Source organism: Vulpes lagopus, chromosome 9, assembly GCF_018345385.1.
Source record: "Vulpes lagopus strain Blue_001 chromosome 9, ASM1834538v1, whole genome shotgun sequence".
In the NCBI taxonomy this organism is placed as follows: Eukaryota; Metazoa; Chordata; class Mammalia; order Carnivora; family Canidae; genus Vulpes; species Vulpes lagopus.
The window spans coordinates 28,639,184-28,711,272 of NC_054832.1; the positions used below are offsets into that span (position 1 = coordinate 28,639,184).

The 72,089-nt window shown below is 39.1% G+C and overlaps 1 protein-coding gene across 1 annotated transcript; it reads right to left on the minus strand.

Annotated features, from left to right (window-relative positions):
- Positions 1-12,452: 12,452 nt before the first annotated feature.
- On the minus strand, positions 12,453-50,439 carry TRHR (thyrotropin releasing hormone receptor). The gene is made up of 3 exons (XM_041769608.1): positions 50,351-50,439; positions 48,918-49,791; positions 12,453-13,277 (listed from the first exon to the last, which is right to left on the minus strand). The coding sequence occupies exons 2-3, from the start codon at positions 49,704-49,706 to the stop codon at positions 12,870-12,872; spliced, it is 1,197 nt and encodes a 398-aa protein (XP_041625542.1). The 5' UTR covers positions 49,707-49,791; positions 50,351-50,439; the 3' UTR covers positions 12,453-12,869.
- Between the last annotated feature and the right edge of the window lie 21,650 nt (positions 50,440-72,089).

The following is a 72,089-nucleotide window of genomic DNA, read 5'->3' on the forward strand; positions in this document are numbered from 1 at the left end:
TACAATGAAAACAGTAAGAAGAAAAGGTACTAAAAGTAACCCTTCAAACATTTAAAGAGAGAATCTGTCACTCTTTAACAATTTAAATATTCAAATAGTTGCCTATTTAGTATACATAATACATTTTGTCTGCCGCCAGTCATAGTGTTTTGCGCTTGTAGATGTTCACTACCCACTTGTTGTCTTAAATTGAATTATGTGGATGCCATTTTCCTAATGGACCAGATTCCCCCTCTGATTCTGTAAATAGATGACCTTTGCCTCAACTTTCTTCTCAGTGCTTGCTTCATGGAAGGAGCAGTTTTGATGCTGGATCTCAGTGTCTCTGGGCTTTTTAAGTGTGTCACTCTATTTTACTACATCATTCCAGTCATAAGATACAACAATATTCATTTTCTTTAAAGATTTTATTTATTTATTTATTTATTTGAGAGAGAGAGAGAGCACACACATGGACAAGCATGAGTGGGGGAGGAGCAAGGGGAGAAGCAGATTCTCTGTGGAGCAAGCAGCCAGGCCTGGGACTCATCAGGGATTGTGACCTGAGTCAGAGGCAGATGCTTAACCAACTGAGCCCTCCAGGTGCCCAATATTCATTTTTATAAAAATCCAAACATATGTAACTGACATAGAAATTAAAGGGCAGAGGGGTGTCCGAGTGCCTCCATCAGTTGGGCCACGGGCTCTTGGTTTCAGCTCAGGTCATTGTCTCAGGGTTCTGGGATGGAGTCCCACCTCAGGCTCCATGCTCACTGGGCAGTCTGCTTCTCTCTCCCTCTGTTCCCTCCCTCTGCACTGCCCCTGCCCCCATTTCCTGCAGGCATGCATGCTCAGGGGCACTCTCTCTCTCTGAAATAAATAAATATTTAATAAAGAGAGGGGTGCCTAGGTGGCTTAGTGGCTTAAGCATCTGCCTGCTTACTCAGGTCATGATCTCAGAGTCCTGGGATGGAGCCCCACAGTGGACACCCTGCTCAATAGGGAATCTGCTTCTTCCTCTCCCTCTGCTCCTTATCACCCTGGCTATTGTGCTCTCTCTGTCTCTCAAATAAATTAAATCTTTAAAACAAATAGAAATTAAAGGGAAGCAATTCATACTAATTTATACTAATAATGTCCGTCACTCTTCTATCAGTAAGCAGGACAATATGAAGTATAGCCTAGATGAACGATGTGCAATGTGGGTAAACTTAACAAATGTCCAATTTGAAAAAAAACTGTAGATCACCATTTGGCTGTAAAAATCAATGTTTCCACATCCTTCACATCTTGGCATTAAAAAAAATGTGTTCAATGTTCCAAGCAAAGGTGCCGATTCTTTCAGCTGTCTCATGTCCTTCTGGTAACTAATTACATTCTTCCCAGAGAAAATGACTGATTATGAATGAAATAAGGGTGCTTACATTAAATATTGAATATTAAACACTAAAAGAGCTCTTTCTCCAAAAGATCTAACACAAAATATGTTATTTGGAAGGGTTATTTTCATTGATCCTGGATTTTTTTTTTTTTTTGTTCTTGCTTTGCTTCCCTTCATTTGACTGTTGGAGTGGTGTTTCCAGATATTTCTGTATATCTCTATCCAATCAGAACTGATAGGACTAAGAAGCTAAACAAACAAACAAATGGATATTCTAATCGTTATTATCATCACCAATTTTCACTTTTTTTTTTTCAGATCAAGCATTAGTCTTTCTCAGAACTTGGAAGTTGCCACAACCATGTCACCAACCATAATAAGACATGTGACATTCAAGGTTTAGTGGAGGGTAAAAGTCGAAACATCATTTTAATAATCAGTGCTAGAGTTTCTCTGAGAGTAGGTTGGTAAAGGCTGTCATTAGAAATGTGTTGGAGTCAACTAGAGTCTGTTTTATAATACTTGAGAATGACCAAAGTCATGTACTAGATAAAATGTTTTAGATGATGAATAAATGTGTGGATAAAGTGAAGAAAAAAAGGTGTCTATGGTCATTCTGAACTTCCTATTATTTTATACTTCTATAAACTCAATAATCTGGGAGTGTGTGTATGTAGGTGTGTGTATGTGTTTGGGGTTAGGATGGAGCTTTTCTGACTTTCATTGCTATAAAAAAATATGAAGCTAACTGCCTCAAGTGAGAACCATTTAAAAGGCTCCCTACAAAAAAAAAAAAAAATCCCTGTTGCCCTTGAATAATAGTTTGACAATTATAAACTTTGTTAGTGATTTTGATAAGAGGATTGGCCTAATTTTGCCATTCAACTAATTAAAAAAAAACTGTAAATGTCAAAATAATTTTGGGACTCATAGGGAAAACTTTCTAGATCAAATTGCTTTCCTCCTTGACGTCCATCATCAACATTTAAATTTTTTTTAGTAAACATATTATATTGGAATAATTTAGGTTTATAGACAGGTTCAAAGATAGTACTATCATTCTGCTTACTTTCTATTTATTCTAAACCAGAAACAAGCAAAATAGTATTTGTCTTAGCTCATCTGGGCTGCTAACACAGAATACTGTAGAGTAGATGGCTTATATAAACAAAGGAAATGTATCATAGTTCTAGGGTCTGGGGAGTCCAAGATCAAGGCACTGATAGATTTGGTGTCTCATGAATGGATGGTAGCCTTGCTGTGCCCTAACATGGCAGAGGATCAAGGGAGTTTATGGGGTCTCTTTATGGGATTAGGGTGCTAATCCTATTCATGAAGGCTCTAGTTAAATCATGACCTAATCACCTCCCAAAGGCTCCACCCCCAAATATCATCATCACCTTGCAGGGTAGAATTTCATCATATGAATTTCAGATCCATAATAATATTAGTATTTTCAAAAAATAATATTAGTATTTTCATGCCTGATATTTTCAGGATGTCTTAGTTTGAAAATAAAACAGCTCAAAAAAATTCCTTTTTGAAATGAGCACTACTTGATTTAGACTGTTATTCTGCTTTTGCTATTGTATTGTAAGCAAGTTAATTTTTCATAGTTTCTATCACACTCCTTTGTCTCCACACCATCTTATGCCTTCTCATTTGCTGAAGTGTGCTTTGAATGCCTCCCTTTTTGTCTATTCCACCTGCCTCTTCTTGCTGGCTTAGGCTGGAAGGCTTTCTCCCTCAATTTTCTTGGTGATGGTCCTCTATGTTAATTATTGGGAATTCACCACGCACTTCCTTTTTGGTTCTCTTGGCACCTTGAACCGTTAGTTAAATCTTGTGCTATTACCTAAATTTTAAATGTTTGCATTTGGTCTTTTTAACAAGATCATAAATTATTGAGGATAATTCTGCCTTTTTATCTTACCCTAGCATGTAGGAAAGTACTTTGGACACAGAATTTCTCAATGAATATTTGTAACATGATGTGGTTGGAATTCTGATTAGCCTTGAGTCTGATTAGTAATTGTTAGTGTTGAGTACATATTCTTGGCAGTGTATCTTATAACTGCTTTTAGGTGTAATTTAATTTAATCCTCACAGTGCATGCATAAATTAGGTGTTTCTATCTCTGTTTTACAGATGTAATGATTATATGTTGAGTTAAGTACTTTATGAATTATATAAGAAAGAACGAGGAGACAAAAATGAACTGACAAGATCCATTATCGTTCAGTAGTATAGAGAAGTATGTTTTGTGAATCATAAAACTGCACTGTATTAGAGGTGTCATAACTGATTTACATATGCAATGTCAGCTCTTTGAGATTTTAGAAGGCAATATCTGCTTAGAAATACGATAAGATCTATTCGTGGTGTCACTTTCTGATGATGGCATCTGACCCACCACTCATTAGACATCCACTTTAAAAAATTGTAGCACTGAATGGCACCTAAAGCAAAGCCTCAGACAAGGACTTGGGTGGACATATTACATTTTGCAGGAAAATTCAGGAAGCAGAAGAGAGAAAGTTGGGATAGTTAGGACAAGGAAGGAAGAAAAGTGAGTGAAGGGTATGTTTTTGAGTTGGTTATCAATATGGAGAATGGGGGCTCAACTGTGCTGAACCTAAATAGCCATTCTTAATATTCCAAAATATTCCACCAAAACAGGGTGGAGCATTTGTCCATCAGTTCTCTTCCTTCACTTTTCCCTCCTCAATTCTTGTTTCCCACCAAAGGGGCATTAACTACTCTCTAATTCTTGGCTACCTATGTTGAAGCTGAGTAGTTTCCACAGTTTTGGAGAAAGCTGTGAGGAAGAAAAGCAGTCACTTTGGTTTGCTGGAGATGGGAGAGTGGCCATGTGTGAGCAACTGTACACCACAGCTGTGCTAAAATCTTGGGGACTAAAGAGGAGCTGGAGCACAAGGTTCCATAAGTGGCTTGCTACCACCATGCGAATCTTTTTTTTTTTTTAATTAAGATTTTAGTTCTTTATTTGACGGCGGGGGGCAGAGAAAGAGAGAGAGAGAAAGAGAAGGAGAGATTGAGAGAGAGAGAGAGAGAGAGAGAGAGAGTGAGCACAAGCAAGGGGAGGGGGAGAGGAAGAGGGAGATGCAGGCTCCCAGCTGAGCAAGGAACCCTGATGCTGGGCTCCATCCCAGGACCCTGGGATCATGACCTGAGCTGAAGGCAGACACTTAACCAACTGAGCCATCCAGGAGCCCCCCCGCCCCCCCCGCCCACCATGCAAATCTATTTGCACAGATTCACCTACATTATCTCACCTTTTATGACAAATTTAGCAGCAGAGTTGGCAGTCTTGTGGAGTGGATGGGGTGGGTACATTGAGCACTGAGGGGATTTTCACATCAGAGGAAACAATATTTAATAATGAAGCTGAATATATTTTAAGGTTAGTATGAATTAGCTGGTGATGTTTGAGAGTTAGGAGGTCTAGGACTTTTCAGTGTATATATGCAATCTACACTCTTAATAGTTATCTGTGGTATAAAATTCTTTCTTTTCATTAAATTTAATTATTTAATAAACACATTCATTTGCATCCTTTAATTGACATTTGTGGAAGATCCATTGTATGCCAGGTACTGTGCTAGTCACTGTGCTTTGCTAACCACAGTGAGCAAAAACATGTCCTTATTGATTTTTACAGCATTTTCAGGAGTTTTGGGAAAGAAGAATATGCTACTTGGTATAATTCCACTAAACTAATTTCCTGGGGGAATTGAGAAAAATTTACAAAGGCTGGAGTGCTATACATCGTAATATAAGAACAAATACTTTGAAAGGTAAACAGTGTTAGTGGTGGCAAGATCGCTTTATTCTTGAATAAAGAGGATTCAAAGAATCTTCTATTTTTCACTGAATGTAACAGTGCTTCAAATATGTTTTTTATTTTCCTTGTGTTCTCCAAGTGTGAAATAAAAAGGTCATTTAAGCAAAGCTTAAGATTTACCTAAGCAAGCATTTCCTTTTATGCCAAAATGGACTTTATCAAATTGAGTCTGTTTCCTAGAGTGGTGGCCCCAGGGACTAACTAAACCCACTTTCACACAGAGCCAAACTTCACACAAATACACACAAACTTGTGTATTTTTGCCTGTCTATTCCAGGTATATTGGAGATTACTTGGAATTACAAAGGTAATGGAGCAATCTGTCCTATAATAACACACAAAAAGGAACAGGTAGAGACATTTCAAAGAATTACTTTAGACTTGCCCAAATGTCAGCTTATTTAATTAACCCTCATGGGTTTGTCTTATCTAATAACATTAAGTGAATTCATTAATATCAACATCATGAATTTGATGAGATAGTTGTATTTGTTCCATCGAATACACATTAAATTTATTATTAAAGAGGGAAATGCCTACCTGCCTATTACTTATAATCATCTCAACAAACAAACAAACCCACAGTGGATCATGTTGAGTACCATTAAAATAAAATCTTCTAGGCAAATGGTTTAGGGTTAAGTCACACCAAAAATTAAATAATTGGGAAGGAAAAGAAAGTTAAAGAGCTAGATCTTTCAGTTTGATTCTTTATTGCTCACAGTACACATATTGGAACAGACACAGAGTTTCCCACAGCAGCACACATAATACTGCACTTTCTTATAGAAGAGTCTTTGTCCCACAAGGACGCAACAGTGAATTCCCAAGGGATGAAGCGAGTCAGCACACAACTTTGTAAAACTGATAAGAAGGAAGCCAATGCATTCAGGAGCACATCATAAGCAACACGCAAGTCTATGAAGTTGTCAGAAGTAATCTGAAGCTAAACACTACATGCTCTTCAGTTTTAGATTTCATCTTAAAGTTTAAGTTCGTGAAGGGCCTAGGTCCCTGAGCTAGCTCTGATTTCTATATTTAGCGTAATTGGATAAGTCCAGAGTTGTGAAGGACCCCTGAATAATATATACAGGTATAAATACTTTTAAATATATTGTGACAATATAATATAGAAACAAAGACATATATATATTTTTTTTTTGTATATATTTGTATATACATATATTTTTTCACTTGGAAAATCAAGACTATAAGAACACTTTTAGAATTATAACACCTATAAGACAAATAGTGTAGTATATTTTCTATAGATAATAAATGAAATTCACAAAGATTAGAAAACAAACATGCTAACCTAGAAGCTGTTTTTCCCTTTATATTCTTAGTATATGGGTGGAATATTTTCTCATCAGATATAAATTGACTTCATTCACTTTTCCTTTACTTGGGGCTTTATTGTAGTGGCAAATATTAAAGGACTAGCTGTCTTCCTTCATTAATCCCTCATAAAATGGACATGTTTTGGGTAGCTATCCTTAATGTCCAGAAGATTTCTCTAAGATCTCTTGTGTCTCCCTATCCCCACTCAGCTTATTTCTCCCACATGTATTGTTTTCCTTTAAATATCTAAATCTAATGTTTCCTTGAAAGAAGTCCTAATTTTCCTCCAAAGTCCTCTTGATTACTCCAGGTCCCATTAATGCCTCCTTTTCTCTGTAGCACTCAGTTATTTGTAGTCTGAAATCATACAACTTGGCTTCCAATTATGTACTCTATATTTCTTATATGTTTCTCTGTTAGTATGTTGTCACTAAATTATAATCTCCAGAGGGCAGAAAGAATATGTTGGTCCCCTTTATTTTTCATTATTAAATTAGGCTGTGGACTTGTTTTTGAAATTTCAAGCATTATATATATATGAGGGATAATTCTATGATCCAGTACACTTAATGCAGTGCCTTTCACTGAGCTGAAAAAGTGTTTAAAAACAAAGAAACCCAAACCCCAAATAGAACTAGTCATCTTATTGTGAGGACAGATCTATAGGTAAATTGGGCATCACCAGAAGATTTAAGATATATTCCTTAGTTTGGGATTGGTCATTAGTTTAACAGATACCTAGGGGCATTATCCAAGTTTAAATAATTTGTGGAGTACAAAGATTAGATAGGCTTACCCACAAGAAGTTTTCCATATAGTTCCTTATTACGATTTGTGAAGTAAATAATGACTTTAAAGGTCCTAGTGAGAGATCAGGACTCAGTAGTTTTCAAGGTGTGGTCAAGGACTAAGGCATCAAGATCCCCTAATAAGTGAGAATCTCTTGGGGCACGGCCAAATAAAGTGTATTTTAAAATAAGCTTCCAGGTCATCTTATGTGTACCAAAGTGGGACTGGTTTATTATTCCTGGCTAAGGTGTGAACACTTGGCTTCTTTCCTAGAGAATTTAATGCCATTCTAGGAATATAGAGAATGTTCTTACTGACTTCTAAATTCAGACCTCTAGTTAGGTAGATTCTTATTCTGATACCATGTTGTATCTGTTTTTCTTTTTTGGAAAGTCTCTATCAGCATCAGTCCATAACATTCTTGAGAAAGTTTATACTCCCTTTGCTGCAATTCAGAGAACAGTCATATGCATACCAGTTAAGTCCATTATTCTGAGAGGAACAAAATAATCACTAAAGAGTGTTGCTTTGGGGCTCAAATAAGTTTTCAGGAGCTCTAGCTAACTCCACTGCTTATCCTATATCCTTCTTTTATAATTTTCAAAGTGCTTTCATTTCCATTATTCTAGTTGAGAGCCTGCGGTATGGACTTGACCCAGATGTTCTTCCATGAGGACATACAGGTGATCACGTGAATTTGCTCTTTATTGGCCACAAAATTGTCTTTTTTTTTAATCTTGCTGAATCCAGATTTGACAGTTCTGACAATGCGCTGTCCCAGCCATACCATTTCACTGAATCCCTCTATTCTTCTAGACCATGTTTCTAGAACATAAATCAATCACCCCAGTTTGGACTTCCCATGAATGCATTTGGTGTAGAAGATGGTAAACAGGCCTAACAATATTGTATACAAACATTCACGGCTACTCTTTTCAAAAGAGATTATTTGAATTTCAAAATTCGAACCACCAAAATTTGGTTTATGTCAGCATAGCCTGTTGGTGCTAACCATCTCAGCAACAAGACTATTCCCTAGTGTGCAACTTTGTAAATGAGCTTTTCTGCTGAGTAATTTGAGATTATACTTACAGACCAAACATATAAACAAAATACTACAGGGCCTTATCTGACCTTTTCCCCCTGTGTAATCAGTGAAATGAACAATTGATATTTCTTATTATAGTTCACAAAATAGAATCACAACACATAAATTATTTTAACAATTGCTTCTTTAAAACATTTTTGACATCTCTAATTCATGTTCTAAATATTGCCAACAGTTGTATCTTGAGATGGTGCCACATTGGTTTTGTTTGTCCTCATTGGACTGTGAGATCTTTAGGAATGGGAAGAGTCTTTTGTTCCCTTAAACACATTTCTGTAGTAGTTTTTCACATATGATGTGTTCTTCTATTGGCGTCTCACTGAAGCTCTGAGATGCAAAACCTCTGCTTGTTTCTGTGAGGAAAAAGCCACATCGAGTGGCTCAACTCTACACCTGAGCCCCACCATGAAAACAGGGACTTCAGTTAAATAGAAATGTCAGAAGTATACATTTTTCCATACTTGAGACATGATTTTATGAAAGTATGAAAATGTTTCAGAACAAAATATTTTCTTACATATAAATATATTTGAAGGAATATTTACACTTTTCCTTAAGAGAGTTCATGTCCAGGTTTAGTCTTGAATGAAGTCAGATGAAATTGCCTGCTCTAAGGAAAGTCATGTTTTATAGGAGAGATAAGAGTTTGATAAGGAGGAGGAGTGAGAGAAAGGAGGAGGGGAGGAGAGAAAAATGTGTTTGTTATTACAGGGCTCTGTAAGACTTCTTCATGAATATTCTTCTAAATACATTCCCTCAGCCAAGTCTTGGTTTTGATAGATAAACAGAAAACAAATTGCTTGAGGTTTTCATCCTCTGCTTTTTCCAAGAGTGATTCCAAGCATTTGAAAAAAGTTTCCTTTGAACCTGGGATTGACCAGTTGTTTCCGGATGCTCTTTTTCACATCTAGTTTCCTTACTCTATATATGAATATTCCAACACTTTTCTGAGTTGTAGTTGAGAGGCAAAAATAATGTTGAATATAGTACATATGTAATTCACAGAATCATAAGGGGACAATTTAAAATCTCCTTTTCTTCCAAAAAGTTAATATTGTCTCTCTTCTATCAAGTTTGCAGATTGAACATAGTGTAGAATGAGATAACTCTTTTAATCTTTAAGAGCAGACCAAAATTGTATGGATCCAGCTTTACTAAGACATACTGTCCATAGTATTCCAACACATTCTTCTGAAAATGACAGAAGTTTAAGATTCAGTTACACTAAGCATTATGGTTAGAGTTTTCCTTTTACTTCACCAGTTGTTTTGCTCAAACCAGCCATTTGTTTTGGAATATTTTAAAAGTGTATTGTTCTGTGTACTTAGCTTGTTTAAGAGTGAATATGGTTTGGACTTTTCTCATTTCTCTTCAGCATATTTGTGTTGGAGTGAAGCTCTAGAAATACACTCACAATAATGACGGAAGAAGTCTTAAGAGGTAATTTATATTTGCTTGTTTTATTTGTGATCTGTGACCTTTACCTAATTACCTCAGGTGCAAGATCTAGCCAAAGACACTCAGAAATTAATGGAATTGGAAGTAACAAAATAACCCAAGGGATTTTATTAAAGGAGGCCCTTAATATTACTCTCCTCCATCAGCAACTTTTTCAAGTTTTTAATTTTTCGTTTGATGGAGTATTAAATTTTGATGATTTAAGGAAATACTTTGTGATTTAGTAGTGTGATAAATAATACTTTAGAAAGCCATATCTCCTCTGTGTAAACCCAACTATCTATTGGATCTTGCATGTGAACATTTAATTTCATAATGGCATTTGCTTTGGAGTTGAAACACTATGAACTATGCTCCCTCGAATTTCCCACGTGGTCTAAAACTAACAGGTTATTAGCAAATAACTCCTTAAAAATGGAAATGGAAAAACTGAGCCCCTAAATTAAATTTCCAATGGTGAGAAGAGCATATTGTGTTCCATGTATGACATATAAAATTAACTGTAATTTTTTCAATGTCTAATATTACCACTCAGCAGAATATTTATATTTTTTAGTTATTTAGGCCATCAGGTCACAAGTTGCCATCAGCATGCTGGCTTAAAAAAAAGGGAAACAAAAAAGAAAGATACATTTTCTCTTGTTAATATCTACACAATTTAGAGAAGCTGCATTGATCCCTGATCCCTGATCCCTGGATTTATCATCAGGGAAATCACAGCTGTAGTGAGACTGTGATGAAGATAATGTGGTTTGCGTACCTATCAGCAAGGCTGAGACATAGTAGATGCTCAATGATATCAGTTCCTTTCCCTAATGAAAAGGCTAATATAGTCCATTCCCATCTGTTAAGTAATTTATGCACATGTATGTGTATGTTTGTATGCACCTGCACATGTGCCTGTGTGATTTGAGGTTGGGTCACTCTGGTGCTTCTATCCATACGATTTTAAGATTAATATTTAATCCAGGATGAAAAGTCAGTTAAAATAGATTTCTTGGTGTCATGCAGATAGACTTTTAGTGTATTTCCCATAAACATTTGCTTGCATTTGTTTTCTTGCATATAGTGACAGGATAAGAATATCTTCCTGGAGTAGACGAGACCAGTTTTCCCAAAAGCATATTCTGGTCTGATGTTCTAGATAGTAGACACTCTGTGTAGCAGCATTTTAAAACTGAAGTTTCCAAAACAGAAATGATGTATGCTTTATAAAGAAGGTGGGGAAGGGTAATTGTTAGCAGTGATTAGGTTTCCAAAAAATCCATGAAATAGGGATATAGGCTGGAGAGGGAAAATACCATTCTCTGGGGAACACAGTACTTTCTGACCTCACAATTCAAAATGAATTATTATTGAACCATCACCAAGGAGATACACTTGGAGATACTGATTGGCTATATCCCAGGTGGTGACCCATCTGGAAGAAACTAAATTGGATCTTGACCCTATGGGTTGGGCAGATTCACATTCACACTCCTGGAATAATCACTGGAATAGAATAGCAGGTCTAAGTCATACCTAGAAAAAGATATTAATAATGAGATGAGATCAGTTTTAGATCTATTGAAAAAAAGCCAACAGAATTCTGCATTGCTTTGACTTAGAATCTGTAAACAAACTATCAGTTGCATTAAAAAAAAAACTAAACTAAAAAAACCCCAAACCTACAAATGACAAGCAGGCAGGCAGGAAGGGCAATTGCAGACAAGTTAAAAATCCATAGACTTCTATCCTCCGTGGGGAGTCTTCATCTGGAAGTGTAATCGTCAGACTTTGGCTGACTTAGAATAGCAACTAGGCTTTTGAGAATGTTTCAGACTTTTAAAGCTAGATTCACTAGAAAGATTCACTTGACATGGCTCAGTAGTTTATACACAAGAATGCTCGAAAAGGATTTTCTTCCTTAAAATTTTTAGAGAAAAAGCCAACCCTTATTTTACATACTTGGTCTTGTCCTGGCTCTACTTTTCAATAATTACTTACATGTTAGTTTGTATCTTCAGAGTTACTTAATCTGATATTTCTCCTGTCTCACTCATCATTTAAGAGGCTCAAAGAGTTGGTTAAGAGCTGGATTAATCTAAAAATCAAATCTTCATGTCTTCTCAACTTATAATTCTGGCTATTTTGAGATTTATTTTACGTTAGAGTTGAATGATGACATCTACTTTATAAGACATAAAGAGTTCTCTCGGGATGAGATGTACAGTCAAGGGAATATAGTCGCTGGTATTATAACCGTGTTGTATGGCAACAGATGGTATCTTCGCTTGTGGTGAGTACGGCATAATGTATACAGCTGTCAAATCACTATGTTGTACATCTGAAACTAATGTAACATTGTGTGCCAGCTACACTTGAATTTAAAAAATCATCTCAGAATTTTATAAGCATTATGACATTTGTTTTTGTTTTTTTGTATAGTGAACATATTTGAAATCTCATTTTTACTTAATAAATTTTTTTCTACTTTACTCTGTAGTTTCAGATATTCATGAAATAGCACTATGCTGTGTTAAAGTGAAATGCTAGATGCAAACATTGAAACATTGCCAAATTATCAAATGTACAAATAATTTGGGGGAGTTTGAGAAATTACATATATTATGAATAATGTGAAATCAGTGTCTCAATTTTATCTAAGCTTTGAAGCCCCAGAAAAATAGTGAATTTCTCAACTTAAATGGAAAGAGCTACACTTTTAGTTTCTATCATTTGGCTCTTTCACAAATCTGCTCCATTTTGGGGGAAACAATTTTGTGATACTAGAAGGAAAATATGAATCATTCCTATGGGTTAAAATATCTTGGGCCAGGATTTATTAGAGCAATACTAAAGACTTTCTCTGCTCTGTTTCCAGGTACAAGTACTGGCTGTTTCCTCTTGGGTTGATAACGGCACAGATTCTCATTTACTTTGTGGTCCATTTTCTTCTCATTCATGAATCAGCTTTGGCTAAAGGTTATTTCAGAAGCCAAGCAGGTATCATCAAAAGATACTTTTGTGGCAGATAAATAAGTGTCAGTGACAGTGATGTCATCAAGCTCTGTGCTGAAATGATCTGACTCCTTGATGACACTGTAATTTAGGGCCACACTGTAGTTAGCGGGTTTCTCTACCGGCTTCTGCTTGCAGTTGCAGAGCTTTCTGAAGGCGGCACGGAATTTCTGGGACATGAGATTGTAAATCACCGGGTTGATGGCACTGTTGAGATAAATGCAAATTCTGCAAAAGAGCAAGAACCAATTTTCTTGGAAAGGGCTGGAGAGAAATGAGTTGACAACCACAAGAGTCCTGTAGGGCATCCATAAAAGGGCAAACAGAATTACAACCACTGCCAGCATCTTGGTGACCTATGGAGAAATAAAGAGAAATGCAGTGCAAACACAAATGAAAACAAAACAAACAAACAAATGAAAATAAAACACCTTCCCCCTTACTCCCACCCCAACCATTAGTTCCCAAGATGTAGTCTGAGAGAAGGACTTAAATAAATGCATGCAGTTTTGTTTGTGAGATCATCTCAGGAAGCAGGATTAAGGAAGGGTAAAAGAGAGATTGTGATAGAAGAAAAACTAAAATAGGGTGTATTATTGTGATGCTCCCTCTGTGGGGCAACTATGGATTAAGTAAGGCATTTCAGGATTATCTGTCCAGGGAAAGAGAGGCTGGGGCATTTATCCACTGGCTGCCAATCTCCCCACTTTGTTGAGGACTGTCTTAGGGGCTTTAACAGGCCCACACTTCCAGGATTCTCCTGCATGGAAACTCATGGGGGCTTTAGAGACTTTGAGGCAGAGAAGATGGACTGGGGACAGTGGATACTGGAAGCAGGATGTTCTCTGCAAGCAGGAACCATCCACTATTACAATGGCTGAAATCAGAGTCCAGCTAAGAGAATGTGACACAGGCCACCAAAAATATCTGTGACAAGTGTCAGGAGACCTAGGATCTAATCCTGTCTTTACTTACCTTATATGTGATGCTGAGAAATGATCTTAATCTTATAGGTCATCTGTAAAATGGAGCCAATATTGCTCCCCTAAATCAAATGAGGTAACATAATAGTCTGAAAAGGATAAAATGTCTTTAAAATAAGCCAATGGTTATGGAATATCTACTATGTGCCAGACACTCGACTAGCTGCTTTACATATGTTATCACATTTAAAAGACTGAAAATCCTCCAAAATAGGTATTGCATCTTTCATTTTTCAAATCAGAAAATGAAGCATAGATGCTGGTAAGTACTTTGGCAGAAGTGGTAGAGTCTCAGAGCCAGGACTGGAATCCAAGTCAGCCTGGATCCAAGGTTTTGCCCTTCCCACCACACAGCTTTCCTGTAGGATCAAGGGAGATGCAGGACAGAGAAAACAAACCTTGAAGTTTTACATAGAGCTGACCCTACTCCTAAGGACAAACAAAGCACAGGAGCTAGGACAATAGGGGGGATGAGGTTAATATCCAAGATTGCCCAGGGATCAGATCATCAAAAAGCATGATTTAGCAGATTCTGGAGATTGACGGACTCAGAGTTAGACCATTTGGTTTTGTCTACGTTAAGTGGTTTTAGGACCTTAATGAAGGCATTCACCTGTATTTTCATTTCTATATCTGAAAATATGCCTGATCATATGTTCATTTACTTCATAGAGATATCGAGAAAATAAAATTTAAAAATAATGAATATGATAAGGGTTTGGAAACTCTAAAGCACTATTGGAAATATCACGCTTTGATTAATGACAATATAAAAAGACCATAATATTTCAATTCTATGAAGGACATATTAAAATTATAGCAGTGGTTATCTTTGGGTGACTAAGATAATGACTGATTGCTTTTCTCCAAAAGCAACACTTTATACATTTTAAAATAAGTTTTCAGTGGCACCTGGCTGGCTCAGTCAGTGGAGTATGTGACTCTTGATCTAGGGGTCATGGGTTCAAGCCCCATGTTAGATGAGGAGCTTACTTAAAAAAAAAAACAACAACTTAAAAATAAATAAATAAAATAAAATAAGTTTTCAGTTACCTTTACTCTCTCACTGGGTTTGAGAAATCCTCAGCCCAGACTTTCTAGGTGTTCTAACTTGAAAACAAACTGAAATGGAAGGGGCAGATTCCTCCCCTCTCATCCCTTTTGACTTTTCAGCTGCTTTACTAAAACCAGTACTAGCAGCTTCTGTCTTGTTCTGGCATTGAGGGGGATCCTCTTTTGGGAGAGGGCTTTTTAAGGCCTTTAGTGTAGAAATAAAGATTTTACATCTAGACACGTACACTGTCATCAGTATCTACTATAAACTCATCTCCCAACCTTGTACTTAATCCTGATAATAGAATCCATCTTGGTTTCCTTTGTCAGAAAACCTCTCTTTTTTCCCTAGTGCTGGGGCTCTGTCTTTACTCTTAGCCATATCTCTTCTACCTCAGCTAGAAATTCCCCTTGCATCCTACATTGTGGGAATAATGCTACTCTCTTGCTATTTTTTCCTGGATTTATAGTAATTGCCTTGTTCCTTGGCTTTCCAAATATCATTTGCTGTAAGACTTTTCATCTATGGGCACAAATAGCCTTTGTTTCTTTGTTTGTTTTTTTAAACCATTGCTATCTCTTTTTGAACAACTCCTATTACTTGCTTGCGATAATACCTATGATCTATACACCTATTCTCATGTTACTGTTTCCCTCCCTTTTCGGGCCATTTTATCACTCCCCTGAAGCTCTTCCTGCCTTCTAAAAATGTGCCTAAATTCCCATTCTGCCTCACTCACTGTTCCCTGAGCTTCTCTTCAGACTCAGTGCATGGAGGGTAGTTAGACTTCATATTTTGCTAACTGGGGATAGAGAAGTTGTTCTGTGTGAGAAGGTGTAATTTTGACATTAGTTCATATAATGCCAGGTAAAATATTATTTCAGAGATTCTGACTTCTTTCATAGAAAAGAAGGATTTACTCAGTCAAGAGGTTAACTGAAGCCTAATTGTTAACTGAAGCCTAATTTTTTTTTTTCTGAGCACACTTTTAAGATTATGAGTAAGTACTTTAATTGGTCCTAGGAAATCAAAGACTTAATTCAGTGATAAATATTCTGAACTTTGGAAGGAGCTATAGTAATTATAATCTTTATCATCATCATCACTCACATCCTTGTCTTTGTCTCCTGTCTAGTACTCCAAGTTCTTTGACATTGGGTCACTGCTTCACACCTGCCAACAACCTTGCCAAGGACTAAGCATCCTATGTTTGAATCTCTGCTTGCTACACAATGAGACTGCTACCGTCACATTTCAGTTCTTTATGATGGTTTGTCACAAAGATATGTAAACAGTATCTTATCTAATGCTTATAATAGCTCAGCTAGTATTAGCTCCATTTTACATATGGGGAAACTGGGATTTAGAGAAAGTATGTGATTCATCTAAAGACACATGAGTAGTAAGTGACAAAGCTGTGATTCAACTTAAGTCTACTTAGACAAAGCCCATGCTCTTTCCTTTATACTTTGCTCTTTCTCTCTATGAAAGTCTTTGGCATTTCCAATGATAAGATTTCTACTGCGTTATCCCTATTGTGGTCACCGAAACATTTAACTTCTTCTAAACATAAATTCAACATATTTATTGCTGCTAAATTTCCAAACTTAAAGTTTGAATTTCACCTATCTTTGTGTTTTTCTCTACAATTGTCAGGTGAAGCATTAACCTACATTTAATAGCTACCTACCTCTTTTCACTTAATGTCAGTGAGGGAGCATTGTCTTTAACAAAAGCAACATGTTTCAAGGTTAATATCTCTGCCGTGTGCTTCCACCACCCCCCACCCCCCGGCAAAATCTGACATCATTAATAAAATTTTTATTGTAATGATCTATATTTGTCTACCTCTCTAATACATGGTAAGCTTTGTCAGGGGATGGGTAAGTTTATTCATTTCTTTGTCCTCAGGGATTTAGTACAGTATGTGACAGAAGATAGACCCCAGTAAATGTTGAATAAATTCTGGCATGGAAAGAATTATTTCTAGTTATGTAGCTATGATCACTTTCTGGATTTTGATACTCCAAAATTTTGTTGGAGGATTTTTACAAATACTACTTTTAATATTAAAAAATCTCTTTTAAGTGGAGATTGATTAATTAATAAACTGAGTCCTTAACACATTTCAGCTTTTTGTTGAAATAAATATATTTTTTAAAATGTAAGGAAGTGTGGAGTAAAACAAATATAATGATGTTTCTAAAATTGATCAAGTGGAAAATACATTTCCAGTGAGATAATAAGGAATACATTTACTCTCATTCATAATTATTGTTAGTTAATTCCCAACATCTTTGGTTGAGTTTAATCACTTTCTAAAATATTCACAAGTTTTAAGTGTTTCCATAGCTTGGATATTAAGAACTCCTATTCAGTATAGAAGCAAACACCTGGAAAGAAATGTTCTAGAGATCATCTTTCATACATTGTGGTTGTTGAAGTTTTATTTCTGTTGCTATTCCTTATCCCAAATGAAATGACAAAGATGCAAATTTGAAAATATCTTTGGGCCATTGTTTTTAAGCATTGACAGTTTTGCTAGGGCAATGTGATGAGATGAACGATTGCTTCTTTACAAGCCTCTGTACCAGGGCATAAAGTTCCTTGAGAAATAGTATGACACAATCTTCAGGGGAAAATGATTTTACAATATATTTCTATTGGGAAGGAATTTATCCATCCATTTAGGAGATACATTTGCGTTCCTACTATGTACCAGTCAATATCCTGTCTCTTGAGGATTCGACAATGATCCAGAGAGACATTGCCAATGGCTTTATGTACCTTATAATCTGATGGTAGTTGTAATACATTGTAATGAATCTGAAGACAGAAAAAATTTTTGGTTCTAGGAAAGCACCTGATCTGATGACCCTGAGTTCAAGTGGTGGTTTGTGAGGGCTTCCTGGTTTCAGTGACATCTATGCCAAAGTCTGGAGGTAAAGAGAGGCAGAAAGAATGTTCCTGAAGAGATTGGATATGTGTGGTAGCCTGGAGGCATGAGATAGTGAGGCCTATAATGGGTGCCAGGAGTAATTTAGTATGCAAGTTCCGGGGTGCCTGTGTGGCTCAATTGGTTGAGCGTCTAACTCTTGGTTTCAGTTTGGGTCTGATCTTAGGGTCATGAGATGGAGCCCCACTTTGGGCTCTGTGCTCAACACTGCATTTGCTTCAGATTCTCTCTCCCTCTGTTCCTCCTGCTCATGTTCTCTCTCAAATAAATAAATCTTTAAAAAAAAATTAGTATGCAGAGTTCCAATTGCAGATCATGTGAATAAGTAGAGCTCTATCTTTTTCTCTAGGAAGTTTGTGGAAACCATTACAAAAGTCATTATTTTTATCTGATAAGGTGATGTTACACTCTGTAGGGTGCTTGACCTTCATTGCTAGGACAGAAGGAGAGATGCAGCTGTTAAAGGAGATATACTGTTGAGTTCTGAATGTCAGCTCCATGAAGCCATTTTAATCAATGAGACAGCTGTTTTTGCACAGTATACTGAGGACAAGAAAAGGAGGCTGATTAAATTGATTACATGTAACCAATTGATTAAAATAGTGTTTAGAGAGAGATTGCTTACAGAGATGGTTGAGAAGAAGAGCAGGATGGGAACAGGAGGAGCTAAGCAAGGGCTTCTGTCCTTGGCCACCATGGTGAAGGGTTATCTTTCTTTGAGGATCAGCTTGAAAATTTTAAATCAAGCCCTATATATATTTTACTCTTCATTGTATTTAGCTATATGGTATAGTGGCATATAGTTCTCATAAAAGAGTTTGGATTCAGTCCTTCTCAATACATCCTTTTGTAATCATTTTAAAACCTCTAGATAAAGACCCTACTAGCAATTTTTCTTCATTTCTTTTTTTAATGTGAACTGGATAGATTTCTATCTTCTGATTGTTAAAGTTGAGATTATGGTTCCTTCAGGGGCCACTAGTTCAACTGTGCATATGTGTGCTCCAGGTGAAACACCAGGCTAATTAGGTTCTCTATTTCAACCAGCAAGGATCCTTGTTTTATTAACTACTATCTCTACTGCTGGTACTATGACTTTTACTACAAGTTCTAAAACTAATAACTAAAGTTTGTATATTGCTTTTTTAAAAAAAGTGTTAGATATATGGGAAAGTTGCAAATATAATAGAGTTTCCATATACTTTATACCAAAGTCCTCTATTATTAACACCTTATATGGGTGTGGTGAATTTGTCACAATTAACAAACCAATACTGATAATTTTCTTATGGAGTTAGTTAACTTCATACTTTATTCAAATATTATTAGTTTTTTTTTTTTTTCTGGTGTGCTTTTTCTGTTCTAGGATATTATCCAGGATACCATGTTACATTTAGTCATTACACCTCCTTAGGTTCTCTGGGAAGTGACACTTTCTCTAACTTTCCATAATTTTGATGGCCTTGATAGTTTTGAGGAGTACCAGTTAGGTGTTTTATAGAATATCTATCAATTTGAGTTTGGCTGCTGTTTTTCTCATGCTTAGAATGAAGTTATGGATTTGGGGGAGGAAGGCCACAAGGTGAACTGCCATTCTCAACACAATATATCAAGGGTGCATGTTATCAACTTGACTTATGACTAATGCTAACCTCATATATTGCTTTATTGAGATATAATTTACATATAATTAAATTCACTCACTTGAAGTGTACAACTCAAGAGTGTTTAGTATATTCATAGAGTTGTATAACCATTACTACACTCAAATTTTAGAACATTTTCATCATCCTGAAAGACACCTTATACACATTAGAAGTCACTCTCACCTTCCTCAGCCCTCTGTTGCCCTATGCAACCACTAATAAACTTATGGCTCCATAGGTTTGCCTATTTTAAACATCTCATATGAACGAAATTAGTCTTATGTGGTATGACTGGCTTCTTTCACTTAATATAATGTTTTAAGGTTTATCCATGTTGGGGTATGTATCAGTACTTCATTTATTTTTATTGTTGAAAAATATTCCACCCTGTGAATATGCCACATTTTATTTGCCTATTCATGAGGGCAGTTTGCACTTTTTGTCTGTAATGAATAATACTACTATGAACATCTGTGTAAAAGTTTTTATGTGGATATATGTTTTTACTTTTCTTGGGTGTATACCTGGGTTGTATATTGCTTTTTAAGTTATAAACCATTTGGGAATATTAAACATTTAATTTGATTTAATTGAAACAATTCCTAGAGATAATTATTAATATAATACCTAGTGAAAAATACGAATTGGTTAGACATATTAGGACTCAAAAAAGATACAGAATAAAGACAAATTTAAAACACTTGGGACATAGTCTTAGGCTGCTCTTGGAAACTGGAAAACTGCAAGACAGAAAAACACAAGAAGAAATGGATATTTTTGGAGAAATGTATTATTCATTTATACTAATAAAAACTTTCATTTATCAGGCTAGCTTATTTGGAGTGGGTTCAAGAGAAGGTGGAAGAAGTGGATAGTGACTGTAAACATATATTTTTAGGACTTTTGCTGGAAAAAGGATGGTAAAATAGAAGGGTTGCCAGAGGGAGATGCAGAGTCAATTTATTTTTTTTTTAAATGGAAGATATTATATCTTTGTTTGCTTGGGGAACGGTGCCACAGAGAGGGGGAAATTTGTGATCCAAGAGAGAGAGAGAAAGAGAGATAATTGAAAGAAAGATAACAATAGGGAATAGTATGGGGGTGCACAAGTGGTAAGGTTGGCCTTTTCTCAATCATACATACAAAAACACTTGTATAATATATTCTCTTTTTTCTCAGCCACACTTAATCTATCTAGATAATGCAGGGGAAAATTCTACCTTTCTTGTCAATTCCCTGAATCCTGAGTGGGGTCCTAGTGGCAGCTAATTGTTTAATTCCTTGGAATTAACCAAGTACTTTCATGGTCAGCAAGCCATTTTGTGTTTATATCCCTATGCGACCTATAGGACAAGTGTTATAGTTCCCATTTCATTGATGAGGGATGGAGACTGATTTCAGAAAAGCAGAGAAACAAGGTCATACAATTTACATATATAAATACAAACAGCAATGCTAGTTATTGGATTAAGGTCTTTTGATATTACATCTAGTTTTCTTTCTAGATAGTTACAGAAATCAACATATATACCAAGTTGAAGACTTCTAATTGTTGTAAATAATGTTTATGAAATATTTGGAAAGGGTAATATTTTTTGGCAGGAATCATTGGTAGCCCTGGGATTATGCATGTTTTTTGCCCCTCATCAGAATGCTACATTTATAAAGCACTGATTAGGGAGAAAAAAGGCAGATAGGGCTCATTCATACAGGGGAAAAAAAGTAAACAATAAAACTTAAAATGCAAAGGTAATAAAATAGAATAAAAAATAAAATGGGAACTTCTATTTTTGGGGCCACAGTTCAATTAGTAGCATGTCATTCGTGAGAATCTGGTTACCTGGTTTTTGGGGACATTTTGATTAATTATCAGAGATTAGTTTATTAGTCTGTCTGGGAAGTCATAAGGAGTTGGTTGATACTTCAATTCTCTGGAAGGTTTAGTTGGAATTCTTGTAATGATTCAGAGAAAAATTCAGACTTTTGATTTTATGTATGATTCAGAAAAGGTTCTGTGCTTGGTCACGGGTCTTGCTATTATCTAGACATTCTTCCTTGAGAGAGACAGGCTGCAGCATACCACTATATGCCCGTGAGTGGCAAAGTGTGGTGGATATGGAAGAAAGAGTTGGAATTGGCTTGTAACATCTTGGTTTCACAATCCCTCTCTTGGTGGATCACATGACTTAATGTCTGAACTTCATTTCCCAGAGTCAGTAAATGTGCAATCTATATTTCTCCCCAAAGTTTCTCCATTTCCAACATTCTAAGAAAATCTAACTTATATGTTATTAATGGTAACACAATATTCCGACATGTTTGTGATTATTTCCACATAATTGGGTTTTGTTATTTGGGGGAGGTAAGGCCAGGTAAAGGGAGATAGTACCTGGAGCACACTATTCCTCAAGTGCTGATAGACTATAGGAACAGAGTCAATGCTGATAGCAGTGATTGTCAGTAATTACCTTAACTGCTGTGTTCACAGGGATGATGTAGCTTCCTGAAATGCTGAAGAAATTACTAGAATTCATTTTAACTTCCTGTAGCAAATTAAGAACATGGTGTATCTCTATATCCAGAACCCTGGCTTCCTAACCTTTTATTATTTTCCCTTTAAGGGCATTCTTACTGAAATATTATTGAAGAAATTGAATCATAGAGATGTATTGGAGCATTACCTTGGGAAGAAAGCAAATAACTGACTCCTCTTTAAGGAGTACTGTCAATTTAAAGACGGAATCTATAGACGTTTTAAAAGGAATGCTGAAATAAAAATTATTTTATAACAGGTACCAGGGTCCACTCAAATATTTAGCTGAAATTCAGTGGTAGAAGATAAAGATTTCAGGGCAACCTTAAATACTGTGGAAAAGCTTTCTTAAAACTAAAAGGGCAAAGCTATGTAATGGGAGATGATAACCATATCAGTAACTTGTGTTGGAAGGCTCTTTACCAATTTTTTTTTTCGCTCTTTACCATTTTTACAATGAAAGATCTTCCAGACTGTCATAGCAGGTAACTAATTTGTGGATCATAGGCTCTTTACTTGTTTTGGATCCCACATTCTATAACACCAAAGTTCTGTTTTCGGTTTCATGATCACAGTAAATCAACAATAAACTTATATTGGCTCTCTAACATACAAAAGGTTGGGAGAAGTCCTTAGTAAATATGCCTCCCACATAACAAGTGCTCAATGCGCAGCTGAATTATTATTTGAATAAATATTTGTTTTTCACAAATGTAAAATATAATTGTGGAGGTATATGTAGGTTTAGGACTCTTTAAATTAGTAAGTGTTCTAGTTCTTGTACTTCTGGCTGGAATATTCCCAATTTCAAAAGTGTACTTCCTTCTGGAAACATTCTCTTGGTTAATGAATACAAAACAGTTAGCTTTAATATTCTAAAGCCATTCTTTAAAGAGTAACAATATGTTCTGTGTTTGGATCCTGTCCATGTTCTCCTGCACTGCTGCATTTTAACAAAGTGTTCTGTCACTGGGAATATTTTGCTCTCAGATGGCCTTCAGCAAAGTGATCAATGACCCTTTGCATTTTGTTACATTAATTGAGCCAGTTGAAGAATAAACTTGAAGAGACAATTATGTAAGTCTGAATTTAGGTAAGCTTCTACACTGATTGGGAGCTCTGGGATTTTCTTTTTCCAGTGTTCTGCCTTGTTTTGACTTAGAGTCTGACAATTTTTAAAAGACGGTTGTAATCAATGTGAGGTGTTTTGTACTATGGAATGAGATCATTGGTGGGATTTTTAAAAATTGAATGATGGAGGCACCAAAGGGTTTGGAATCAACTCAAAGTCAGTTAAAATACAATAAAAGTGAATAAGGTCTGAGTGGTGATTCATGGTGGAGAGATCATGGACTGTCAAATCCTGCTTATGGATTACTTAAAGATTTGTTGGCAAGAAGCCATCTCGTGATGCTAATGCATGGGTTCTTGACTCCACCTGTCAAGTACTTTATCTAAATATTCCATTAAGAACTTTGAGCCATTCTGGCTAGAATTACAGAGTACTTTCTGGACTCTATTCTGATTTTAAAATGTCCATGAAAATAGTAGCAGAGATTCATAGTAGAGAAATTTTGGTTGTATTCAGTGAAGCTTGAGGAAGAAGTATAGATTAAGGGAGAAGTAGGAATTAGGGAAATAAATAGTGATACAATATTTTTAAGTATGGATTTATAAGAGTAGTATTGAAAAAAAAAGTCTCCACAATTGTAAGGGTGCTGAGAAAGCAGACTTGTCAAGCAGAGCTGTTTTCTGAGTGAGGCATTTGTGGGGAAAAGCAAGTGGGCTCTATATACTAGGATGGGGGCTGCATGTGCCAGGATGGTCATGAGCCGGCACTGCCCTTGGTCAGATATACGAGGACAGTTGAGAGGTGGAATTACACAGGACATATTTCCATGTAGAACACCATGCATCCCTTCCTCCATGACACCCCCAGATGCTTTACTAAGCATCACCAAATACCAAGTATGAGGACCCTCATGGGAAACAGAGAGAGCTCTGCACCCAAGTCTGATTGTAGGAATGAACCCTCAAAGCCCATACTTTCTTTCAAGAGCAAAGTTAGGGAGAGGTACAAAGAGTGGAGAGTGGAAAACATGATGGACACTGAGCTATTAGTGGAACTAGAATTCAGGGCTAAATCATACCAAAACCTTTCAGGATAAGAGAGACCCTGAGTGGCTGTCAGTCTCACTTTCTGAGAATCTCAGAATCTCTGAGTCTGTTAGAGGATGACTGTGCAGTATTTCTTAACATGTTTCAGTCTAGAATGAGGAAATAAGGATGAAAATGGATGGCATTCTAATCTAGCAGTAGGAATTAGTGGATGGAAGGGAGTAGGAACATTCAGATATATGCAATGCCTACTATGTGCTGGGCAGTGTGCTTGGTATTTTCTTCATATCAGCCCTAATATATCTGCATTTTATAGAGGATAAGACTGATGCCGAGTCACATGCTTATGAATAAAAGCCACACTTTAAGAGCAAGTATATTTCACTGCAAAGTCTCCTTATGCTCTTCTCTACACTTACCTTGAATTGGGGGCAAAAAAAATTTGTTTTGAAGTTTGCAAAACCGAAAAACAAAAGGTAGGATGAAAGTTTGGAAGTGGTGAAGACTGAGTGTATGGAACAGAGAACCTGAAAAATGAATTCCTAGTTCTACTCAAGAGTTTATGCTCAGGACCTAACAGAGCTATCCCATTCCCTCCGCTAGGTTCTGAGGGAACATGTTTTTTGAAAGTTTTCTATTTTGTGGGCTATCCTGTTAACAGTAGAAAACAGCCTGGCGCTAGGCAAAATGTAGTTTTGGAGGATTCTCCACAAAACTTCCCTCAACATTAGCAACTATTGTAGTGTGGAGGTTTCAGGGTTGGTTACAGTCTGATAGAAGTAGGAAAGGAAAGGATGGCTTCCCTTCTGTTGCTTTGATGTTTTCTTGTTCACAGGAGGCCAATATTTGGAAACATGCTGGGAAGGAGAATTGGGATTTAAATTATAATAACATCTGTAGAAAATAAAATGTCACTCTAAATTCTTTCAAGAGCCATCCTGGAACAATGCTACAGTGTGTCTGCTCTGGGGTTGAGTGTGCTACTTAGCCTTTTCTAAATGCTCTCTCTTCCAGGTAAATTACTGGTGAATGACTAAGCATGTGGAAAAGGCTGCCTTATCATCTTATGTTGGTTTTCTTACCTTTGCTCTCTAGGATGTGTTTACTTCTCCTGATCATTTTTCTCTTTGGTCCCAGTCCTTAGAAATTCTGAATGAGGGATCTTGGCTGGCTATGAGCTGGGCAACCAGTTGCTGGCTCTAACACTTCTACGAAGATATTGATTCTTTCTGAGGGAGATATTTCCCAATCTCATCTCTCCCCTGTGCTTCTCTGGCCCTAAAGCCTGGTGAGGATAACAACGTAGACAGTGATACAGACAAACAATCCCTCAGCTCACCCAGCAGGGGATGAGAAATCAATGAGAATGTTTTAAAATGTAAACTCTGAATGATGGAGGGGAAGAGAGGTAATCTCTAAATAGAAGTGAACCTCTCAAGGCTGCCAAAGTTTTAATGGGCATTTAGTGGTCTTGCTCCTAAAGATCTTGGACAAAGTGCCTTATCACAGTGCTAAGAGCAGCTGGAAGGCAGCTAACTCCTTCTCTACCTGGGTTTCTCTCAGAAGAGACCAAGCTCTACCATGATTGGGCCTCTCTGGAGTTACAGAGTAAATTTTCTAGCTGTCCCAAAAGAACTCACAGAAACAGCCAAATGGGGAAAATAAGTTTCTTTCCTTCAGCAAGTCATAAATTTAGCACTTTTTACTGATTTTTAGTTCTCTCATGGGCTAACCATGGGACTCAGAATCAGAAGACTTGGTTTGAAATGTCAGCTTTGCCAATCATCGCCACTCAAAGCTTTCTGAGCCTTGATGTCTCAGTTAATATGAGAATATGTTTGAGGATTAATTGCGAAGAGGATGTGAAAACGCATTGAAACAAATTCTATACCTTTCTAATACAAGGTGCTATTATATTCCCTACCATGTCTTGAAATCCGCTTCCTTGGTAAAGGGGTGCTAGCTTTATCACCCCTTGATCACCTAACAGATTGAATGGAGCTACTTTGCATTTATCTGCTTTTACCCGTTTTTTTTTTTTTAATTTTTTTATTTATTTATGATAGTCACACAGAGAGAGAGAGAGAGGCAGAGACACAGGCAGAGGGAGAAGCAGGCTCCATGCACCGGGAGCCCGACGTGGGATTCGATCCCGGGTCTCCAGGATCGCGCCCTGGGCCAAAGGCAGGCGCCAAACCGCTGCGCCACCCAGGGATCCCCTGCTTTTACCCGTTTGACTAAAAATCTATATGAGTCTACAAGGTGTACAATGCAAACTGCAGCATGCTGGGCTTGTGCTATGAAGTCCAAGCTTTTACCATAGATTATTTCTATTTATTTAATTTTTAAAAGATTTTATTTATTTATTTAAGAGAGTCTACGAGCAAGGGAAGCAGCAGAAGGAGAGGGAGAAACAAGCTCCCCACTGAGCAGGAGCCCGATGCAGGGCTCAATCCCAGGACCTTGGGATCATCATCTGAGCTAAAGGCAAATTCTTAACCAACTGAGCCACGCAGGTGCCCCTTACCATAGATTATTAAGTCATTAGTTTCTTTTTAATGGTATTGTCCAGATAGTATTAGCATAGTGGTTGAGGGAACAGGCTGGATTCTAATTCTAGTTCTGTGTCTTTCTAGGTGTATAAAATTGGGCAAGATATCTCATGCCTATAAGCCTCAGTATACTCATCTGTGAAATAGGAGTAAGTGTAAAGAATACATGAGATAATTTATGTAAAGGGCCCGCATAGAGTATTGTCTTCAATAAATAACAGATCAAAATAATAAATAAATAACATATCATTTTAACCATCTCTGGGAAAATGTGGAAGATTTAACTAAATGGAAGAGAAGATTCTGACAACAACAGCAAATAATAATTCCTTACTGTGCTCAATATATCTTAAACATAGTATCAGGGAATTTATTGAATTATTTAATCTTTGCAGTATTTATGAAGTAGGCATTCTTTTCATTTTAAAGATAAAGAGAATGATATCCAGAGAAGAGAATATTAACTTTCTGGAGAGTGTTCAGTACTAATCTTTCCCTAGGTTCCTTTCTCTCATTTCTTCCTGCTTATTTCTATGTACTAACAATCCCGTTCTGAGAGAATCCTATTGCATCATCTGTTTGTTTCTTGTCTCTCTCATCTGTAGAATGATGGCTTCTTGAGGATCCCTGCCCTACCCAACATGCAAGGAGCAACATGAACATCTGGCACCCAGTAGGTGCTGAATATATTTATATATTCAAGAAATGAATGAATGAATGAACAATTCACTAATGCTACCCTACATATTGCTTCTTCCATGTAGTTCCATGTGGTTGTTTGGTACTTCCAGTCCTAATCACAAATGCCATTATTATTTTGGGTCTGATTTCTTTTCTGATATGTAAGATCTTGATGGCAAGAATACTGTGTACTGCATATTTTTATCTCAAGCCCCTGAATCAAGGTTTGGCATTAAAAAATGCTTAAAGTTAACAATTAAAATCAATGTGAAAAGATTCAGTCTCAAGATGGGGCATGATAGATCAGACTGGAATTATGATGAAGAAAATTTTCTGGGAAACAGCTTGTTATTCTGTAGAAATAAATAATTGTTGGATATAATGTTATGAAGAACTTAGGAAATGTGAAGAACTAAAGAGATGCTAAGTCAATATGATTTATGCTGAGGTCATTTCCCATTACTGATGTTGATTGATAGTGTATTAATATATACCAAAGTGGGGTTTGCCTTTAAAAGATACAAACCCACTCTGACAGTCATTCTTCTCTGTCTGCTGTCACATCTAGTCATGTGTGGATTCCGTCCCTCATGAAGGTGTAGAAAACCATTTTTCTGGATGTCACTCTGCATCTTAAATTTGTATTTTTAGAGCCCATTGAAATCAAGGATTCTCCCATATAATGGGCAAAGTATTTTCTTCAGGGGATATAGAGTCAAGATGACGTTAGGGAATACACTAGCTACTAATTAAGGCTGCCTGCGATAAGCTTGAACTTTCTTGTTTTCGGTGATTTTGAGATAATTCTTGTTTTGGTTATATTGATTTAATATGTATTTTAATTTATTTCCCACACACCTACCACATACCTGTACTGAGTATATATTTTCACCAATAAACTTTTAAATACGAATAGGTTAAGGGTCAGCAAACCTTGACTATAAGGAGCCAAATGGTAAGTATTTTAGCCTTTAGGGGCCCACAGTCTCTGTCATAACTATTCAACTCTGCCACTGTTAATATGAAAGCAGCCACAAACAACACATGGATGTATAGGCATGGCTGTGAAGGTTAGTTAGAAAAACAAGCAGGGGAGCTGGATTTGGCCCATGACCATAGCTTGCCAACCAGTGGAATAGTCTAATACTTCTGGTAAAGGAGATAAATGTCATATAACTTATTTCAAACTACTATTGTGATTTATGGCTAATTTCTTCAAATTATTCATCTAAATATGAACAGATCCTCTGAGAAATATCAATTAATGCTGGCTCTCAGCTTGTGGGCCAAAGTTTTGTTTTTCTTCTTTTTTTTTTAAGATTTTATTTATCCATGAGAGACACACACACACACACAGAGAAGCAGAGACATAGGCAGAGGGAGAGAAGCAGAAGCCCTGCGGGCAGCGTGATGCAGGACTCGATCCTGTGAGCCAGGATCACAACATGAGCCGAAGGCAGATGTTCAGCTGCTGAGCCACCCAGGAACCCCTGGGCCAAAGTTTTGATTGAAAATTTGACTTCTCTTATGACAGAATCACCTTGAGCATTATCACTCTAAAAAATGTCACCTAAAAAATTTATGCTAATATGGTACTTTTAATAACCCTAGGAGCTACTTTCCCAGAAGATGTGTGCTCTTTTGGATGATGAATTCAAGAATGGTGTAGAAAGCAGTACAGGAGCCAGTTGGAGAGGACGGTGGTGGGTCCTGCTGGCCCAGAGCAAGCCAGTCCCTTGGTTTTCATATCAGACTCTCCTAATTTTCCAATGTCAAATATCCTCTTTTACAGAAGCCACTCTATGCTGGAATCCCAGCTCCAGCACTTAACAGCTGTTGGACTTTAGGCCCATTTCTATTTCTGAGTCTTAGTTTTCTCTTTAGTAATAATGGTGAAAGAAATTTTACCTGTCTCCCAGAGTTGTGGGGATAAATGAGATGATGTTGATCAAGTGCTTATGCAGTGTTTGGAACATAGTAAATGCTAGAAAAGAAAAGCTAATTTTGAAACTAACAATTAAAATCACTCATTACTTACTGTGCATCAGATCCTGTTCTGTGTTTCATTTACATATTAGCTAATTTATTCTCAACAATAGCATTGTGAGGAAGGTAATACCATTACCTCCATTTTACAAATGAGAGAACCCATATATACTTACAAGTAGGCAACGCTGGGATTTGATCCATACAGTTTGCCCCCGTCTGTGTTTTAACCACTCTGGCTACCACCAAAAAGATAGAAGTCTCTTGTCCTATCTGTCCCTAAAAAAGGAAACTGTTTCTTATTTCTCAGATGGAACTAGGTAGATGTTGTCATATTTTCTCTTACAAAAATGAAGAGAATCAGCACTGTATATAAGTAAGAGAACATTGTCACAAACTTCTCTCAATCTCTGACCTACCTAGAGGTCTCTATCCCTGCCGTAGGAAAAACGTTTCGGTTCTGAATTAGACTGTAGAATGCCTTTTCTTCTAGAAAAAGTGTTATAAAAGTTAATGAAAGATAATTGAATACTATCACTGCTATACTTCCTGTGCATAAAAGCTAAATGACTTATGTAGGCTGGCATGGTGTTTTAACATTTCATTAATGGGAAAAATCCTGTTGTTTCAGGCATTGATTTATAAATGACATTTGCTAGTGTCTGCATATAGAATCAAAATAACACTGCACTCTGAAAATGGGCTATTTATTTTATATATCTGCTCCCCTATTTAAAACCACCTCCCTCCTATTTCAGTATTTCATATCCTCCTCATCTGCTTAATTTTTCTCCAATATCTGATATACTACTTGTATTTTATATACTGTGTTTATCTATTCTCTGTTTCCCATTTTCCTTAAAATGTAAGCTCCACAAGACAAGGATCTTTGTCTCATTTGTTCACTACTGTGTTCCAAAGGTCTAAAACGGTGCCAGGAACACCCAAGCAGGTGTTCAGCACATTTTGTGCCATACACGAATCACTGTAATCGTCATATATATATATATATATATATATATATATATATATATGAGATATGTACCTCATCTCTGAGTTACTAGCACTGTGGGCAAGTGCATGAGGGAGCAGAGTGTAACGTTACTGTCAGAGGCTTTGGATTAGATGCTAGGATTAGATCCCTTGTTCTTCCATTTCTTGATTGGATGACTTTGAGGTTAATGCTGTTAAATCTCAGGCTCCTCATCTTTAAAACTGAGATGATAACTTATACCCATGTTCAGGTACAAATGTGATGATGTGCAAAAATCCCTGAGCACCATACCTAGCACACGGTATGAGCTCAGTAATACTAGCCGTCTGAAAGGTGAGCAAATGACTACCAGCCATGTAAGTGGGACATACTATTTTCTGGGTTAGGTTACACTGGTGGGAGGGAGACCAGACAAGTAACCTGATGCATGATATTGACTAAAGAATCTAAGCTAGAATATTTAAACAGTGACTAAAACTGGGATGCAGAGATTTTGAGGATCACTTGGGAAAATTTTTCAAAACACTTCACACTCCTGGGGAGTTGGCGACATTGCCTCCCTTTACAATTTGTGGGAGATGTGCTTCTGTACTGAGGGAACATGTCCTATTCCTCAGGGGCTTTGGAGTAAAATAATAGTTGATAGCAAATTTACAATACATTATTAAGGTGTGATATATTCAAATCTTTCTAATGACTGTAAGCATGGCATATGTATGAAATATTGGCTAGTTAGTACACAGGGAATGAATCTCTGCTCACTAAAGAGGCTTTCGTGCACAGCATTTCCCTAGCATGACTATGTAACAGCTTACTGAGATGTTTTACTTCTGAATGAAGGTGTTTCTATTGCTCTGTAGGGAAAAATGGTTTTGTGAATTTTATCATAGCTAATTATCATAGTTCAAGTCACCCTTATGATAAATTATCGTTTGTGGAAGAATTCTTTATATTCCTCAGTGTTACTAAAGAACTTGACTCTATCCTTAATACTGAGATCGTATTGGGTCAATTTAGCTGAGGCAGAAAGGTGATCTTCTTGAATAAATAAATTTCTAATTACAATAGCTTTATTCTCACTCTTTGTGAAAGATAGCAGGATTGTCTGAAAGTGGGCTTACATTTAGGTTTTGGTTTGCAAAAACTAGAGAACCTTCCTCTAATGCTACCAAAATTTCTTAGTGATCATTAAAAATTATTTAAGAAGATAATTCACACTGTTACAGCCCAGAATTTTCTGTCTTCTGACTAACTGGGCATAATAGGAACATGAGTTTTCTTTTAGGACCTCAGTGTTCATTAAAAAAATAAATTCAAGACTGTATTTTTTACTTGTGGTATATGCATGGATAATTGTCTGTATCAAAACATGTTTAGGGGGCAGCCCCCGTGGCGCAGCGGTTTAGCACCGCCTGCAGCCCAGGGCGTGATCTGGAGACCCTGGATCAAGTCCCACATCAGGCTCTCTGCATGGAGCCTGCTTCTCCCTCTGCCTTTGTCTCTGCCTCTCTCTCTGCATCTCTATGAATAAATAAATAAAATCTTAAAAAAAAAACAAAAAAACAAAACATGTTTAGGGCACTTGCTTTGGGCTCCGGTCAATCCCAGGGTCCTGGGATCAAACCCCAAGTTGGGCTCCTGCTCAGTGGGGACTCTGCTTCTCCTTCTACCCTTTCCCTTGCTCATGATCTCTCTCAAATAAATAAAATTCTTTAAAAAAAATATTTAGGATGAATACAATACGCCTGATTTGATTTAATAACCATTCTTAATTAATTATTCTGAGGAAATGAGCAGAGTTGAGAAGGAGCCAGTAACAGAAACTATTCATTAGCTTAAAAGCCACAGCCCGTAACGGCAGGTTTTCCACCTGTCTGAAGTTTGGGTCTGCACTGGATTTTGAGTGGCTGACACAGACTCCTTGAGTTGGGAGAGCTCCTCTGAGGAATAAACAAACATCGTGTGGGATGTAGTCACTGATAAAGGAAGGGTTATTCTGTGGAACCTCTCTGGCTTTTGCCTTTTGTATCTCAAGAGTCTCAGTGAGGCACAGAAACTCCGTGTGCTAGCTTCTGCACGAGAAGGGTCAAGCACCCTCAATTCCGCCCACCCCTGTTTATTAAGAGTGTTTGCACTTCAGAATGCCCTCTTCCTATGAGATAAAGTCAGCAGCAAAGTAAAGTCAAGAACTGTCTGCAAAATGGAGTTATGTTCCTTTTATCAAAGGCTAATTGCTTTTAAGTATGTTCTGGCGTCCTTCAATGATAAGTTAGAAAGAGCCGGGATGTTTAAGGGGAAGGCAAAAGACTGTGAACATCAGACACATCAGCTGAGGATGCTGATAAAGGAGAGATCTGGCTCAAGATTGTGAGGAAAGAGTTATGGTCCATGAACTGGTCCTATCCACAACTGAGGCTCCTGGCTTCTATGGATTTAGAGGCAGGCTTCAGATGGAACTTTGTGGCAAATGAAGAAATTTCTGCCCTTGGTAATGCATCAAATCCTATCTATCTTTATCATAAGACCCTTGCCTCAATGAAAGGGAATGAAGCACCAAGTGTAAATTGTACTGGTTGTGGGGCGGGTTATTCTTTGTAACAGAAGAGGGAACAATGAAATGGCCCGTGTACATATGGCACCACACACATAAAGACCTTCAGGATCAGTGCCTTGGTTGCCCAAAGAGAGGGATGGATTTTCCTAATCCATGCTTAAGATGTTTATTGGGAATGAATCCCAGAACAGGACCAGTACAAAGTGTTTGGGTGTCACTAAGAAATTCAGATTTTCCTGTAATTTACTATCACACCAGTTTCTTGTTTCTTTTTTTTTTTTTAATTTTTATTTATTTATGATAGTCACACACACACAGAGAGAGAGAGAGAGAGAGAGAGAGAGAGAGAGAGAGAGAGAGGAGAGAGGCAGAGGGAGAAGCAGGCTCCATGCACCGGGAGCCCAACGTGGGATTCGATCCCGGGTCTCCAGGATCGCGCCCTGGGCCAAAGGCAGGCGCCAAACCGCTGCGCCACCCAGGGATCCCCAGTTTCTTGTTTCTAAACATGAATGACTTAATCCTGTCATCCTTCTACCTATCATCTACCACTCCTGCTTCTCACAATGAACTGCCGTGCCTCTGTTCATACCCCCTCCCTCTGCCACTGTCTTTTCATTTTTAGTCCATGATTTTCCATTCTGTTTCACCAAGAAGAGAGACCAGTTTGTGAAAGCAAACCACCTCCTGCCCCAGAACCTAAAAATAATCTGCAACCAAGATCATCCTTATCTGTTTTTCTATATCATTTATTCTCTTTAAGTCACTCATTTATCCATTTATCTGACATTAGTGCTTCTATATGCCAGACACTGTGCTAGGTGCTGCAAATGGAATGGTGAATTAGATGCAATCCCTGCTCATAGGTAAGGAAAGAAGCCCTGCCTCCTCTCCAAGGTCATGGCTTTGCCTGTGCTCTTGCTGGTATCCCCTCAGGCCTCCTGTGGGACGGACCCAGCCCTATCAACAGTGAGTCTGGCTCGTGTATCTGCAAGTAATTCCTCCCACTCTGCTCGCTCTTTCCATCAGGATTTTAAAGCTTCAGGTTTCTCCTGTCTTACGCAGGAAACAAAATAAAATAAAATATTCTGACTTTTTTTTCTCCCTTTCATTACTGTACACTCCCCACTTACCCCTCTCTCTCCCAAACAAATTTGTTAAAAGTTGTCTACTCTTACTCTCTGCCCGGTTTCCTGCTTCCCGCCCCTTCCAATCCATTCATTCACAACTTCATAAAATCTAACGTAGTCCCTCTAACACTTTATGGGAATTGCACTCACAAGGGCTGCCAATGCCTGTTTTGGATGGTTTTTCAGTTATCTTTACCTCTTTCTATTGACCTCTATGGAAAGTCTCCTCCTTTGTTTTTTGTGACTCTACTTTCTCCTGGCTTTCTTTCTCCCCCCTCTGGTAATTCCTTTTATTTATTTTTTATTTTATTTATTCCTTTCATTTGTCTATTTTATGGGCTCTTCATCTCATTATCCCCAGAATTCTAGCTCCTCCAGGGTTTCTTTTCTATTCCACAAAACTTCCCCCAATAACCATGTCTACCCCAGAGTCCCCAGCAAACCATCTGCATAGTGACTGCTCCAAATCTGTATCTCCAGTCCAGGTGTTTCTTATAAGCCCTAAATCTGTATTTTAAACTGTACCTTTGTATTTTCTAGACACTTCAAATGCAACATGGGCAAAGCTGAACTTAATATGCTCACTGCCCTGAAATGTGTTCCTCCACCAATGTCCTCATTCAGGCAAATTACACTATCCAATTAATAATAATAGTACCTAGTGTTTATTGTTTCCATGTTCCAGGCACCATGCATGATGCTTTATATGGATTTTAGCACTAAATCCTAATAATTACCTTGAAAGATAGGTCCATTGTTAGCATCCCTTTTATAGACATGCAAAATGAGTCAAATTAACTGGCTCACATCACATAGTGGCCAACCCTGGTTCTGCTGTGAGGCATTAACACTCTAGAATGCAGAATCTCAATCATCACACCACTTTCTCAATGGCTCAAGTAACTTATCTTTGATTTCCTTCTCTCCCCCTTTCTGTACATCTACTCATACCAAGTCTATTGATTAGATCCCAAATGTATCTCTTTCTAGTCTTACTGCCATTGACTTCATCATGTGAAGCTTTTGCAGAATCATCCAGATTATTTTTTCCCTATTGTTGCAGTCCTCTCCTAACAAATGCCCTTACTTTGGTCCAGTCCTTTGCCTACATGAAGACAGCGATCTTCCTCAAGCACAGATCTGATTAAAATATGCCTCACCTTGCAATCTTCCAGGGACTTTACATAGCCCCTAGAATACTGTACAAATCCCTCAGTATCCTAGCTAAAGACTTTGCTTCCTGATCCCTGCCTGTCTCATCAGTCTCAGCTTTTGTTTTCTAGTCTTAATGGGCTATGTGCACTTCTCGGACAGATGGTTCTCCTTTCTGGGCCCCTGGCCTTTCCCTGTATAGTTTCCACTGCATAAACCATCTTCATTCCCTTCTTTACCTACAAAATTTCTATTAATTTGCAAGGTGAAGCTTAGGAATTCCCTTCCAGAAAGCCTTTTTGATGCCCATCTGTCGCCAAGCCATCTAGGTCAGTAGAACTAAAAGTACACCACTCTGTGCTTTTTCTGATGATAATACTTATTCCTTTACAGTTGTAATTATCTGTTTCCTTTCCTGTGTTTCCTATTAGACTGTCAACTTTTTGTGAGCAGGAGTTCTAACTTGTTCATGTTTGTATCCTAGTACATAACCCAGTGCCTGATACATAGTAGGTTTTCAAAGAAATCACAGATGAGTAGGGGCAAATCTGTCCTTACCTCCACGATTTTCCCATTTCCTATAATAACACATTGAAAGGATTGTAATAATTCAACCAGGATAATACTTCCACTGTGCACAGAGTTGGTTTATACAAAAGTATTGACTTGATTGCTCTTAATTGATTAACAGAGAAATAGCTGGAGATCCATCCTAGCACTTTATAATCTCTAGCTAACTATTTCTGTAAATTCACCCTGAATCGGAGCCTATTCCCATCCTTCCTTGTAAAGCAGAAAATCTATCAGTGCACATTTTTTTCTCCTGCCCTCTCCCACCCACATGCGTGATCTTTCAAATGTTTGCCAAGTAGAATCAGTCACAAAGCCGAACTCCCATCAGAGGAAGCATGGGAGGGTGTCCGTCCAGCACGTTGCTGGAGGCTCCAGTTACTTGACTTTACAAATGATCTTTAAAAATTCATGGGATGCTCTGCACTTGCCCGGCCTCTGTTCTCTCTCACTCTCACGGTGGGGTCTCCCTCTGTATGCTAAGAGCTGCTGCCTGCAGAAAATCTGCCAAGTTCTCCCAAGCCATAAATCCTGTTCAAACTCAAACAATGTAGGCACAGAACAGAGAGGCACAGGATGCTTTACCTACTTGCAATTACTCTGTGATTATGCTCAAGCGAGCTATCCTACAGGTACAGGATAAGAGTCACCAGTGCTGTTTATGAAAGGTCACAGTATTTTCTTTTCCAGAATGATTTTATCTATTTTTATTACAATTGAATAGGGCTGTCAGGTGTTTTTGCATTATTCATTCTATTTCGTGTGCACACTTAGCCTTGTTCAATTTTCAGAGTGAATTTAATTTGTGGTTTAAGTTCTTCTCGTGCACCTTGCATGCAGTTCTGAAGAGCTGTGTTCAACCCTAGTGGCAAGGCCAGGACTTCACAGTTTTAGATAAATCCACTTACTCCTTCAACTGAAACTTGTCTCTCCTTGAACCTTCTCTCTCTCCTTGGCTCATTCTTCTTTCTTTATTTTCCCTCCCAACTGGAGGGAAAGCATCAACTAAAACTCTGTCTTTGGCCCTTTGGCTATGTTCCAAGAGGGGAAACTAGGTCTTTTAACTCCAGCAAAGACTCCAGTCCTCTTCCAGCCTCCTAATTATAAAGATTCCTCCAAAACTCAGTTTTTGTCAGCTGTCCTCTTTTCAGATTCAACCCTAATTATACTGTCTTTCCATTATTTTAATGAGCCCCAAAGGCATGTATCTTATCCTGACCACTCATCTTACAATGTAGATTGTTCTAGATCCCAAAGGCTTACAACCTAAATGTTCAAATCCTCTTCTACTGAAGATGTCTGACAGTCCTTTTGGCATTTTTCCCTCCACATTTCTCTCAACAATTCCACCATTTGCAGTCTCCTGAAAAGAACTGCTAGTGTCATGCTTGACGCTTTCATCTTCCTCATTCCTTGCACCCGGTCGTTACTATTATTTATCCGTATGTCCCTAGGCACCATGGCAGGCACCACGGACCACAAACCAAATGGGATATAGTTGCCACCACTGTGGGATGCAAGATCTGGTGGGAGAGATATTTGAGCAAAGTATTAGAGCAAGTGGTGTGCTGTACAGATGGGAGAACAGAATACTGCCCAGGGGAGGGAGAAGCACCAGCCACTGCTGCTGGTGGGCTTTGGTTGTAGGTGACAGGTCCAAGGAGGGGCTGCAGAACCCTGGCAGTAGGGGGAGTGTACCCTGGTGTGGACACAGTATGAAGTGGGGCCAGTTTAGGAAACTGCTTGTGGAACGGTGTGGGTGTGCTTGTGCTGGGGGACAGGGAGAAGGTGGGCTTGAGGGAGTAAGCAGGGAGCAACCCCAGGTGCCCCAGGATGCCATGCTAACGATGTGGTGTTTATACCTGGAAGACATATATGGTTATTGGCAATTCCAGGTGTCTTAGCGGTGTTATCAAATGTGCACTGTATAGGATTCTAGCAGCACTTTGTGGGGTGAACTGGAGGAGGGTGATGAAGGGCTCCAGGAAGCCTGGGTAATAGGTCAGCAAAGCAGGGGTGGGCCTCCCGGTTGACAGCGCAGAGGGCTGAGGAGACACAGGTGCCAAGGAAGGAGCCCTAGGAAGGAGAGGTTGACACCAGAGAACTTTCCGTGCAAAACATTCCTGGTATAATGGCTTAAGGAGAGCTGGGAGCTTTGAAATAGACATTTGTAGCATGTAAAGAAGGAACTGCTTAGAGTCCTGCAAAGGGCCACACAGAGGTCACCAGTGGGAACTCCAAGGGTGATGCAGCTGCCGGGTACCGTGTGCCGCCTTCCCTGGCATCACTGGGTGGCAAGCCCAAGAAGCTGGCAGGCCGCAGCTGGTGGTGGTGTGCAGGGTTTCTGGTCTCAGTGATCCATTCCCAGCCTGTGTGTCCTCCAGATTTACTTCCCTTGTCTCCCTAACATGAACCCTTGGCTCACATCTGGCTACTCTCATCACTATTCCTCAGACAGAACATGCATTCTTAAATTCTGGGCTTTTTTCTCCTATTGATGATACATCACATCCTCCCCTTCTCCCTCCTTTATCTGGGACGAACTCTCTTCTCTCCTTCTCTTTAACAAGCCCCCATAAAACCTCTAGATCCCTTTCATCTTACCAGCTCCAGGAAACTTCCTTGAACCTTTACCAATCTCAACTTTATTTGATTTTCTCTTGCCCTTATGGTTGAAACTGTAAACTCTGGAGCAGATGAGTGTGGGTTCAAATCCTGACTTTGCCACAACTATTTATGTGACCCAGACCACAACACTTAGCAGCCCCCAAAGCCTTCAAATCCTCTTCTATAATTAGTTACTACTTCTCAGAACTGTTGTGAGAATATAATGAGTCAGTTCACATAAAACAGCACAGAATACACAGTAAGTCAGTGACACTTAGTTTCTATGTGTGTGAGTTTTGTATTGCACTTGTATTTCTCTCTGGGCACAAGGTAGGAGCTCAGGAAGTATTTGCTAATTTGATCTTTTTTTAAAACTTTTTTTTTAAGGGGGATTGGTCAAAGGGAGAAGGAAAGAGAATCTTAAGTAGGCTCTATGCCCAGCAAGGAGCCTGATGAGGGGCTCTATCTCACAACACTGAGATCATGATCTGCACTAAAATCGAGTCAGTCCCTTAAACAACTGAGCCTCCCAGGTGCTCCTAATTTGATATGCTGTTAGATGAACTTGGAAGATCTATCTCTATTATAACCTTTAAACTTAGTCTTCTTCAGGAAATAATGACCAGTCTATATTTCTGCTATTTCATGAGTAAGGAGGGAATAAGTGCCTTTTAAATATAGCATATAGTTTAAATATATTAAATAAGAATTACTGAATACTTTTTATGAACTAGGCATTTCCTCACAGCAATCTTATTATTATTTTTTTTATTCATTTATGATAGTCACAGAGAGAGAGAGAGAGGCAGAGACACAGGCTGAGGAAGAAGCAGGCTCCATGCACCGGGAGCCTGATGTGGGATTCGATCCCGGGTCTCCAGGATCGCGCCCTGGGCCAAAGGCAGGCGCCAAACCGTTGCGCCACCCAGGGATCCCTCCTCACAGCAATCTTATGAGTCGGTCTCATTAGTATCCTATTTTGCGTATGAACAAACTGAAGTATGAAGAAGTAAAATAACTTATCCAAAGTAAAAGCGCTAGGATGTATATTTTTCTGATTCAAGAGCTAATGCTTACCTGCCTTCTAATACATGTCTAATGTATGGCACCTCTTGACCCAATTGCAGCCTGAGTTGGAAACTTGAGATTCACAGATAGGTATAGAAGTGTCAAGAGTAGGGAGGGCTTTACAGGTGGGAAAAAAATTACATGAGCAAGGTTGCAATATATAAATGAGCCTGATATGCATGGGAGAACCTGGGAGAACCTTGGTTTACATAAATGACAACTTCTGCTGGTTGAAGGTGTTCTTGTTTCTCATGTTGGCCGGGTGAACGCCCACTTATCATTCTAGAGTAGAAATGACTCTTACTCTATTAGGGGCTTGCTTTCTATCTTTAAGTGCAGCATTTGCCCTTTTCTGTTGCCTCTTCCACACACTGTACAGCCCAACTTTCATTTCCAATTTTTTTAACAGATTTTATTTGAGAAGGAGCATGTGCATGAATGGGAGGAGGAGCAGAGGGAGAGGGAGAAGCAGACTCCCCACTGAGCATGGAGACCATGGGGTTCAATCCCAGGACTCCAAGATCATGACCTGAGCCAAAAGCAGACGCTTTACCAACTGAGCCACTCAGGTGGCCCTCCAATTGTTTTCAATGGCAATCTTTCACATTTCACTGAAAGTTCCTTAAGATAGTGACTATTGTTGGTTTTTCAGAGCAATGCCTGACTTGAAATTGGCACTCAATAAATGTTTATTGAATTAAAGAAATAATGGATAAACAAAGCCAAAATAATGATGAGAGGGTCAGATGTTAGAGTTTTAAAAGCTAGTCAGAGGATATTGAGGATATTCTTTTTGAAAGAAGATGATGTGTACAAATTGTTTTAGGAAAATGAGTCACATAGGGGCACTCAGATTTATTCTCATTTTTATACCTCTGCTCACGTTGTTTCTCCTTCCCTGGGTTGCTATCACACTGCCTCTCTGCCCATCCTGTCCAGTGAGCTCTCTCATTACAGAAGGTATTTTAAGGCTTATTGGAAAGCCAACAGAATTTTGTATAAAAAGCAAATTATGATTTGAGTCTGCCATATTTCTAAGTTAGCATGTCCTGTCTGGGAGGGGGAAATCTCCATAAAAGTAAGTCTTTTCTACTCACATAGTCACCATCATACTGGGTAGCTGCTAGTTTGGAGTAGAAAGGGGATTTAAGAGGGATGCCTGGCTGGCTCAGTCAGTGGTGCATGTGACTCTTGATCTGCGGGTTGTGGGTTAGAGCCCCATATTGGGTATAGAGATTACTTAAAATAAATTTTTTTAAAAAAAATAAGCTTAAAAGGGGATTCAATAAAAGATAAGAAAATTTTAGTTGAAATCAGAGAAGGATACGTCATAAATCAGCAACAATTTTTCATGGAGCAAAATAGTGTTGGAACTGATTGAGCCCCTAAGTAAGTAAGCATGCATATACTCTTATACTTTCATTTATTACATATGTAAAATTATACATCACACACACACTCACACACACAGAGAAGTGTGCTGATAATTACTTAACAATTGGCTCTCCACAGAAAAAGAGGGAGGCACTGAATTATCATATTTCCTGATTTCTAGTCTACAAAACTCTACCCACAGCCAATTTTGAGCAACTAGTGTGACACCACTGAACACAGAGTCAGGAAGAGATGCTAACAACCTGCTCTTCCAAAGCCTATGCTTTTGGGCCACAACACACAACTGTAAGTATACATACTTTGGAACCCCCACTATATGCACTAGACACTGCATTGAGGTCACTGAGGATATAAAGTCCAACTCTTAAGGATATTAGCATCAGTGGGAAGATGGACAGATTAACAACTGTGAAACTTAAGAATTACTAAACTAGCAATATATGCAAGGTATTATGGGAACATAGGTAGAGCACCTCACATACGTAGTCATAGCTAAGGGTTTAGTTATATAAGTCTGACTGGGAAATTCTGGGAAGCCTTGATGGGGTGCTTGGGGCCATCATTTGATCTGAGACTGGGAAGATAATTGGGAGTTTGCCAGATGAAGGGCATTCTAGCCAAAAGAACATAAAAAGTTCAGAGAACTACAAATAATTTGGTATCACTGTGGCATACCAAGAGAATAAACAGAGCACACAGGAAGGAGCTTGGATCTTATTTGTTAAAGCTAAGACGCTGAAATTGTAGGCCTCGGGGAACTATACACATCACTTGGATAACATATCTCTGTTAGAGCGGTCCCCTGGTGAGCAGTATACAGAATGACTTTGGGGAGACTAGAACTGGAACCCAAGCAGCTGCTGAGGTGTGTGCTGAATGACAGCAGGGAGAAGTGGTGAACAAGGACAATAGTGGTGGGAGTGGGGCACAGCAAATAGGAAAGTCATGAGCTAGAATTACTCAGACTTGGGAATATAGAGTAGAAGACACCTTAGAAGGGCTCCCAGATTTCTGGATTAGGACTATCGGATAAGAAAGAGGAAAGTTGGGGTTTATGAGGAAAAATAATGGGTTTAGTTTTAGACATATTGGATTTGATGCACTTTCATAATGTCCTAAAAGCAATGAAATGTCTGCTAGAGCTACATGCTAAAGACTCATAAGTGGGTGTGGATGAAAGCAGGTAGAATGACAAAGGATGAGGCTACAGAAGCAAGAGTGGAGTCAGATGAAGCAGGTCCAGACTTCCTTCACTGGACAACTGTATTTCATCACCCCACAGTAAGAATACAAGACTGTTCCATCCCTGAACCTGCCCAATCATCTCCTGGCCTCTCCTCTGTGGAGCTCTGCTTCTTGCTTCTCTCCTTGTCTTTGTAGTGCTGCTTTTAGACGTTCTGTGGATCTTTGGAGGCTCAACTCAATACCATGCACTCCATAAAGCCTCCCTCCTCTCTCTCCTATTTCTTCTCCCCTCCTGATGCCATGCCCTCTATCTGGAACACAGTGAACTGCTTAGGCATCTTTGTGCACATTGCCAACAGTGAGTTCCTCTGCAGACAAAGAGTTCATCTCTGTGTGTCCCTGTGACTTCCATCCTTAGAACAGTGCTAGGTGCTTTTTGGATTGTGAGTGGACATTTCATTAAATTGAGGAGGATATTTCTGTACAATTTTAATTAATGTTGACCTCCCTCTAGCTTTGTATTTCCCACCCTTCCTCAACTCATAAGGACAAGGAGAAGGAGCCTAAAGACATAGTGCCAGCCACCACACTTTCCTCTATCTGGAACTTAAGATATCTGCTCACAGTTTGAAGAATTCACGAGAGGTTATGTAAATAAATATAGTTTGTCATTTTCAAGGTTAGCTGATTTTTTTTCAAAGATTTTATTAATTTATTTGAGAGAGAGATTGAGAGAGAGAGCATGAACAGGAGGAGGAGCATGGGAGAGGGAGAAAGCAAACTCTGCACTGAGCAGGGAGCTCAGTGCAGGGCTCGATCCCAGGACTCTGTGATCACGACTTGAGCCAAAAGCAGACACTTAACCAACTAACCCACCCAGGTGCCTTGTTAGCTAATTTTTTTTTTTAAGTTTTATTTATTTGAGAGAGAGCATGAGCAGGGGAAGGGGCAGAAAGAGAGGGAGAGAACCTTGAGCAGACTCCCTGCCAAGAGCAGTGCCCAACGTGGGCCTTCATCCCATGACCCTGAGATCATGACCTGAGCTGAAATCAAGAGTCTGACACTGAATCAACTGAGCCACCCAGGCGTGTCTCAAGGTTATCTGATTTTAAGTGTGTGTGTGTGTGTGTGTGTGTGTGTGTGTGTGGCCAAATTAAGAATGCTATAGGAGTATAGGTTTCTCCTTTTTTGTAAGCATGTAGAAAAAATTTATTTTTCTCTACTGGTGAAATTATGGCTCAAAGCTGCAAATATAAAACTGGGAATAAACAATGCTCTTCTAACCAAGGGACACAAAGCACGTAACTGCAGGGGAATTTCACTAAGTCAGTTGATGGGGTCTGTATAAAGTCTTTCCTTATACAGGATGTGAATGGGAAAATGGAAAGCTATTTTTTGATGATAATAATAAGCTGGCTCCCTTAGATACCCGTGTGCTAAGTGACAAAAATCACATTTTTTCATTCTTAGTGACCTTTATATTGTGAAGGGTATAGCTGAACCTAGACAAATGAAATAAATAAAACTATTAGAAATGAAAAATGGATTAAAGTCCCAGTAAATTTGAGGAACCTCTGATTTAGGCCTGATGCTGGAGGGTTTAGTATCACGAATTTGCCTGGTAAGATGAACGAATGGTTAAGCTCCCCATACAACCTAAGGGATTTATCCTCCCAAACACCACCCTACTGCCGGATAGTTTACTGTTAGGCCTCCTTTCCCTCCTGTTTTAGTGGGTTTGCCTTGTTTCTTCTTTATAAAGCAAATAGCACTGGAGGCAAGAATTGGCAGGAGGGAGGGGGAGAAGAGAAAACATGTATATAAGCCCTTTCTTTATCTCTCTTCTTGATTTTTCAAGAGCCCATTGCACCACTCAATCATGCCTACGGGACTGCCAAAGGGGCCAGAGATCAGTGAGAAGGACAAGCTGGAGGGAAGGGTAGTGAAAAGAACAGGCAAGAGGAGAACAAACATGAATTTTGTCACATGCATCTCATTGTATTTGAACAAAGAGTCTATGAGTAATTGTTATTCATCTTTTATTGATGAGAAAATCAAGCCTAAGAAAAAACTGACTCAATCTTACCCATTTTCTTTTACTTTGCTATTTTCCTTGAGAATATTAATTTCAACATTTTATGTAAAGGCAGGGTATAAATTTTACATACATGTACATATATATATTACTGTAATTATATAAAAAAGACCAAATGAAAACATAAGAAAAAGAATATAAGCAAATGCTAATGAACTGCGGTTTTGGGAGGTAGGTTAAGGGATGCCTTTTTTTCCTTATTCCTAATTTTCTGTGGTTTTCCATAATATGCATGATTGCTTTTATATCATCATCAGCAGTAACAATAGCAACAGCAACAAAAGGCATGGATTGCTTTAAAAAGAAAAGCTTCTTTTGTTTCTTGGGCGAGCAATGTTCCCCTGTTAAGGTAGAAGGCTTGTAAGAAATTTATGGAAACAAAGACTGGTATTTTAAAGGCTTCTTTAGTCAAATAAAACACATAATGAAAAATTTGCCATAAACTCATGGAGCTTGTACTTGGACTTTGTTCCACAGTTCTCCCACCAGACAAAAAGGAACTAATTAGGGAGACTCAGTGCAAAAGAAAATTGGTAGTCTGCTCCATACAATATTCTGCACACCCCTACACCCTATGGAAAGCAAATATTTGCATTGAATGTGTGTATGTGTGGTATAGTCTATTACCAAGATGTTTTTGTGCCTCCAAAATACCAAAGGATCCAATCAATTCCTTTGAAATATACAGTCAATAATAGAGATACGCTCCACATCGGAATAGACTAAACTGACAGGCTTTTTTGGCACTGTGTGGATAGAGCTGAAATGTGACAAATGGGATCATTTAATCTGTATCTCACCAATATCAAAACAACTAATTGTAAAGCAAAAGAGTTAGTCAGATAAATCTTTTGTCTACACAGTTCCAAGCCATTATTTTGAGTAGCTTCTTTCATTCAATTTGCCAAATATTTAGTCAGTTTCCTAAAATATAACTGAATCTCTAAATAATAGGGAAAAAAGATCTGATCTGGATTTTCCACATGGGGGATACAAGTTAAAAATAAACAAAAATGCACATTTGTCCCTTACATATAAATACTCTTTTATTTCCTTTTTAAATGGAGTTCTCTAAGGCTATGCACATTTGACTTTAATAACTTGGTTACAAAGATCTGTCCCAGAGAAAATATTTATTAAAATGTAAATTAAACTTGCCTGAAAGAAAAAAAAATGCCGAGGAGATACTGAAATAAAAGACTCTTGGTTATAGGAGGTGGGGGTTTGAACCTTTTGAAGATTTAAGAAAAGAACAATTTTAGAAGAGAAAAATGCCAAATGAAAGGCACATTGATTTTGGACAAAGCTGGCTCCCCTGCATGGTTCTCACTCTGACTCATCAATCAGTGAACTAGTATCTTCTAGGCTCGGAGCCCTGATGCTGTTCTGTCTTCAGCTGGTGCATCTATGATGCTCACACCTCACCCTTTCTTTCTTTGAAACATGTCTCTGGTTCACACTTTCCTTTAAATTCTCCTGATAGAGAATCTTATTACCTCAGGCCTGAACCACTACCAACAATTTCCAAGGTAGCCTTTCTGCCACCAGTCTCCTGCTCTCCAAATGTGTCTCATCCACATATTGATCATCCCCCCAAAACATTCTGCTCACTGCTGCTTCCTGCTCACCATCCTCATTATTTGTTGCCCCCGCATGAAGTTAAAACTCCTTTCTCTGTCTGATAGTTGGGATCCTTCAAAGTCTCTTCTCTGTCTCTTACACACACACACACTCCTATTAGTCCAATCTTTCTTTGTACTGCTCCCAGTACACGAGTGATACATCACTCGTTTTCATCAGCCAAATCACTCAACACCATAAAAATCCCACCCATGTGCCCTTCTTTGTCTCCTCTTCAAATATAGAACATTCTCATCCCAGCCACGTCCTTTCTGTATGGAGGCTGTCCTCTGGACTTTTACTTTCCAAATCAGCTCCATCCTTTCTGAGCCTTCTCAAATGCCACCTCTTCTATGGAGCCTTCTCTGATTCCTTTAGCCCCACAATTTCCTTTCTCTTCTCTGAATTCCCATCCCACCTGTAATCAAGATTGAATTTTCTGACATATTACTTAATTGCATTTTATTGATTTATATGCCATCGCACGTTTCTCTGCGAGAGCATTACTGGCATTTGTAACAGGGCACTTCTTCCATGTGGAGGACTGTCTTGCAAATTTCAGGACATTTAGTGCCCCCTCTCTCTTGAATGCTATTTGACAGTGATGTTATTGTGATAAACACAAATGCTCTGAATACATTTCCAAATGCCTCAATTACTAAAAAGTATCTTATTTTTTAAAAAATATTTTATTTATTTTTTCTTGAGAGACACAAAGAGAGAGGGGCAGAGACACAGGCAGAGGGAGGAAGCAGGCTCCCCACAAGGAGCCCCATGTGGGACTTGATCCAGCATCCTGGGATCATGCCCTGGGCCAAAGGCAGACTCTCAACCACTGAGCCACCCAGGCATCCCTAAAAAGTTCCTTAGAGAAGTTCCTCTATCATATACACATCTGTTCAACAACTAGTGTGCTTAAATGGTGAATTCACATAGTATTTTAAGGAACAAATATGTATTTTTTCTTACAGTTGCCAACACACTATAATACTAGGAAGAAGGCTAATTAACAGTCAGGTTTTAATTGCCACTCCATTTCATGAGATGTTTCATTGAACCCTCATAGCAACCCCGGATGCTGTTACTTACCTTCCTTTTCTAGATTAGGAAACTGAGACTCAGAGTTCTGTTCATTAAAGGTCATCCTGTTTGATTAGAACCCTAGCATTTAAGCCCAGGACTGTTTGAAACCAAATCTCTGGCTTTTTCTTCTACTACCGGCCTCTATAAAGAGGTTGTAACAGCTTTAAAATAGGAGTGTGAACATGTAACATAATTAGCAATTTAAAGCACATTATTACTGCTGATAGGTACTAATGACTACAATTGAGAAGGACGCTAGACCAATTTTTTTTTAGAATTTATAACAAGAATATAAATTGGAGTCTAATGAACAAATTTACTCACTGACCTTCTTTGCTGCAGACATTAACCCATGGTTGATCTCTAATTGAGATGTACATATTCTTTACTTTCTTACTGTGTTTGTTAATGTTTGTCTTGGCAGATGGTCAACAGATCTCTCTAAATTTCCCTTAATCAAGTTTGGGTAATGGATCCAAACATGCCTTGTATTAGGTAACATTGCTAAACCCAAAGCAATAGGGATTGAAGAGCTAGCAATAGTTCTCAGGTCTTCCCTGTCCAGTATCGAGATACTTTTAATAATAAATGTTCTGCAAATCAAATCTCACAGTATCATTTAAAATGGTGTATACTCCCCTTTTAAGTTAGAGTTTCTTATTCATTTCATTTATATCTACAATACCCACACTTATTAGTAAGTAATTTCAGTGCATGCCCATATCTCCAATTAAAATTCTTCATCTATGAGCTAATCTAGAGTTTATGAAGTAATAGCATGTATAATCCACAGGCATACTTTAAAAAGTATGCTCAGTTTCTATCTATGCACACTGGAAGAATTGTATTGCTTGCAGGGGAAAAAAAGAGAGAGAAAGAGCCAGTGTTGTCAGTTTCAAGTATTCTTTTTCAGCTATGAGAATAAATGTTTACTATGTGTTTATTCTGTTTAGCAAAGAAGGAAAAGGAACTGAAAGCTAAGTTCATTAAATAACTTAGAACAATTGTGTAACTATGGCTGAGTATGTACATAACAGTATTTTATTTCTATATTGTCTCATAAACCTTGTCTACTATAACAAAGTTCCACCAGTAAAACCACTATTCAGCTGTAACCACATCCACATTTGGTGATCTGAAAGCATAAAGTCATTTTTAGTTATGCTTATCAGGAGAAACACAGTTAAAAAAAACCTAATCATTCCTTGTAACAAATGAATTGAGCTTGGTGTTAGCCTTTTTATCAGAACATGGCCTGAGCAGGGTGCATTTACAGTTTCTGCGTGCTGGGACACTTTGTAGGTTGTTGGAGGAGAGGGTGATAGAATCGTTCCTCCCTAAAACTAGTAAGTCCAAGACCAGGAGCCCCTCTCAGTTATATACCTCAGTGTGCAGCTGTACAATGGTAGGAGAAGTTTCATTATTGCTTTGACTCATCTTTCTCAAACTATCTTATCAAATCTTTGTCATGTCATAGAATTCTTAAAGATATCTAGCTGCTCCCCACAGAAGCCACAAATGGTACAAAAATTTTGATAACATTTCTCAGAGAGTCACAAACTCTTTAAAAGTGGACTTCTAGAATTTCTGTTTCTATTCCCTTAATATCTTCACAACACCTACACTGATACCAAATGGTGTGCTGTCACATCTTCCCCACTTATTTTTATTTTTTAAGGATTTTATTTATTTATTTATTTATTTATTTATTTATTTATTTATTTATTTGAAAGAGAGAATGAGCAGGGGAGAGGCAGAGGGAGAAACAGACTAGCCACTGACTGGGGATTGATCCCAAGACCCTAAGATCATGACCGAGCTGATGGCAGATGCCCAGGCGCCCTCCCCACCTATTTTTAGATCTTCATTTGTTTTAGAGATGGATTTAATAATGTAAAGCAGAAGCTTACACTGTGAAGCATTTGCATGATTGTATTTTGATTTTGCCATCAGCTGAGTAAGGCAAAGTTGATCCCATCCTGTAAGGAACTCTATCCTACATTTCTTCTGTGGACTTGGTGGCTCACGTTTGCTTACCTGCTTCCTTGAAGATACTGTGCTGTTGAAACATCTATTAGAGGTCTTTGAATTCAAATTCTTGTTCTGATGGGTTGAGTCATTTTTCCATGTCTTAGAATTTTCTTTAGGATCTGAAGGAATGGGATTTAAGAACAGGATCCTAGCTATGAATCCATAGAGGACGGTGGCCAGTATCATTGGCACAACATAAAAGACACCAAAGTCCATTAGGTAAATAGGTGAGTAGTAATTCCTGGAGATCTTGTAGCCACAGGACACCACAATAGCATCTTTGTAAGTGCTAATATTGAGATCCAGCAAGAAGAACCAGAGCATACAGTAAATGGATGTGAAAGCCCAGACAAAGATGATGATCTTTTTGGCTCTGGAAAATGTGCAGAGAAACTGGGCTTTGATGGGGTGACAGATGGCTATGTACCTCTCAATGGTAAAGGCTGTGATTGAACAAGAGGATGCATTAATGCCCAAGTACTGGAGGTAAGTGATGCAGAGGCATCCAACATAGCCGTAGACCCAGGAGCCATAGATACTGTCTGTTATGTTGGGGAGGCCTGCAGCCACCAACACCATGAGATCGGCTACCGCCAGACTCACCAGGTAGCAGTTTGTGGGGGTCCTCATGTGCTTGGTTCTCATGACCACCAGGACTACCATGATGTTGCCCACGATGCCCAAACCACAGATAATGAGCACAAGCAAGATGGTGACCACTTGGTATTCTAGGGCCACCACTGCTCTTGGCTGAAGCTGTGTTTGGTTCAGTTCACTTACGGTCTGGTTTTCCATCTTTACCGACTTGAAGTTCCTCTGAAACACTTCTCAAAACATCCTCTTCCTGGTGGCCTGCTTTTATCTCTGTGGTTCTCTCTCCCTGTGAAGAGTCACAGTCCAAAGTCATTCACAGCGTCACCATTTCAAAGGCAGCCAGTCAGTGACAGGTACCTCTCTGTTCCTCTGCTTTCACCTCCACCTCCCTGATCCTGGGTCTACTGTAACAGGGCTCACCGGCACTTCTGAAAACTCTCTTCATTCCAACTCCCGTGCAGGATGGAGGATCTGTTTCTGACCAGCTTAACAAGAGGCGCCTGTTTCCTCTGGGGGGGTGGGGGGGCGGGGGGACGCCTAAGAGAAACCGAGGAAGCTCCCTATTTTGCAAGAGCTCCCGGAAGGGAAAACGAAGTATCTGCTAGCTGAAAGATACAGGGGAACCTCTCAGATGCTCGGGAAAAGTGCAAAGAAGTAAACGGGACCGGGGACGGGGAAAGCCCGGAGGCTCAATGATGAAGCTTGGTAGCGACGTCGCGTTCGCCTCCTTTGCTCTCGGGAGGGGCGCGGGGGGGTCCCCCGGCTGCAAAACCTCAAGTGGGAGCCGTGGCCGTTCCCGCTGCCCCCTGCCCTCCCTTCCCGAGAGGGGCCAGTTCTTCTCTTACCTTTCGGTCCGCGGCGCTCGCTGCCTTGCGCTCTCCGGGCGGGCGAGGCCGGACTAAGCGCAAGTTTCCAGCCCCGCGGGAGGGAGGTCTGGTCGGCTCGCTCGGCGCCCGCACCGCGGCCCCGCGGAGCCCTCGCGCCGCAGCCCGGCGCCGCCCGAGCGCACAGCCGCAGCCGCAGCGGGAGCGGGAGCGGGAGCGGGAGCCGCAGCCGGAGCGCGAGCGGGAGCAGCAGCCGGGCAGCCGCGGGGCCGTCGGATCCTGGGCGGCCCCTGACGGGCGCCCCCGCTGCGCGCCCCGCACCCCGCGCGCCCAGCCGCCCGCCGGGCCTCCCGCTCCCGCACCTCCTCCCCCGGGAGGATTTCCTCTTCGAGGTGCCGCCGACCCCGGCCTGGCTCTGGAGGGTGCGGATCGCAAGCAGGGGCGCCGCCCGCAGCGGGGGGTGGGGGTGGGGGTGGGGGTGGGGGTGGGGGCTGGCTTGTAGCCCAAGTGCTGCGGGAGCTCCGGGACTCCGGTGTGATAGGACTTTGGGGAGAGCAGATCCTGCTCCGCCCAGCACAGCCCTGAAGCTTGAAATAGCTGTCTGAACTGCAGTCAACTCCTTTCTCCACTATGGAAACCCTTGAACCATTTCTCCAGTGAACCTGTGAGACTGGCTCCCTCCTCCCCTGTTACATGAATGGAAAAATGAGTGAAAATGGCTATTAAAGCATTTCAGCGGCGATCTTCTGAGGCTTATAAAAATTATTTTTCTGACAATTGATTCAGCTAAGAATATTGACTTAAGGCTGCAGACGGTCTGTTAAGTTTGGTTTCGGACTCTGGTTCCGCACAGCTTAAGAGGATCTCTCCACCCTTCTGGGTGGCTCTCCCCTCCTCACCCACCTCCGGTGTACCAGCCTCATATACCACCCAGCAGTGCTTGGTGTCGATTTATTTCCAGGTGAAAACACGTCCAGTGGAAATCTAGGCCAGGGCCACTGTGGCACCACAGCTCTGAAATGAAACTTCATGGATGCATCCTTTTCAGAAATGTGTGCTTAAGCTTGATTTCTCTTTCTTTAAAGTGGTCCGCAGGCAGATCCTTACAGTTTTTTATAGAGGCTCAGAAAACATGTCTCCCTTCCACGGGCAGCAACCAAATACACCAAATGTTGATGTTTTATTTTATTAACTGACACAAAAAAACAGCCCTTAACCAAATTCCCTATATGGTGAATAGTTTGGTTCTCTGTTTTAAGATGTTCAGATGCTCTTCCTTCTAGATGTCGATAGAAGTGTACATTTTTGAGTATATACAACCATGGGGATATCTAAACCATGTTCATGGCTAGGTACCAACAAGAGGAAGGTAAAGCTCTGGCTCATATTGAGTAATTCCACCCTCTGAACCGCCGGGTGCTCCTTGACTCTCTACTTCTCTTTTCAAATCATCATATGACCAATGAACCACCCATGACCCAGATTCAGCTTTGAGACATTTATTGTTTGGTTTGTACAGTGTAGGCTCAAGTGTGATTGAAAATAATTTGATTATTGTCTACTTTTCAAAATTGGGAGATTGTATACTAAATCTGAATTTCTGCCTCTTATAAAGATTAGAAAGATCTGGCAATCCTGGGCCTCTCTCTATTCCTTAATAGAAATAATCACCTGAAGTTGAGTTGTGGCTATGGGCAGCAGTTTGTGGGGGTCCTTCACGCAGGGTGCACCTGCTTCCATTTCCTCACCCCACACTTCCTCCCTTTTGTCTGCCACACGTGCCAGCCTCCCTCAGCCATCACACATTCCCGGCCTCTGCAACCATCTGAGTCTTGGTTGCTTATCACATGCAAGCTCCTCAGAGAGACAGTGAAGTTACCAGCCAAATGCACATTCTTTCACCCTGAGTAGGATTTCTGCTGGCATTGTCATTTCCACCTCCAACTGGTTTAGCATACTGGCTGGTAGCTGCCCTTCCTTTCTCTCCCTCTCTGGACTAGAGGACAGAGACTACTCTGAACATCACTTTTCTTGCTTAGCCCTTTACATTTGGAATAAAAAAAAATGCTCTCGGGGCACCCGGGTGGCTCAGTGGTTGAGCATCTGCCTTCGGCTCAAGTCATAATCCCAGGGTCCTGGGATGGAGTCCCACATTGGGCTCTCAGCAGGGAGCCTGCTTCTCCCTCTGCCTATGTCTCTGCTCTCCCTCTCTGTGTCTCTCATGAATAGATTAATAAAATCTTAAAAAAAAAAGAAGAAGAAGCCACTGCCTCCCTACTCGGCCTCAACCCCACCACCCCCAGCCCAAAATATCTCTTGAAAGGTCATGGTTCACATAGCACATCTTCTCACTCCTCCCCAGGATTTTAGTCACTTTCAGATCACCTGAGAAGACCTTACTTCAAGTCTTACTCTTAGGTAGTAAAGATGAGGGGAGAGAACATCTATACCACTATCTGCTCTGGCAACTCCACCTCCACTCCAAATCTTATCTTCTTTACTGTTTCTGTATGAGGTCATCATTCTGAACCTCTATTTTGCATCTTTATTCACTTTTGAGTATGTACTTGTTACCCTCCTACTATGCACCAGGCACCTACTATGTAACATTTAGTTCTTTTTTTTCTTTTTTTAAGATTTTATTTATTTATTCATGAGAGACACAGAGAGAGAGAGAGAGAGGCAGAGAGAAGAGAGAGAAGCAGGCTCCATGCAGGGAGCCTGACATGGGACTCGGTCCCGGGTCTCCAGGATCACACTCTGGGCCGAAGGCAGGTGCTAAACCACTGAGCCACCCAGGCTGCCCAACATTTCGTTCTTATCTTCCAGTAGGTTATGGTCTATTGGGAGAAGCAGATTCATACACATTACAGGGAGCAATGCGCTAAAAGCTTATGTTGAGAGGGTTCAGGTGTGATGGGGAAGGCATCTATCTGTCAGTGGCGGGTGGGAGGGGAGGGGAATGGGCCCAAGGACCCAGGAAGACTTCAGAGGTAAGGCAACATCTAAGAACATTCCTGAAGAGTCCAAGCACTTTTTGATAGGTGGGAAGAGGGAAGATATTCTGCGTGGAGGCGACAGGGTGTATAAGGCCTGGCTCTGTGAACTAGGGAGGGTAGGGCTCAATTTTCTGATCTTGCTCTAGCGGTGAGAAGTTGGAGCTGGTGATGACCACTGGCAGGCTTTCTAGTGAAGAGTCCTCCCTTCTGCTCTCAGACACCCCCCCCCTTACCTTGCTGTTCCTTCAACTCGGGAGAGTGCAAACTTCTGACCGCACCCTCCCACACTTGCCTGCTCAGAATGATTCTGTTTTCAAACCACTTCATGCTCTGTGCCAAATTGTATCTTCAAAGTGGCTGTGATTTCATAAGCTAGGCTTTTTAGCTGCATACCTCAATCAGACTGTATCAGATGAATGTTCTCTGTGGTAAAAAAAAACTACACAAGCATGGGGTTCCAGTCCGATAAACCTTACATTTTGTTTGAGTTTTTTTCCCTCACAATAGTATCCTAGATTATAATCAACTGTGGCTTTTGTATTGTTTGAGTACTTCTGACTAGGAAGAAGTTTGAAAACAGTCCAGTGGCAGCTGTTTTGAAAAAAAGGCTGGTGAGTCCTGAGTACAGCCACGTAGACGGCAAACCTATATGCCACGCACACTGCTGCTCATGGCCATTTCAGTCCCAGACTATTTTCTCTGGCCTGATGCCCTTAGTGAAGCCTTGTCACTCACATGCCACTTGGCTAGAATCAAGAAAAACTGAGCATGAGACTACACAGACTCCTTTGTAAAATGTCCTTGGACTTAGAGCTGGGACTTTCTTTTTGGTCTGGACTCAGATTTTCCCCTTCAGTTTGAGGAAAATTTAGCACTTCTGCTTCTGACCCCTGGCATTTCTAGTCACACAGCTTACTCTCAAAATCTGACTTTCTCTTTTTTGGGTACCCTAGGAAACTATTTGCTTAGTGAGTCTCTGTTCCTGGGACACACCGGCTAACATTGTCACACCTGCTGAGCCTACCTGCCTCCACAGGAGAAGAATTAGGGCAGGCCTCACCCTTATCTCTGGAGGTGATCTTAGCTATCTAGGGAGTAGGTGGCTGTCCATGGGTTGTCATGAATCCATTAGTAGATAGAAGATTATTTATACAATCAGCATTTCTCAAACTTTAGGATGCATCCGAATCTCCTGGAGAGCTTATTAATATCTAGATTCCTGGTTCCATCCTCAAGTTGCTGTTTAAGTAGCTCAAGGATGGGATCCAAGCACTTCTTATAAACATTTCTTATAAACTTCCAGCTGATGCTGATGCTGTTGGTCTGTGGACCATACATGGAGTAACATTGACCTAGCTCAGTGGTTCTGATGTGGGAGGCAGGGAGCATTGATGGATCAGAGTCACCTAGACAGAATTTTTATTTTTATTTTTATTTTTATTTTTTTAAACAATTCTTTTTTTTTTTTTAAGATAGTCACAGAGAGAGAGAGAGAGAGAGAGAGAGAGAGGCAGAGACATAGGCAGAGGGAGAAGCAGGCTCCATGCACCGGGAGCCCGATGTGGGATTCGATCCCGGGTCTCCAGGATCGCGCCATGGGCCAAAGGCAGGCGCTAAACTGCTGCACCACCCAGGGATCCCCTAGACAGAATTTTTAAAATGTACATACTGGCTTAGTCCTCCTACATATTCTGGGTGTTGGTGTATTTCCTAGAATTGGACTAAGGCTTGAGAAAGAGATTGTGACTCTGGACGAAAGCAGTTGACTTATTCTTCATATATGTATAATATATATTACATACAATATACATATTATATGTATATATATTTATCTAACTTGTACTGTCAAAACTGGAGCTTACCTTGGCAGGTGGGAAATTGTTGAGACACAGAATATCGGTGCTCACTACAGTCAACTAGCACTAGGGTTCAGAGATAATGTAGAGCATCAAACTAGATCAGTGGTTTGTAGGACCCAGAACAGGGTGAGGAGAAGGCAAAATTGCAGGGAGTACCCAAAACCTCAGTAATTAATATAATCAATATTTTCATGGACTATTTTTTAAATTAGTATAAATGTGAACAACTATGATGAATAAAATATCAAAATTTTACATAAAGACACTATCAATATTATGAATTTTTCCCTTTCACCTCAGGCTCCAAATACTGATCCTTTAGTTCAAATTTTGATATTTTGCTTATGATGCATTACTTTGCTTTTTTTTTTTTTTTTAAGATTTTACCTATTTATTTTTTTGAGAGAGAGTGCAAGCAGGAGGAGGATCAGAGGGAGAGAGACAGGAAGACGCCCCGTGGAGCCTGGAACCTGGAGCCTAGAACCAGAGCCAGGGCCTCCAGGGGGGGCTGCATCTCATGACCCTGAGATCATGACCAGAGCTGAAACCAAGAGTCGGATGCTTAAGCAACTGAGCCACCCAAGCACTCCTCCTTTGGATCAAGTTATATCTTGATTACTATTTTTTTGGAGTTGCCTTAAATTTTGCACTATACCTTGCCTCATCTTATTCTGTCTTCTCTTCCCTGTCTGAATTTCAGAATCATGTGGAGGGTTTTTAAAAATGCAGATTCTTAGGTCTCTCTCCCAGGTGTTCTCATTTAATCAGTCATGAAGCAAGCCTAAGGTTGGTTGGTGCCACAGTGGTCAAGGATCACTGAATTATACCGACGGAGGTTGGTCTCTGGAGATGAAGGACTGGTGGTCATTGGTGGTCCAGGCTGTGGGAGGATGAAATAAACTGGGTGCAAAGAATGTGCAATGATTCAGAAAAGTGGCAGCATCAGAACATTTTGGCAACAGAACACTGGCACAGGATTTAGCTTCCTGGGAGAAACTGTAGAACTATGCAGGTTTCTAGGTTTAAAAGTGCTGAACCCAATACTGTCTATTAGGTTAAGATTCAGGTGCAAAACCAAGGCAAAGACTTGGTCACTGGAACTGAGACATCAGGTCTGGGTTCTGGAAGTAGGAAACAAAGTCAAAACAGGATTTGATGCTGAGTCACCTGAATATTGAACTAAGGATCCTCTGGTTTCCTCTGTGGAGGTAGAAGCTTTAGTCTGGAGCCTGGGGTAGGAGAAGGCATTTGGCAAACTACAGAAAAATGTCAAAATCCATTTTTGCTGAAATTTAAATATTAGCTAGAGAAAACTGTTGGCTGTTGATCAACAAAAGAAAATACTTTATGTAATGGGTTTATGAAGTTTGGCTTATGGTAATTGAAAAAGGCATGGAATCTTTGTGCCCTAAATGGTAAAGTAGGTTGGATGGTAATGTGTCTTTGGGGCACAAATGGGCCTTCCATTTTGTTTCTCTATCATATATACTTTTATATTACCTAATGTCCACATTTGGGGAGAAAATAGGACCTTAGATTTAAAAACAAAGCACAGTAGAACTCAACCTAAAAACATCTAAAAATGAAAAGTATAAACACAAACACAGAGCTCCTTCTTCTCTGCAGTCTGTACCATTGGTAATCTGGTCAGGTGAAGCATGTTTAGGAAGAGTTAACACCCTTTAGAAGTTTCCCCAAAGTGTCACTTGGAAGCATGACCTAAACGAAAGGTTTAAGACTAAGAATTTTAATCAAAACATCTAACTTCTGAACTTGTGTTTAATCTTGATTTATCGCATGTTTTATGTAACACTAAATTTATGTTTAAACATTTGTGTAATTCAAAAATGTATTGCAGTTATTGTAAAATTCTTTGTAGCTGATCATGTTTTTATTTATTTATTTATTTTTATTTATTTTTTTTAGTTGATCATGTTTTATTCTTTATTCTGGCTGCTAGGGATCTCAATTCCAAATGTATCTATGCCTACATGAATAGTTGTATAAGACCTTCCTGATAAAATTTTCTTTTGCCTACTAAATCTATCAACTTACTATTTGACCTTTGGTTCATCCTCTGTTCTTATTTATTTTTTAGGTCATACACAAAAATGCAGATGCAAAACACTGCTTCCCAATGTGCATATATATATCATTTTTTAAAAATCAGTTTTATTGAGGTACAGTTCATATAAAATAAGTATAATTCACTTTAAGTGTACAGTTTTATGAATTTTAAAAAACACCACCATAATTAAGAAATAGAAAACTTCCATCATACTAAAGTGTTCCCTATTTTTTTCCCCAGCCAATTCTGTATCCCCTAAACTAGTCTTTGTTCAGGTAAATATTGCTCAGTTTTCTATGTTGAGATTATATTTATCTCTTGAAGAATTTCATGTAAGTGGAATTATACAATATATATTCCTTTGTGTCTGGCTTCTTTAAATCGGCATTTAAAAAAAAATAAATATCCATTTGTTGCATCCAGTAGTTTGTTCCCTTTTATTCCCTTTTATTTATTCCATTATATGGATATATAGAGAGATACTCTATTTTATTTATACAATCACCTATTTGTGGACAATTTGTTTTAAAGTTTCGGTTATTATGAATAAAACCTTTATTAATATCTATGCAAATACAATGTTTGTGGACATATTTTGTCATTTTTCTTCGATAAAAATTACAAAATTGCCCAAGAGTAAAATTGTTGGTACATAAATTTAGATATGTTTATATTTTTTAAGAAGCTGCCAAAATGTTTTTCAAAATGATTGTACCATTTTCATTCAAATCTACATAATAGTTTGTTTTCATATAAATCTACATAATGGCTAGATGTAAAAAATTCAAAGCAGAAAATAACCATTCATGTTAAGGGTGAACTCTGTTTTATGCATTCGTGTGCCTAGCAGCATGCAGCAGACAGGATATAGAGAGTCCACAGAGAGGGCAGTTTGTATACAACACAAATTGATGTACAAGTGAATGAGTTAATATTCTCAAATTATTGACTTAAAATATAATTTATAGAATAGATGATGAGTTAATGACATAATACATATCAAACACTCAGTCCAGCCCTTGGCACAGAGTAAAAGTTCAGTGTATTTACTACTTTATAAACACAATGCGTTTGTAGAATATAAAACTAGTATTATTAAACTTGGTAAAACACCACATAGTACCTTTAAAATATCTAAGTTATAAAGGGTGTCCTTCTGCATGCAGTGGAGTTTTTTAGTGGTTTAACTAAATTGCATCTCTATGGAGATTCTAGTACCATATCATCCTTATTCTTTAAAACCAAGTTAATATAAAATATAACACTGAATGTTTTTATGCCTCAGCAATTTTATTAACTAATCAAATAAAATGCAAGCATTTGTTCATTCATCGTAATTATGTTCATAACAAGCTAGGGAATTTGTGGAATTGAAGTTCTTATTGATGCCTTTGAAATCAGGATTGTGACAGAAAACTGTGAAAAAGTGATTTGTTTCAGTTGTTGGGAATTGTTGGCTTAAAAAGTATTCTAAGAAAGAAGAGTGCAGATTATTGAGGTTATAAACAATAATTATCATTTGATGAACAGGTCACTTAATTATCAGGTTGTTAATTACAGTGCGATATTTGGTGTCACCAACGAGTTCACCCTAGGTGTGATGTGCAGAAGGGACCACATCTCCATGAGGAAAAGTTTTGTGACAGTCTCATGGTGGCTCAAAGCCACAGGAAGGTGGGTGGAGTGGGAGTCTGAAGGTGAAGGTGATAGGAATGGAGGTTTGTTTGAAGGAGTTAAGAAAGATCTGCCAAAATCAGAAGTATAGCATCTTTGAGAATCAAAAGTCATTCTAATATTGAAAATGATCAAAACACAAAAAAATTAAAAAGAGGCATTAACGTAGAACAAATTTTCAGTTTGTGAAATTGTCACAGTAATCTTTCCTAAGGTAAGATGTTTATGAAATATTACATTACATTATTACGTTTTTTCTTAAACTTTTCAGTCTTCAGGGAAATCCTCTGTAAAGGATAGCAAGGAAGCAGTGTGGTGGATCACTCAGGAGATGACATTACAGAGCGATTTCTCACCTTCAGGAGGAAAGGTTCATTTGTCTGTCCACTTGTTCTTCCGATTCACGCTTGTTAAATGCTTACTTAGTGCGTGCCAACTGTTTGACAGGCCCTGTGCCAGACCCTATAGATAGAACCTAATATAAATATGAAAAGCACAGAGCAGCTCCCAGCCTGGCAGGGGTGACTTACATAAACCGTTAATTAAATTGCAGTGTGTTAGCTGCTATAATTGAGGTGTGTACACATTTTTAAAGATGTGCAGTGTTAGAAGAGACTAATTCTATGTGAAAAGGTATGGAGTAATTACTTTCAAAGGCCAGGAAGAAGATCAACAAGACTTGGGGCCAGGAGAAAAAAACCAAACAAACAATAAAGGGTTAGGCAAATAGCCCCTGGCAACCACCTGAGGAATAGAGAAGGTCGGAGGCATAGAAAATTCTCAGTTGGAGAGCAGCAGGTTCCTGGTCTCTCTCTCTGAGATGTTCCACAGTGAACACGGTGCCTGACTCCCCCACCCTTGAAGGTAGAGCCCTGTTGCAAAGGCGTATGCTAAGTTCAAGGTTCTTGATGCAGACTGACTGGTCCTCAGTCCCAGCTCACTTTACTGTCTGTTAGATTTTGGCAAATCCTTTAACTTGTGTGTGTCTCAACACCTGCCTTTGTAAAGTAAGGATAACAATAGTAGCTCTCTCATAGAGTCCTGTGTTCTTTTTAAGGATTACATGAAATAGTATGAGTTAAAATTATTAGAACTATGCCCACACAAAAGGCATACTGAGTAAACTTTAACAGATAGTATACTTAAAGTAGAAGAAAAAGACTATATTCCAATTCTGCTGATTTTTGAAGCATGGGCTTCTGAAGTTGTATCCTGCTAACTGCTTATTTGTTTTAAGAAGTGGCAGGGCCAGCTACGAAGTTGAATACTTATCTGTATTTCAGAGGAGTAATGACAAAGAAAAGACAGGATTCAAATCTATTTAATGATGAAAGGGATAGATGGGGTAGGTCCTCTTGTGCTGAACAAATTTTTGAAATAAGTCAGGGAGGCTAGATTGTCCATTCTTAAGACCTCTTCTGACAGAAGCTTTATGGTTCCTCTGCCTGTTCCAAAGGGATTTTTAAAAATAATTGACATTTACCAAACTCTAGCAAATGAGTATTTGAAAAGAAAATGAAATTGTTAAGCATTGTTATTTTCAAACTGCAGTTGAGACCTGATATTTGGTTGTGATGTCAATTTAAGTTTCATGAAAAAAAATTCTTTTAGATTGCAGATAATATTGGTATTATTTAATTAAATTCTTATTCATATAAGTAATAATATAATGGCTGAGACTGACATAAGAACTCTACACATATGGTATTAAGAACTTGATGTACACTCAGTTAATTTTCATAACAATCTTGTCAGATAGATGTTATTAGTAACTCCATTTTGCAGATGAGGAAACCAAGGGGTTAAACAACTTTATAAGGACAGAGTTGATATATTCCAGAGCCAGGGTACAGACCTGGAAGTCTGGCTCTAGAAGATATGAGGTACATGATTATAATATAAAATGTACATCTTACTGTGAGTCTGGGCCAAAGGAGTTTCGAGATGCACAGCTCCCACCTCCAACAGCCCTAGGCAAGTGTGCACTGCCTTTGCAGAACTTCCCCTGGCTTGAAAGTCATGTTAATGTTCTTGTGATTTCTGAGTTTTAGCTGGATGACTTAATCAACTTAAGAATGAAAGAGGAACCTAAGTGCAAAAGAGCAAGATGTCCACGTCTTCAAGGGCATGCTTTCAGAGAGAGAAAATGATGAACTAGTAGAAAGTGCAGGTCGTAAAAAATTCAGTTATTATCATTCACAAAACATTATTAGAAGATAAACATTTACTATGCACCTATCTCTTGTGGGGCACACAGATAAATAAAACAAGATTCCTTGTTCTCAAGTAGTTTATGGTCCAATGTGAAAGAGAAACAAACACAAAATACGAGTTACGGTATTACCTTGTAAGTTCAATGCGAGAATATGATAAAATGCAGTGAGCTCTTCAGTTGTACATAAGAGTGGCCACCAACTTGGCCTAGAGGATCCAAAAAACTTCAGAAGGAACTAATACTTGTCATGATTCTTGAAGGAGAAAGAGGAGGGGGTGTTTCAGCCTGTGGGGAGAATGTGTGTAATAAAGCAGAGGAGTGAAAGGGTGGAGCATGTCTATAGAACAAGGGGTTGTTTCACCTTACTCATTACCATGAGAATGTCTTTGGAGATAAACATTTTATATTTTTCTACAACATCCTAATAACTGAAGAAATGCCAAACCTTGCCAAGATAGTGGCATTCTCCTGGTTCTATTGAGTAGGTGTAATTGAATACTAGTGCTGCTGGAAAAAGAAAATTTCTACATTATGCCTGTCTCTAATAAATTCTAGTTGAATTGACTTACCTAAGGGGTTAGTGTACTTCAAAGATCAAAACACTTCCTGTTGATTGATTGTCTGCTTTTCAAGGAAGATACTGCAGGCAGCAACTTTAAACTCTCCTTGCTCATGTCAATTAGATGATGGCAAATGTTCACCATCTCTCCAGGGCACAACAAGCCAGGAGAATTTTTTCTCCTCATTCTAGAAACATGCTTTTTAACAACATGTTTCAATAAGCAACATGAGTTTTTGACTACCAGAGTTCAGTATAACTCCAAGGCTATTTTTAAAAAGAATCAGTCCATGTTTGGAAGGACAAGGGGGTAAGGTGGTATATGTCATGGAAATACAAGCCTTGAGTGTCCCTTAAAGATATGAGTATCCCATAAATCAGCTGGATGACCCTCGGCAATTTGTGTCAGTTCTCTGGGCCTCAATTTCCTGGTCATTATTTAATGGTGTTGGGGTTGTTCCTGGGTGGCTCAGTCAGTTAAGCCCCCAATTCTTGGTTTCAGCTCAGGTCATAATCTCAAGGTGGTGGGATTGAGCCCTGCGTCAGGCTCGGCTCTCAGTGAGGAGTCTGCTTCAGATTCTCTCTACCTCTCCCTCCTGCTCTTGCACTCATGCTCTCTTTCTGTCAAATAAATAAAATTAAAAAAAAAATAAGGATTTTGGAATCATTGACATGTTCTGGTTTTAAATGTCTGATTTCGAGAGTATTTTAAGCTATTCTTGAGAAGCAAGAGATGCTTAAGTTTCAGGTAGCTTAGGGTCCTCCTATAACATCTCCTTTTATGTAACCTTTCGTTTCAAAGGAACTAAAATGGAAGGAGTCAGTTTCCTCTCTGAAGTTGAACAAAGCTGTCTCTGAATTGAGCCTGGGGAAGTTGAATCCTCTGGTTGTGTCTCTGGAATTTCATCATATCTGTAAAACTGCACTGCCTGCTTCTATTGGCAGCAGACAGGCTGCTCTATTTGGCTCTTCTGTGTTAGTTTTCCTCCAGCATGGAAAAGGCCCAAAGCTCTTCTGCATCATAGACTTAATGCCATTGGCTTATAGGGTCTGCGGAGACTAAGAGCTGCATGAGGGAACAGAGCAGAAAAACCCACATGATGTCAAAGAATCAAGCTCTTGGGGACCTTTAAGCCCACTGTACATATGCAGATAAGTCCCCTGGAGAATAGAGGGTTAGATTTCCTCTCTGGAGATAATAGTTTTCTTTACCTTCCTGCTTTTTGTTCTTATGGAATGCATATTAATGCAAGAGAAACCCACAGCTCTACTGGTCTAATGATGCATATTTTATGGTTGTTCTGTTGTAAGTTCATCTCTTTTATTGGTTACTCACTTAACTGTGGTTAAGGAAATGCCAAATCCTGCTCCTGTGCTGTTGCCATAGTGATTCCTGAGAGATAAAAGCCAAGCATGAAGTATTCAGGTGAAATTTTTATCCAACTAATGTTTAAATTAAATGTGGATTTTATTTATTAAAATATTTGAAACCCAGTGATCAGGGAAGTGAAGCACTATTTTCCCAATTACCTTTGCTGCTTCCTCTTTGATTGCTGTTTTATGCACACAGTATCTTCAGCTACAGCATCTCACTGGCACTCTTCTATTCTCAGGTGAGGATCACTGAGCCACAGTGAAGGCAGGGGTGCAAGGGGTAACAGTTTAACCTATGCTTTGATGGGAGCAATCTAATTTTTAAAAAGATTTTATTTATTTTATTTTTTTATTTGAGTATAGTGGACACACAATGTTACATTACTTTCAGGCATACAACATAGTGATTGAACAACTCTATAGGTTATGCTGTGCTTATCACAAGTGTAGCTACCATATGCCATTATGCTACGTATTACAATACCATCCACAATATTCCCTGTGCTGTACCTTTTATCTCCCTGACTTATTCCTTCTATAACTGGAAGCCTTCCACTCCCCTTCACCCATTTTGCCCACTTCTCCGTGCCTCTGATCTCTGGCAACCATTAGTTTGCTCTTTATATTTCTAGGTCTGATTCTAATTAAAAAGAGATGTTTTTTAAAAAAGATTTTATTTATTCGTGAGAGACACAGAAAGAGAGAGGCAGAGACATAGGCAGAGAGAGAAGCAGGCTCCATGCAGGGAGCCCGATGCGGGACTCGATCCCAGGATCCAGGATCACGCCCTGGGTTGAAGGCAGGCACTCAACCACTGAGCCACCCAGGTGTCCTTAAAAAGAGATATTAAATGCTTCTTTCCCCCTCCCACTTGAATACTGGCCCCAATATTTTTAAAGTCACCGTAACTATACTTTGGAAATTTGATTTTGTGTCTAGTTCCATTTTGAAGAATGCCATTATCTGGTTTTGCTAGTATACTAGGCTTATATTTCTATCCACATATTTTGAGACACAATAAGCTAGCCTATTGGTGGTAGGTCAGAAATTTAGCACTGTGTCACGTTCACACATAGGAGCAAAGATATGAGAGTGAATACACGGGGGGTAGATGGGAAGGAAGGTTTTCCAGGACAGCGGTGGGACAGATCATCACTTGGGGAAAGCAAATCTGGAGAATCCTTCTCAGCCCTCGCTCAGCATTGCATAGACCAGGCAATGGGAAACTTAAATGTTTGTTTGTTTGTTTTTGAGTGGGAAACTTGTTTTGTACGAGGCCAGAGAATAAATATTTTTGACATGGTGAGCCATACCACCTCTGTGGTTAACTGCTGACTTCTGCCATTGAAGCCCAAAAGTAGTCATAGGCAACATAGAAATGAGTACATGTGGCTGTGTTCCAATCAAACATTGTTTATGAACAATAAAATTTAAATCTTTCATGTGTCATGAGATATTATTCTTCTTTTGATTTTTTTACCCAAACATTTAAAACTGTAAAAACTATTCTTGGCTCACGGGCCACTAAAATAACAGGCAGTGGACCTATTTGGCCAGCAGGCTGCTGTTTGCTGAACTCTGGCATGGAATATTAAGAAGATGAAATCTTGGTTGTGATTGTCTCCCTTTGAATTCTGGGCTTTTCCTTTTTGCCTATTTTACCTTGGACTAATTAGTTAATTTCTCCATGATTTGGTTTACTCATGTGTAGAGCAAAGTTGGCAATGGTACCTACTCATGGCGTTTTTTTTTTTTTTTTAAGGTTTAAATAAGGGGACACCCCAGAAGACACCAACCCCGCCAACACCCTGATTTCAGACTTCCAGCCTCCAGAACCATGGGACAGTAAATGTTGTTTAAGACAAATAAATAAGTAAACAATACCAACAACAAAAATAAATAAGGGGACAGATAAAGAGTGTTTTTAACACAAGAAGTGCTCACTATTAGGAGTCATTATCATTTCATCAGCACTCAGGTCTCAGGGTACAATGGAAGCTGCTCTGTCACAATCTCTGGCACTGAAGTAGCTAGATTTGATATCACTAAAGAGCCAGGTGACTTAGAAAGAGAATGTGAACACCCTCCTTTCTTCGGCAATCACCAAAGTATCAGAGGCCTTCTTTTGTCCACCTGCCCTGGCCACCGCCTACTGGCCCCCGCCTGCTGGGCATCTACAGCTCGCCTATAATCAACATTTCCTTATGGAAAAAGCTGCTTGTGTGTGGCATGCCTGCACCTTCGGTCACCCATGATTTTATGGTTTTTATTTCCCTTCCACTGCACTTTCTAAATGTTGACACGGCGATTCCAGGACTGGTCTCATCATTTTCAGATCTTATGATGGCTGTTTTTATACTCCATAAATCCAGAGAGGCAAATTTTTGCTGAACATTACACAGCTGTTGGGCTGCTGACAACTGCCCTCCCAGAGTCGTATATGGAAATACAAAGTTTTTAAATGATGTTTGTTGTTTTCTCTTCTCACTTAACCATTTCCATTTATTTCTGGTTCTTGGGCCTGTAGGGCAGCTTAGAGCTGAGGAATATTTGTTTTGAGGGAGAGTATAAAGGATATAGAATAGGCATGTTATGCAAAGGAATTTAGGAAATATCTAGAGGCTATCCTCCTGATGATTTGCTTTCTTTTTCACTAATCAGTTTCAAATTTTTCAAATCTTTCTCCTAAGAGAGGCCAAACTGAAATCATAATGAATTTTGCTTTAAACATACAAGCCACAAGAAGAATGCTGTACCAAAATATTCTCTCTCGCTTAAGAAAAGCCACGTGTCCTTTTGGAGAATTTCATAATGGAGGCTACTGGCAACATGTTTTATTACTTCTTGAAAATGAAAAATGTTTTGGTGTGTGATTCTCTACTGAGTTGTGTTATAATTAGTTCAGTGTCTAAAAACTTAATTATCCATTCATAGAACCTTGGTTCTGGAGCCAGTTCTAATCCCAGTCCCATCACCTGCTAGGCTTTGTGGCTTTCAGTAAGGTATTTCAGCTCTCTCTGCTCCATTTCCTTCTCTGTAAAAAATAGGGGGCCGAATAATCAGCCACCCACTTTTACAATTCTGTAAAAGAATTGCAGAATTGTAAGGACTAAAAATCAAAATTCACACAAAGCCTTTAGAATGGTACTAAGTATAGAATAAGAATTCAAAAGATATTATAGCTTTTCTTATTCATGGGTTATTCAGCAGGGAGTCCGTTTGCCCCTATTGTGTGCAGACCCCGGCCCCTGTCACTTCCTAGATGTGTCTCCTTGGACACATTCCTTCATATCTCTGAGCCTCAAGGTTCTCCTCTGTGACACAACCATAGTAACAGTGCTTGAGAAAAAGAGCTAATACATTTAAAGCAACCACATCAAGTCTGACACAAAGGAACTACTTATTCAGTGTTAGCTATTATTACACTTGCTATTTGCCAAGGTCCTGAGGTGAATTCTGGGTATTTTGAGACAAGGAGGTTGTTAAGCAGAGGCAGCACAGTAGACTCCACACACTGGTGAAGAAGAGAATGGATCAGCCAGCAACTGTAAAGCAGTGTGGTGACAGTGGAGATGCAGTTGTGCACAGGCCATGGTGTTTAGTTGAGCCCTGGGGGAGGCAGGTGAGCTCACAGTAGGGGGAGGCCATGTGCTCCAGAAGAGAGCTGATGGAGTCTGACAGACCTGGGTTTGGGCTTTCTCCTTGCTTATTAGGGAAGTTCCTCAGCATTCTGACCACAGCTCCATTTTCTTCTTCGTGAAATGGGGTTGATCTGACCTAACCGCCTCTTGGGAAATACTATTTTATTCCTCAGTGGGCACATGGGAGGCATGTGGGAATGACTGCAATTATTAGGTGGGAGTAGAAGAAGCAAAGACATTGGCAAACTAATATTCAGGTTAGAAAAGTAACTATCTCTTGATTTAAATAAGGCCTCATCTCTTGGCTTCTAAAGACAAAACTTCAACATTCCAGTGTTCCAAACTTATGGAGGTTCAAACAACACAAATGACTATTGTAGAGATAAAATAATTTAGCTCACAGGAAAAATATGATTAGAATTTCTAGGAGAATTAATTAAAAATTAATGCATTGGCTAATCATTACTACAGGCCTTAATTGGTGATTATTGAGAGAATGGTTTCCAAGGTGTTTTCCTGAAAACTCAAGTCCTGCTAATCCCAAGTGATAAGGATTCTGTGATTTAGATATGTAGAGAAATTCTAGGTTAAACAGATTTCTTCATTACAGTGCACTCCATACCTTTTAAGATAATAAAGTGTATTGGATGTCTCTAGGAAGGGATAGAGTGTGGTGTGTAGCATTTCCCCAACGTATTGGACCATGGAATTCCCTCTTCTCCCACCTCCCCTGCTCCGTATGTGTGTGTATGTGTGTGTGTGTGTATTTCATGCCCAAGTTCAGTAGAATACATTTTGGAAAATGATACTTTATCTTCTCATGCATCCATATAATGCTCATATATATCCTGCTGCCGCTTACTGACATTCCTACTGGTGTTCTGAAGGTCAAAACATAATATCATGCCAGATACAACGGTGTTCTTCACATCTCCTAAAACTTACAGAAGTCTTAGAGATTTTTCTTTGAACTGCTTACAGTGAGTTCATAATGAACATCTAAAATGCTTTTAAAGGAAACTTTCTCAAAGCATCAGATTAACACTTTGAAATAGGGGGGACAAAAGCAAATAATAGGGAAAGAGGAAAGATGATACTTGAAATCCACTGCAAAAACAGTCTTTCATCTCAATTTGAAAGAATTCTGTTTTGTGCATTAATAAAGGTTTCCCCCTCCATCTGATTCAAGCTCATTGTATAAATTATTTCCAGGTATTGCTTGTACACATGCAATGCTCACAACCAGAAAGAAAGCCTATACATGTTGCATAAATAGGGATACACTGCCTGAAAACAAATATATCTTTTTGGAAATGAATGAAGGAGACAGCCATGGCCAATAACTAGAATATTCTACCCATGGCCGTGAGTTGCAAAGTATCTAAACACACAGTCAAGGACCCACATGGTTTTTTCAAATCTGGGTCTATCTGGGAAAAAAGAAACACACTTTTGGTCAAAATTATTGTTTCCATAGTCATCCACACACCTGAATTTACATACTCATGCAAAACCCCAAATGCCCATTAACATTTCTAGAGCATGTGAACAGTTTCACAGCAAGAATCACTTAATGTTGGCAGGCGTGCTTGATTGGTCTGCTGTCCTGCTCTCTGTGAGTTGTGGAGCCCAATGGATCCATTGGCGCCAGGGCCTTGTAACTACACAGAGGGTAGTTTTGCCCACACAGAGGGTAGAGGGTAGTGGTCTTGTTTTCGCGTGTGATTTGAGGATAACTGCTCTGTTCTTAATGAGGAATAAAGATAGATTTGATAAATTCAGTAAAGACTGTAATTAAGCAATTTGAAGATCTTTAAAACTAACCAACAACTGATTCAATTTGTTCGCTCAAACTAAATTTGACCAGGCAGGCTGACACACTCTAGGTACATAGATTACTGAGAGGAGGCAGTCAAATCATCTCAGAGCACAGAGCTTTGACTCCACGCTCTTGAAGACAAGCTAGATGATGAATTAGAGACTGTCCTTTCCTTTCTCTGTGACTTTTAATTTGTCTTCAAAACAGATATGCTAATTTAGAAACACCTTGTTCTGCTCCTTCCTTACATTACTGAGAATCTGTTATTTTTAAAAGATTTAAGAAATTAATTATAAAGAGTGCTCCATTTTAATTTTCTTTTAAAATAGCAGATACTCGATTGTTCATATTTAAATTAATTGCTTAAGAATACTTGTGAGGAAAAAAATATAAGTTTAATGTTCATACTTCTTTGTTTAGCAATATAGTATTCCTCTTCTGGTTGTTCCCAGGGACCTTATCTTTGCAGCTAAAATAACTTAAACCTGACCTGAAGCCTCAGGTCTGCCTCAGGCCCTTTGAGTAAAACTATTTTTAGTATCCCCACTTTGCAGGTGAGAAAATCGAGAGCAAAGGTGGGAAGAAACTCACTCAGGGTTGCCCAGCTCAGGTGGAGCAGAGCTAGGGTTTGAACTTGGGAGCTCTGTCCCTGGAGTCTGTGCTCTTAACCATATGCTCTGGGCCTCCACAGGCAGTGCCTACCATTTGAACAGACCCATTCTTTGAGTCCTCCTTTATTCAAGCAGGATAGGAAACAAGAAGCATACATGAGAGTGCTCCCCCACCCCCAACAGCCACACTGTCTTTGAATCCTAGAATATGAGCTCCCCCAAAGTTTGGAACAATTAGCAGCCGCGGGAACCCTGCTTTCCTCCCCCATGACACTTTGAAGTAATTGGCATTCACTAAGATGCATACATGCCACTGCATTTGTAAGATATTAGTCTCGTTAGAGTGTAGTCATATTTCATATAAAAAATCAACATGGCTAAGTGACAAGCAAATTTTGACTTTTTTTTTTTAAGCTAAGGGGGAAGGCAGTACAAACAAAGTTTGTTTCTTTGGCATAACACTCTTAATGATGAAGACAGGGAAGTGTTTTGACAACAGTACAATCAGGTGGATGAATAACTACCTTTAAAGTAATACCTGCAAGGAACTGTGGGAAGTTCAGGCTCACGCCCTACGATATTAAACAGACACGAATTCTGTGTCCAAAGTAAATTCTGTGTTGCTTCCTCCACTTCTGCAGGTCCTCTGGATCCGTATCAAGTTCTTCTCAGGGTCCCCTCCTTCCCTCAATTGGGAAAAGGTCTGCTGGTAAACTGATGAGCCCCCATCTGGCTGACCCTTGCAGTCTCCACAAGCTGGTTTCAACCAGGATGGTTTCATGGAGGTCTCTGTGTGCAGCCTGGGCCTCATCCAGAATCCCATCTCCATCAGCCTCCAGCTCCTCTGGCCATCACTGCCCACTGATGTGTACCCAGTGTCCCGCTGAGCTCTCATAACACTCTGCACACCTTTTACAGAAATTCACATTTCGTGTCTTTGGCCACAGAATCTGGGTTTCTGTATTATCTCCACTGCTTCAGCTTAAGAGTTTGAAGACTTTCTCTGTAAGACCCACATTGTAAGTGCAGAGCTTCAAAAGTCTTTGACAATGCTGAATGAAGTCACTTGCCACAAAATTAACTGTTTTAAAGCTCACCTCATATTCAGTACTATTCTCATTCTTAGGAAGGTAAGCAATATCTTATCCAGGTAAGAATGATTTGTTTAGGAAGTTTTTCTTCTTAGGAACTGTGGCAGATGTTGCTATTTCCTTCCCAATATTCATTACCCTTGAAGCAATGTACATAGCTATAATTCTCAGCTCTTGAATTCTCTTGAAGCTCTGAGACACAAGTGAAAGTTGCTCTTCAGGATTTCCAGGAAATCTTCAAGAAATCTGTAAGGGAGCTGGGAGGTAAGCTCTTTGAATTTTTATCTCTTCCTGGAAAGTAGGTGCAATGGTTAGAGATCTAGCAGCCTTCATGGACCATGAAGTAACTTTAAAGATGCTACAACTTATCGATAGAGAAAACTTGAGTTTCTTATGTTCACAGACAAACCAGCTCTAGACTTCCTCTGTCTTTTATATGAAAAAGAAATACTTTTTAATTTTCCTTAAAATGCCTTAAAATTATAAAATAGTTTTTAATGCCTTAAAATGTTTAAGGCATTATTTTTATTTCTGTGTTTATTTTGATTTAGTGCTATTTGTAGACAAATGTATAGAGAAGTTAATTTAAGTGAAAGTATCCTATTAAATTGTAAGTGGCATAGTAGAGGCAAGACATAGGAATTCAGTAATACCTTAAGACCTTTATAAAAGACAAAACCAGTTTCTAGTCTTTATTAAGGTGGGTTATTAATCACTGGAATAATAGGAAATGCAACTCCAAACTGTCATGAGCAATTAATTGGAAGATATGAGAGGCAGCTTTGTAATGTGTCAACTTTGCTAGACTGAACTACATTTCTCAGAATTCCTTTTTCTGTATGTTTCCAGATGGGGTGAACCACAAGGGATATTTTTGTAAGCTATATGGAGGGCCACTTTGTAACTTAGAGATGTCTAACTCATTCACATGAGGCAACTGTCAGTCCTCTGAGGGCTCCACTTTCATCAGGATTCTTCTTCAGTGTCTCTGAATCCTGTGGCAGGTGTGTGTATTTAACTCTATGAAGAAAGGCCCTGATTTCTGCAGATTCCTACATCATCAAGGTCAGAGGCAATAGGAAATGGCACAGGTTTCAGTCTTTCCTTGTGGATTCCAGATTATATTCATGGATTCCAACTTTTTCTTGCTCTCTCCTACTGTATCTCCATCTTCCCTTCCTGGGAATGGCTGCCTAATGAGTGGACCTGAAGCTTTAACACAAGATACAAAGACAAATATCTTGCAGAGACCACTTAACCAGATGCCACAATTATAGAAGGTGCAATACCTAGAATTTGAGGAGCCTCAGTTGCTCAGTCAGGTAAGTGTCTGTACATTGATTTTAGCTCAGGTCGTGATCTCAGGGTTGTGAGATTGAGCCCTGTATCAGGGTCTGCGATGGACATAGAGTCTGCTTAAGATTCTCCCTCTCTGCTTCTCTCCCTGCCCCTCTTCACTAAATAAATAAATAAATAAATAAATAAATAAATAAATAAATACAGAATGGGTCAATTTGATATGAAAAGTCAAAAATAAAATATAAGCAGACAGAAGTAGAAAAGGAGTCTTGTGTGTCATTCTTGATCTCTTAATTAATTCAACAAATATTTATTGGGTGATACATAAATGCTAGACATTATGCTATGTTCTAAATTAAAATGATGGGTCCTTGCCAACCTGGTACCAGTTCCAGGTACTGGTGATATAGTGATGACCAAACAAATATCCCTGTCCTCATGGAGTTTACATTCCAGTTGGTTGTGACAATGAATAGACATATAAAGTATATATGTATATATCAGATCATAGTAAGTGAAATAGAAAAGAGCCACATAGAGACAATAACCCC

What these genes read in the sequence shown, in the direction of transcription:
- TRHR (XM_041769608.1), bottom strand. Translation starts at nt 49,706, where the DNA reads ATGGAAAACCAGACCGTAAGTGAACTGAACCAAACACAGCTTCAGCCA. An exon ending in CAGTATCTTCAAGGAAGCAG is followed by an intron (nt 13,278 to 48,917) that starts GTAAGCAAACGT and finishes ATTTCTCCATAG; the next exon opens with GTCACCAAGATGCTGGCAGT.